The sequence below is a fragment of the Pinus tabuliformis genome, chromosome 9, assembly GCF_031772625.1.
Source record: "Pinus tabuliformis cultivar Carrire ecotype Pingquan chromosome 9, CPIR1, whole genome shotgun sequence".
Lineage (NCBI taxonomy): Eukaryota > Viridiplantae > Streptophyta > Pinopsida > Pinales > Pinaceae > Pinus > Pinus tabuliformis.
In genome coordinates, this window is record NC_142307.1 from 2,001,704,328 (window position 1) to 2,001,776,416 (window position 72,089).

Below are 72,089 nucleotides of genomic sequence, written 5' to 3' on the forward strand. Positions count from 1 at the left end.
GAGGAAGTTCTACTATTGGTCGAATTTGAAGAAAGAGGTGGTTGATTTCATCACAAGGTTTTTGGATTTACAATAGGTAAAAGCAGAGTTCAAGCACCTAGGTGGTTTATTATATTTGATTTCGATTCTAGAGTGGAAATGGGAGATCATTTCCATGGATTTCATCACATGTTTTTTGAAGACATCTAGACTATATGATTCCATCATGGTCGTGGTTGACAGGTTGACCAAGCTAGCTCACTTTATTCTAATTTAGTCTACTAATTCAGCTAGTGAGTAACTCAAGTCTTCATCAGGGAGATAATGAGATTGCATGGTGTTCCTAAGAAAATTGTATCTGATAGAGATGTCAATTTCACTTCCAGGTTTTGGAAGGAGTTGTTTGCATTTTTGGTTACAGAGTTGGCTCTCAGTACAACTTATCATCCACATGAAGATGGACAGACAGAAAGGGTCAACAGGATTCTTGAGCACATGTTGAGGATATATGTCATGCATTAGAAGAAGAAGTGGGAAGAGTATATACCATTGGTTGAGTTTACTTATAATAATGGATGTCATAAATATTTTAAGATGAGTCCATTTGAGACACTTTATGTGCGGAGTTGTAATACTCCTATAAACTGGAGTGATCTAGTGAACAAGGTACTCATTGGACCAGATATGTAGGTTATTAAAAGGAATTTGAAGACAACACAAGGCATGTAGAAGATTTATGCATATCAACAAAGGGTATTTAAGGAGTTTCAGGTTGGGGAACATGTGTACTTGTGTATCAAGCTGATGAGCCTCGGTATTGGAACAAGAATGTTGCAACTCCCAAGGCTACCAACTTTAATTATCAACCCATGTTTCATACAAATTTAAGAGGTATCGACACTATATGTGAAACATACAATGTGCTTCCTTTTCTATCATGATGTAATGGAGTGCATGTAATGAAGTGAAATCATAAACTAATTGTAGTAAAATGAAATGATCGAAATGGAAATCTTAACCTATTGTAAGAAAGAAAGTACAAGGAAATAAACCTATTCTAATTGCATAAAGCAAAGATCATGAATTTAATGTCAACCATTACATTTCAAAGAGTTTAGATCCATTAACAGGGTTCATTAGATGTTGCAATGAAGAAAATCATCATTGTATTATCCAATCCATAAATTTGTCCATTAGCCCAAATCGCTAAAATGTTTTGCATGGGTAAAGAGGCAATTCCTAAGTGGTCTTTAGTCTTCCCTAATAATTGATTTAGAGCCTAGGGGTCTTGATTCAACTCTAAGGGACAATAACCAAGCTTCTTGAATGAATATGGGCAAGTATATACATGTTGGAAGGCTGCTACAAGGTTTCCTGTAGTTTACTACAAGAAACAATAGATTTGCTATAGGGAGTTATGCTTCATCAAATGACCAACCAAATGAAATCCAAATTGGATGGAACAATTTTTTTATTTACTAGGATGTATTAGGTCTCCATTCCAAGTGGAATCACTCAAAAATATTTTTGGCTTGATGGGGCCTGACCCAAGTTCAGCTTTAATTGCACTAACCAACAAAACCCAAACTATTGGCCCTTTCAGCGAAAACCTACATAGCGCAGGTTGTAGTCTCACTCGAAGTAGTATTGGGGGATGCTAGAACCAGGTTTGTGGATCGAGAGCCTTGTGTGATGGTTTCCTGAAGTTCTTGCGACTTAGATCTACCTTTGCGTAGATCTAATACTTCTGACAAGAAACTACTACAAATCTAACTAAATGACCTTCAAATCTTCGCTAAGATACTTAATTGTACTTATCATGCATAAATATTACAGATCTACTAGTTTTGCGCAGTAAATAAACATTAATTCATATGAAAGAGATTACATAGTGAATATATAACTGAGCATAAGTAAATAAAAGAACATAGATGCATCATTTTAGGCCCAAAACAACCTTGATTAGATATAAACGTTTAGATACAGACTCTTTATCCTTGCGCACTTAGCTACAGGGGCCTGCACATGCATCTTGCGGACTTACCAAGGTCTCCGAGCACTCAGTTGCAAGAGCCTTTCCCTTTTGCCTAAGTACAAGAAATAGACCTTTCCTGCCTTAACACCTTCCCCTTACAAATGATTTTTCACTAATTGATTGATTCTTCGACTCATAATGACACAAGTTTATATAGCATTTGATTTACAACACCATGGTCCACGGACCATGGGCGGGTATCAAAACAACTCTATCACCTACCCAACTAAGTGACTAAAGCCCCTTTGACTTCTACTAGCTTCGTGCTCCACTTTTCCACATTTCGCAGAGACTTTACATTCGCTACAAAAAATAATACAAATTTGACTCAAAACTTAACAAAATTGACCCCAGGGACACTATTCCAATAGGCCCCCAACCAAAATTTGGTGACTCGCCCTTGAGTCACTCAGCTGGCACCTCTATCTTGTTGCGAAGGTCATTGAACTCCATATGCAACACAATTATGTCAGTAGAACCTTGTATTGTGGCCTGCTGCACTTCCTCTACCAGTTTTTCTGTAGTCAACCCCTCCATCACAAAGCGCAATGTCCTTTGAGTCTGCTAGAGTGTATTCAACTTTTCCTGGACTGATAGAGTAAGCCAACTTGCTTCCTCTATCCATGGTTGTATTATGGCATTTAAAATGACCTATTTTATCTATAGCTCTTCAATTTTTTATTGCAGTTGTTTTCCTTCCTGCAATCAAATGAGGAGCTATATTGGTGCCAAAGTGCACACAGTCTCCCTGATTTCATCAAACTTTTGTTGTGTCTCCCGGACATTTGTGCCAATCTTCTACAAGTTTGGGTCCTGTTGTGCTATACAACAACCCCCCCATTAAAATTTTTAAACTCTTAGTCTTAAAATGCTAAATAAGAAATGGGTCCCCTTTAGAATATAAACAAAAGCCATAAACTTTTGAGTATAACAAATTTTCCATAAAAGTCATATTAAAATTTTCTTTTAGAGTAGTTAGGACTGCTCATCACAAATCGCATTTCAACCTATGAACATCCTTTGGAGATCTTGTGATGCAATCAGAGTCATAACAAAACCCTCATCGCAAAGTTTTATCAAGGTAAGCCATTTATACACACAATGTAATAAAACTATCGCATCTCGCACAACATTAATCCCATGGAATGACTTAAAGCGGCATTGAAACTTTGCGATGCGATAAGGCTATCACAATCACATATCGATGATTCATACTGAAGCATCAAATACACTGCATTGAAGAATCATGATGCAATTTAATTATCGCATGTTGCGCTCTCGATAAAAGCAAAGTGATAAATACTATGAATACATGCGGTAAAGGGTTAAATCGATTATAAATAAATAATGTGATTTTCCAAGATTGAAACTTGTTGTCTCCCCATGCCAGCCCAACACTCATCACAATAGAAACTATGCAAACAAACCTTTTGAGTATGGCGCTTGGAACTCCCGATTTGCGATACACGATTATTACACAAATATTAAAATAATGCAATCGCTGATCGCAAATCGCAGAGTCACGACACCTATTCTAAAAAAAGACCGTTACAAGACTTGTGACGCGACATATGGTTTCAGCATTAAAGTTTCACGTTGGAAGTTATGATAAAACATTAAGGAGCAGTTATGGGTAAGTCCTTTGAAGATTTCATAGCTAAGTACAATATAACATCTCATGCATATAATGCACTTAAATACATTTGGTCTATAATTTGTATTATCCCTTTTCAAGTTTTTCGACTATTACGCTCCTCTTTCTCATTTTGCAAAGTTGACTGAGAATCACACAATCAGGCAAGATGTCTAAGAAATATCAAAAGGAAAAGGCCCCCATTATAATGGAAGAAGCACTAGCAAAATTGGTGGTAATTGCAGATACTACCTATTTAGGCGTTGGTAAAATCTCATGGGAAGGCATATATGCTTTACTTGAAGCAAAAAATCCAATGGAGATAGAAGAAGAAGCAACAGTTGATGGAACCGATCGAATAGAAATCACGCTCAATGATTTGGCCAGCTCCTTCCTCCATAAAATAGCAGCCCGAGCCAAAGTTTTACCATATAATGATCTAGTGAGATGGGTAATCGAAAGTATTAATATAATAGTCAGAGCTTTCTTCACAGCCGATAGGAGGATGTTCAAGACATTCAAGCCTAATGATGTCAAGAAGACGTATCATTTGCCGGATCCCCAGCGGCACTACAACAAGGAATTTCTGGAAGCTTTCGCTAGGGAGAATGACATAGAGTCAGAACCTATCAAACAGTGGAGACATTTTCCAAACAAGCATAAACATGAATCCTTTGGTATGTACTCTGTGGACTCCTTAGCATCTCCATATTGTTATGCTGCTGCAATGGTATGTAGGCTCTTTGGAAGCCCCGATTCTGCTAGGTTTTCTATAGAAATGGTTCCATTAATAGAAGCAACAGTGAACTCCTTTATTATGGATTGGGAAACCATTCTATCAGATAAAATGGCTAGTCAAATATTAGATTATAGAAGGAATAGATTTGTCACCACCCAAGTCATGCCCCCATTTTATATGAGCACCTACATAATGGACATAATCTTTTTTAATTTCGACTTTCCCATTCTAGGTTGGAAATGGACTATTCAAGATCCAACCCCCATTCATATTTATCATAAGTATTTATGGAAGTCTAACTACAAGAATCATATATACAGAATTTGCCATGGTTTTGTTTTACCTGTTCATCAAGCCATTTTTAACAAACTTGCTCCTCGGGTGTCTGACGAGGCTAGCATTGATTTAACTTCAATCGGTAGTTGGTTCGGGGAGGAAAATTTCACCTATATTAGGGTTTTTGGGAGTATTACAGACCCTCATGTCCTTCCACTCTATATTCCAGATAAGCTATTAGCTAGGGAAATAGCATACCAGATAGTGGAAAAGGGGATGACTAGAAACCTTAAAGACTCTAAAAAACAAGTGTGGCCTCCATTTCCCCTCCGTTGTGGCACTTACACATTGCATGATTTTAAACATGTTGAGAAAGAAGCAGAGAAAACTAAGGATTTGAGTCTAGCAGTGATTCCTAAAAGACAGTATGATCCAAACAAGGTCGCTTACAATTTCACCAGTCATGTGAAAAATAGTAAATTTATACATGAGGAGGATGAGTTTGATGATATATTTGCTTTAGAAGAGTTATTCTCACAAGTAACTCATCTGGCAAGATTCAAACTAGGAGCCGCAAAGATGGATAAATTCATGGAATATAGGATGTCGAGGTTACAAGCATTACCTCTAGATTTATTGAATACTACCCCTACTGTTCAGCAAACAGAACACAGCGGGGAACAAATTATTGAAGAGATTTCTAGGGAAGGGGAAACAATTGAAAAAACTAGTGAACCCCCTAGCACAGATGTTAATATTGACCCCATCGTGATTAGAGAATGGGAGCAGTCTGATCAGTAGATCAAAAGCCAGAGTTACCCCAAAACATTATTGCATCAGCATCGCCCGCAACACAACAACCCATCGTTACTGAGAGTGCAATTGAAGGGACACCTAGTACAGACATAGCTTAGAAAGAGATTGAAATAATCCCTAAAAATCCTTCAAGAGGAATTGCATTAAATATTGAGGAAATACCACCTTTGGATGTATTTTATAGCCTAAAGCACAGGGATGTAGTCAAGAGACAGAGAAAAAATAGGAAAATTGACCAGACATCATCCATATCTCCTCAATCTGAATTTATGAATGTTATATGGAAGGATTCAGAGGTCAATCCTTCTGAGGGTTTGACTAAGTTATCACAATTTGTAGGGGCTTACATAGCTACCACAATTGATAATTCCACTGAAGTTAACCAATTAATCAAAGAAAAAGATCAAAGGATTACTTAGCTTGAAGAGAAAACAGTGGTAGAACAACAAAAGATTAATCGGCTTGAAGAACAGTTGGCAGAAGAAAAACAAAAGAATGAGCAGCTTAAGGTGCAATTAAACCTGGAGAAACAAAAGATTGACCAGCATGCCATCCAAAAACAACAACAGCTATCCTAGCAACTCGAACAACTTTAATTGACACATAAATAAGGAATGAAGGCTAAATAGGAGCAAGTCTCACAGCTACAACTATATATAGAATAGTTCAGAGATTATCCTAAGGTCGAGGAATTTAAGAAGGAAGTCCTAGAAGTGAATAACGCCTTATCTCAGCAGCTTAATCTACTTTGCCATAAAATATTGCTTGTCGACCCATTATGCATCATAACTGCATCGCTGATCGATCAGGTAGTTAATACCATATTAGAATTTGAGGATGCATATGACAAGGTCACAAATTTCCTCTCCTGGCAAAGCATAGTGGAAGGTAGAGTTGCTAACTTACCGAAAATTCAAGAGTTGCATAAGGAAATATTGTTTTCGGAATGGGAAACACAGGTGATAAAGGAAGAAAGGGTTACTTCCAAGGATAGAGCTATAATGAACAATGTGATTGAGCTGGTAAATGATAATTTATATGGAGCCAATCTGATTTCTGATTGTTCCCCAGGAAAGCTCCCAAAAGCAAAAGTGTTAGAAAATCAATGGAAGCAGGATTTGGCCACCAAAGATGAACAACTCAGCAGAGTACAAAGCCTTACTGGGGATGCATATTGGACCTTTTTGGTTAAGCTGCACAACCAACAGATGGCCATAAAATGCCTTACCGATGCTGTTGATCGCATGGTGCCTGAGCCTTCAGATGCCACATACACGGGACAACTACACTCCAGGATGAGTCATCCTTTGGAAATTCAAAATATGCTCTCAATTTGTCAGTTGCAGATACAGGAGAAGAAATAGATACAATGAATCTTTCCAAAGGCAATCACACTACTATTTTTGCAACTCAAATCCCAGATTTTAATGTTTACAGTTCTAACAACTCAAAGCAATTTTTGTTGACAGTTTGTTTTAGTTCTATTATATAATCCCTCTCACGTTATTAAAGAAAGGTTCCTCAATTTTTATAAAAAACTAGACTTTAGAAGTTGCACTTCTGCACTTCTAATTTTTTTTTTAGGATCAAGGTTTCAGATTTTTGTGAAATAACTTTTTCAAGACCTGCATTTTTGTATCTCCTAGAAGTTTCTCGAATAAAGAGGTGGAACCGAAATGTTATTTACATATCAAGACTCAAATGCATGCGATATTTCTATCACTGTTCTTTTGTCTTGATTTAATTAGCATTTCATTTAATTTGCTATTGTTGATGTATTCACACACTTCAAGAAATTCTATATTGAGTCACTTCTGAACGATTTAGAATCGTTACATTAGAGATATATATCAGTGATAAATATTACGATGTCATGTGATATGTTTTTTATAATTACTTTGTTTGATTTCTTAAACAAATTAATCATTATTTAAATGCATATTTCTATGGATAAGTAAATCATCTATATGATTGTTTGTCTGCTAGGAATTATCAAAACTCGCATTGTTATAAGATTACCTAGGTTATGTAGGTATATTTGTATATTTTAAAGTCATAGATTAAGCCATCTACCACCTTCGATATACATTTTAAAATACTAATTCTTTAAACCACACATTATTGGGAAACTGGTCCCATAATATCCAGTCGGAGCCACCATCCCAAATGGAAAAGGAGTAGTACTAAGGTCCAGACTGGGTGGTTACCCCCCAATGTTGGTGCTATGATTTTAGAGGCATCAACAGATCCTCCTGCAGAGTCATCCATAGTTCCATGGCTTGTTCAAAGACTAGTGTGAAGCCTGTGACTGCTGCATCAAAAGTGGCCATGATGTCCCTAATGGCTACTTTGTGCTACTCTAGAATTTCTGGCAGAGTGGTCGACTGTAATTTCAATTCCAGCTCTTGAGATCTTCATTTGAAATTCAAATGTGAACTAGATGACTTCATCCTTTGATTCTCTTACTGCGGCAGCCAACTTCCAAATCTTTGTAGCTGCTTCTGTGTCCTCTAGAAAGTGAAGTTCTGGCAGTGCCTTGCATGCCTGTGCAATTGATGCCTCCAAGTTTTGTCTACGCACAACCAATTCTTCCTTTTACTTGAGCGTCGAAGTGTTCTTTGCGAAAATTTTCTCATTGTTCATCTTGACCTCATTGATAACTGATAGCACGCATTGCTCCTTGATTCTAAGCTCATTCGAGACCCCCTGATGAAGTGCGTGGAGGGTTTGAATAGGTAGCGTGGCTAAGTTGACACCCACATGTGGTGAAGTAAAATTCTAAGTGCGGACACAAACAATTCCTCCAGCCCAAGAGTAGGTCTAGCCACAAAAAAGACATTCTATGGAAGATTTCCTTAGGTTAAACCAATTAAGAGGACCTACCTCTTAGTACGCTTATCTCGTTTGATGATGACCTTGCTTGCTCGCTCCAGATATCTCACGTTTCCTTCTTCGAACACCTGAAACAAGTAAACAACAGCAAACAACAACCATGATAATATACAAATTATATTCAACCTACTTAACAGGTTAAGAAACATTAAGCCATAAACATGTGAGATGACATATTATGTAGGAAATCAATCAATAGTTGCATACATATTAAATCAAGAAGAGATTACAACTACTGTCTTGACGTTGTTGTTCTCCTCCGACAAATCTGGGTTCCCACACACTTCTGTTAGCTTTCCATGATGGCCTCAACGATGGTAGTTTTAAAGCTCTTCCCTTTAGCCTTCACACTAAACCAGATTCACACTTCTCCCTTACACACAACTAGAGAGCTACAACTATGAATAACTTGTTGATTACTCTTCAACCAGAGCCTAATTAGAACTAGCACACTAACACTCATAGTAGCTTGTGCTTGGGAAAAAGGGAGGTTTATATAGCATAATGGATGGGAGATGGTTCCCCTTCTCATGGGAGAAGGTCTTATCTCTTGAGGTAGTTCCATCCTAATAGGGGAAAGGAGCCTAAACTAACATCCTCGACTCCATCTGGCCCAGCCATTTACCAAACTTCCGTTACGAAGCTTATAGAGTTGGAAGCTTCAGCTCCTTATTTAAAAAAAATTCCAAAAGAGGATCAACACAAATAGAACAAGGCTCAGTGGCTCTAATCAGCACTAGGGATAGTTTTAATCCCTACATATCAGTGTGAGGAGGATATGGGTCATTAGCATTGGTCTTGTAAACTGGGAAAAACAGAAGAGTTTTTGGAAATGACGCAAAAGGGAATTTGTCTGCTCATGAAGAGGGACACAATGGGAGTTTCTTCATGAAGGGAAAGCATGTAGGGTTCACTATAGAGTTCCTCTAAGATCAAGGAATGGGGAGTACAGGGACAGTAACAAAATGTTGTGTAACAAATGCCCCCTAAAGCATGAAGGCTGAACTAGAGTGAGGGGTGAAATGATTTATGAATTAGTGTGGGGAACTGAAGTTTGTCAGCGGAAAACCTGCAAGCAAGTACAGATACATATACATAATTGAAAACTCTGTCAAATGATACATGAATTGTGGTATGGACGTAGCCATCTAGAGAAAGATCATGCAAATGGATCCAGGCATGGGCGCAACCATCCGATAAAGAGGATCATATCGAAACCAAGGTATGGTCACAACCATCCAATAATGAGAAGGATCACATATGACAACACATGGTATGGTTGCAGCCACCCATCTAAAAGAGACATGCATATCAACAATCATGTCACACCGCTTTGCAACCTGTACTTTTGAAATCTGAGCCCAGGGTCTTGCGCTCCAACACGACCTGATTAAAGTAAAAATTCTAACATGTGAATAGATGTGTTGACGTTGAACATGCTAGAAAATCACTTGATTACTAGCTCATTATGTAAACTGTTAACAAGCGCGAGAGAAACCACCAATAATGAAAATGGTTCTCAAGGTACTATCAGCACAATTCACAGAATGTGAATAAAGGAACTATAGTTGAACACCCATGAAATCACCCGATCGAAATCAAATGATGTGAACTTGTCGTCGAGTGCGAAGAACTTGCCATTAGGGCATGCAAGCTCTAAGCTATTGGAAAGGAGTCTCTCGGTCAACTTCCCAGATAATGAGCGGAAGTCAACAGGAAGCAATCATGTCAAAGGAGGGCCATAATGTATCCCACATCATCGACATGAGACAAAGGGAGGAAAAATGATTTTGGGTGATACAGAGAATCAGAGGTAAGTGTAATTGTAGAAGGACAACTCTTGAACATATCGGTGACACCACTAGAAGTTTGGTAGTTTTTTGATCCATAGGATCGGTGGTCATGATGACCTAGCAGACATCAAAAGGAAGGAAAAAATAAACGGCCCAACCCAAGAAGGTCAACGATAAAAAGGAGGATATCCCAACTCGACGAGAAGCAGAAAGTGTCATGTTCAAGAGTGAGCTTCTGACACAATTGATTGAATTTCCAAATTTTCCCCCACCGTTCCTTGCAAGTACCCCAATTATTTTTTAATCGCAAGCTTGAAGGGGATAGCATATTCTTGCACTGTAAGTTCATCCTTCAGATGAATCCAACCTAGTAAGTTTAACGAGCCCTAGGAAGGAGAAGCTCATGTTCATCATGGTGATGAATCCGATGTCGTTGTATGTTTTAACAAGTCTGACAAAGGTGCAACATGGTATCTTTTTCATGTTTAAAGAGTTTGAAAAAGACATGGAAAAGGAAACTAAACATCATCCCTTTTCGTCAAGGAGTTCCTTTTTCGTAAATAGTGCATCCCAACCTAAAAAAGGGGTAAACGTATACTAGGCACACAACGTTTCGCATCCATTAACGAGTTCAAGGTAGCAAGAGCTCGACAATCTTTTCATTTTTAAAGGGTCAAAAAAGAGCTTGAAAGTGGACCCCCCATTTTATTCTCTTTTATGAGTCAAAAGGGAAAAATACTCGGTAATATTTTCATTTTTTATGAGTCAGAAAAGAGCTTAAAGGTGACTCGTCCTAGAGGAATGAGTGGTATAAAGTGTAGCAATTGGTTCTGGCAATGGTGGAACTGCTCAAAACATGTAATGGTCAGGAGGCTGGCTAAAAAAAAACCACTCATCATTGTTGTTCCTCAGGAAAGGAAACAAATGACCAAGTGAAAGCATATGATCGGCGAAAGAGATGGTGGCGATGGAATAAAACAACCAAAGCTCATCTACCAGGAATCAGCTGATTAAAATAGCAATAACGAGATGTAAATTGAGCATGGGTTCATTTTTACACAAGCTTGAACCATGGAGAACTCCGCTTGGATTTAGTTTCATGTTTACAAAAGCTTGAAATGAAAAACTATGCTTGAGAAAAGTTTGCATGTCCCCAGCATAATGACTCAATTCAAGGTACATGCCCCCCAAGCTTCATTTCATTCAACTAGGTGAATGGAATGAAGGTTCACTTTCGAGATCTAGGATAGACTTGACTGTAATTTTACGAGATCTTAATCAAAGACTCGATTTGGAAAAGGGAGGTGCTTCATTTTTTAATGAGGTTGACACAGTAAAAGAATTATTCTCAAAATTAGTTTCATTTGTTAATGAGGTAGATACAGGAAGAAACTATCCTGGGACCCTTGTTTCATTTTTTAATGAGCTTGACACAAGACAAAGAACTATGCTCACACCCCTTGTTTCATTTTTTAATGAGGTTGACACAAGAATAAGAAATATCCTCATGTCCCTTGTTTTATTTTTTAACGAGCCTGACAAAGGATAAGGAACTATGCTCACGGCTCCTTGTTTCATTTTTTAACGAGGTTGACACAAGACTAGGAACTATCCTCATGACTCCTTGTTTCATTTTTTAACGAGGTTGACACAAGACCAGGAACTATCCTCATGACCCTTTGTTTCATTTTTTAATGAGGTTGACACAAGACCAGGAACTATCCTCATTAATCTAATCATGGACTGTACCAGAACATGGCTCCCAAGAGGTCTTCACTAGATGGAATAACCACGCTCTGGGAATAATACATGTCATTTGGTACCAAAGACAGAATGGGTTCCAATGACCCCAGTACATAATGTACAATACCATCTATGTGATCATCAGCAAATCCGGAGACATAACGGGTAGCCACATAATTGACCTGTGGTGGGAAAGGTACTGCTTGCAAAAAAGAGCCAATAGGGGACGATGGTTGCAAATGAGGTGCCTGGTGACCAATGAATGACAGTTGATCAATAGTCACAATTCTCCCTTCATGCAGAAAACAAACCACACGGAAAAGTGAAGAAACAAGAGCTCCCATGACATAAACATAGTTGCATCCAAGGAGAAGATTGAAATCTAAGGGACCTTGGACTACCATAACATCTATATAGATGGTCTTTCCTCCCAAAGTAATAGGGAAATTCGAAAGGATCCCTAAGGGTTGACTAGTTCCTCCATTGAAAGCCAACAGATTCTGGGTGATAGACACAAGTTGTGGGGAACCCAAAGCTTTCCAAGTAATAGGAGACATGACACTAACAGACGTGCCTTCATCTAATATAGTGCCATGTACTACCATATTATAGGCTTGTACTATGATCTGGAAAGGCACATAAGATGGGAGGCAGAAAGCATTCAATGGACCCCAATCGAAAGAGACGACATAACTACTTGGTGGGGGTATCATATGGTTGCCCCCATGCTGTACAGGAATAGGAGAAGGACTCTCCTGAACAATCAGGATGGGAGGGTCACGCTTCGATTCACGAAAATCTGAGGAGATGAGAATAACATGAGTAGTATGATCACCACTCCCTTCGGGAACAGAGTGAGAAACTAGTGGTGGAACCAAGTCGACACTCTTTTTGACCAATGGTTGGTCGAGAACAGACACAAGAGAGTCTCTCTTAGGAAGAGCAGGATAGGCAAGAGATGAGCCTAAGTCAACCTCTTGACCAACTAGGAGAGGGTCAGAAGAAAGCCTCTGATAACCAACAGGAAGTTGGGGTTGAGGAGCTACAAGGATTTCCAAAACTTTGGAAGATTTATCCATAAGAGGACAAAGGTGAAGAATATGCTCTCCTTCACATAAACTAGAGGGGAATATAATCTTTCCCTTCTTCTTACCATCATTAGTTGAAGGCATAACATCGACATGATCTCCAGATTTTGCCAAGGATGGTCAGTTCAGGTTTCGAGACCATACCTCTAAGACTCTGGGAATCCCAGGAGACTCTTGAAGGAGATGGTCACCCTTACACAACTTGCAAGGGAATGTAACCTTCCGTGGAGGATCAGAAAGTTTGTCCACAGGAGGTGCATTTGTAGTAACTTCCGCATGGTTGGCCTCTCGCTTATCTGACTTCTTCTTCTTCGTCTTCTTCTTCTTCTTCTTAGCCTCCTGGTTACTGGATTTAAAACTTTCATCAGGCGAAGTATAAGAGGAAGAGGAAGAAATAGGGGAAGAAGGGGAGAGGTCAACCTTAGAATCAACATGATGTGATTCACATGAAGGAGATGACGGGGCAGGATTTGGGACACTCGGGGCCACCAAGGTCGAAAAAATCTAGACAAGTAAACCAATGGTTAACCTGGGGAGGGATAATGTTGCCATATAAGGAGCACCAACATTTCCAAAAGAAGGAAAAGGAATAGGATTTCCATCTAAGGGAAATCCTTGACTAGTAGATTCTGGAAATGTTGCCATTGGAATCGACCCTAAAGAATTACTAAGGAATATAACTTTAACTAGGAATATTTCATGGGAAGTTAATTTTAGAACATTGAAACAAAACTTTTCCTTTTCATGTTTTAAGAGTCGAGAAAAGGGCAAAAGGTGACTCTAGTCGCTTTCGAAGTTAACGAGCTCGAAAGGACAAGTGCTCGATGATATTTTAAATTTAACGAGTCAAAAAGACCAAAATGATTGCTCCAGATAATCTAGGCAAAAGGATTACCAAGTAACCTGAATTGCAGAATACCTCCTGGAAAACTGAGAAGTATGGGCAGTCAATCTCCCCAAATATTGTGTTTGTTGTATCACGTTTACAAGGTAGCAGACTGGGCTTCCTATGGATAAAGGATTACACACTAGTGGGGTCTCCCTTTGTATACTCGATGGTACGGGGAACACAATTCCATACTAGCATTGCCTATTACCGAAGCGAACGATAGCTGCTAGGTTTAAAGACGTCGGAACATGTCTCTAGCCTAGACCACTAAATGTGAGTGTTAAGTTTTAATGCTTCCTTAGGTTAATTCAATAAATTTTAACGGTTGATCTTGAATTAGGTTTCAATTTCAAGGCCCTACTGTTGTCATCTGACAAAACTCCTACATGAACCTATATGAGAAAAGAGATCTTTGTTCAATGAAAGTTAACACTAATTGAGGGATAGAGAGCACACAATCAATATAACAATCAAGGAATGAAATATTTCACTAATATATGTCCTAAATGCACTTAATCTTCTCTTAACAACAAAATAAGTTCGATTTCATTTCCATGCCTATGATGATGCAATTCTAGCTTCCCAATAACACTACTAATGCAATATTTTTGCTTAAGTAAACTAGAATGATGTTCTTCTTTTCATAAAATGCAAAATGAATCTTTCACATAAAGCACTTTAATGAAAATTTTCACAATTCCGAACAAACAATCATCAATCAAATCCAAAGCATAATAAATGAAACTAAAAATAACTTCTTCCTTGAATCGAGCAAAACAAACACCCAGATGTTTCAATTGAAAAATCAAGCAATGTAATCTATGCTCAGAATGAGAAAAGAGACACTTGAAATAAGAGAACAAACAAGACCCTTTCACTCGTTCAATTGAAAATGAAGCAATGAATATGTTACGACTAAAAGATGGATTAAAGGAAGTGACAAATCAGAAAAGACATAATGAGTAAATAAACAAATGAATGGTAATTGACCTAGATACTCCAGGGTCATAGAAACCATCCAAAAAACTCAAAAATCAAGCAATGAAACTTCAAGCCAATCAATCAATCAAAACTAGCAAACAAAGCATACTAATCACTTCAGCCTACTTAAATAAACCTACTTTGGGGTAACAGATTACGGTAATGTTTGCTTCATCTAACTCTGCGTGGAGTGATCCTTTAGGTAACATAATAACTCTGAGGTCCAGAGTCATATATATGTCTAGCACCAACATGATGGCTTGCAGCGGGCTCACTTGAATCCCACTCGCTTGTCCCACGCTCACCTGAATTCAACCTGTTTGAATCTGCAACCTGCGTAGATCCTTCTGCACGCTCCCTGATTTCTGCATGTACTATTGCTCGAATTGTGTCCTCAACTATGTCATTGTGTTGCAGACCTTGTCGTTGATCTCATCCAAGTCCCCCTCACTGAGGACCATTAGATCCGCATGTGCATGCTAATCAGTTTCTTTCTGGATGTGGAAGTGGTCTCCCTAGTCCTCTTTTGCAATATAAAGTGAGTGCTTTGCTCCCTTCCACCGCCTCCTTCCTCCTCGAACCCTTCCCTATCCGTAGTATGTTGAGAAGCAGACTCCTCAACTTCCTATGTGGTCTCCTTCACGGTGCGCTCTTTGTGAGCGGTTGCCTTAGCAACAACTTTTTTATTTTCTTATTTTTCTTTTCCTTGGGTTGTTACCTTCTCAGCCTCTTTCTTTTTCTGCAATTCCTTCTCGCGAGTGGTAGCCTGTGCACATTCCTTTTTCTTATGAGTTTTTATGGCCTATGTGAAGGAACTTTCCCTGGTCGTGCTTGTTCCTATGTCGAGATCTGATGGCTACCTCCACTCAGCCAGCCATTTTCCTATGACTTTCTATAAATCTGTGTCCTGTACTAGGTATGGTAACTTGTACCATACTTTCTTAGGGTCTCACCTCATGCAGATGGATACGTTGTGAAAATATACTTTAAACTCCACGTAGGCCTCCAATTTCCCAAACAATGTTAGTGACAATCTTGGCCTATGGTTGATCACAGTGCAAAGGTACATCTCGACTAGCACCCAAAATAATTTTGTCTCCATGACCCACTTTGGTTCCTTAGTTGCCCATAATGAAGTTAACTTTACGGCTTCCGGTAAATCATCATCCTATGGAGGAAACTGTTTTTCCTCTAGCAGCCTCTACGTGATGAGGGAAATCAACAAGAGCAACTAGGCATAGTGGAATGCCTTGCCGTCATCCTGTGCTTCATGACAATTCAACAAGAACTCTTTGCAGAGGTAATGTGCCCAGTTGTATTGCACCCTCTTTGCGCACTGTGCAGCCAATGAAATAACTGGCATCGACACCTCATCCGCACGACACTTTCTCATGATCTTACAAGCCAAAATCTGGGCGGAAAACGACACCGCCCTGTTGGTGATGGAATGGATAGAGTATATGCACGACTTCTTCACTAAGCCATACTCATGATTCATTTTATCCACAATTTTTTTCTCTTAACTCTTGCCTCCAAACTCCTTGGCAGGATCCAACCCTTGGTAGGGTAACCTTGTGATACGATGGATCAACATATGAGTGATGGGGATGGGCTCTCCCAGCCAGAGACACCCATCATGCACCAGCATAAATAATTGGTGTATGCACATCGTGTTGATAATGGTTCAGCCAAAGTGTGGTACCCACAACATATTCAGTAACCTAGATTTTTCAACCCCCGTGACCCACTTCATAGTCTCCGGTCAGGTGACTCTGGTCTCCTCATAGTATATTTTTTCCAAGTATTAGTTTTTCTCCAGGTGTGAGAATTTCTTGTGATCAACTAGATCCCAATCCTCCATTTTTAGGGTGGGAATGCATCCTAGCTACGTGCCTTCAAATGGCACTTTCTTCGGTAATAGCAATGTAGAGACCATAAACTTGCCATAATCTGGATCCTTGGGTACCTTAGCTTTGCCCTTTCGTGGAGAGATATAATCTGGGAGCCTAGTGATAGGCTCGCCCTCCTTAGCATCCAACTCTTCAACCCTATCACAAATCTCAGCTTTTTCAAGATCCAAGGGTTCGTACAACTATTTTTCCTTGTCCATCTTCCCTTTCTACCAAACCTCCGCAGGGTTCTTCCTCAATGACTGATGAGCCTCATCACTGGGTGATTATATGGGCCTTAATTCACCTCCTAGCTTAGTCAAACCAACTATTCTCATAACTTATTGCATACTTTTGATTATATTTTGTTTATGAGATGATTTAGAGTTGGATATTTTGCTTTGTGGTCTAGTGTGCATTTGATGCAGGATTAAAGGATAAAAGCAAGGAATTTTGGCAAAGTCCTTGTTAAAAACTCCAATGGGACAAGGGAGAGGAATTATAGGAGGTAAATCCTCCTCAATTACTACCCTTCCATTCAAATATTCCTCCATCAGCTCGGAGTGAAAACAGCCAAATCATGAGGACTAGAAGGCAGCCGAGCAAGTGAAAGACAAAGCACCAGTTTATCTCGAGTTTGGTATTTGAGCCTCCCTAATTTTAAGGAAGTCATTGGAGACTTCAAATGTATAAATAGAGAGGCCTAGGACCTCAGTAGGATTCATATCTTTTATTGTAAAACACTACTCTATTTTCGAGATGCAAGACTTGTGACAGTTTTGGATGTAATCCATTGTTTTGATAATAAGAATGAGTTTTGTTTTGAGCTAGAACTGAGTTAACTCAGAGGTCTGAAGCTCTTGGGTTAGGGCCCAACCCTAGTAGCCAAGGATCCTCTTTATTGTACATGTATGTTAGCATAGATTCATATTTTAAGTGTTCATTTTCTTAAGTAGATACATTTCCATTACAACAATGTAGATTAGATTGGTTGTATGTTAGTTTGTTTCCATTTGTGACTTCTTTCAATTAGCAGGTAAGTAAGGAGAAAAAGGATCGCCATAAGGTTGTTAGCAGGTGTCTCGGCCTCACATCCTCCCTCTGGGACCATGACTTGAGGAAGATACCCTTCAGCAGCCCCAAAAACACAGATTTCTAGTTCTTGCATGAGCTTTGGAGTTTGTTGTCTTGATTCAGCATTTGGTTCATTTTATTGTCATCATTTTCCATTACTCCATTTCTGTAATAAGATCTCACTCATGCTTTCATTCCCTTTAGCACTCTCTTCATGCATAATATAGGCAATTGATTCATGCTTTTCTAGTTTATGAAAATGTATCTTGTTGCATAGTTCTTGGGAGACACATATGTTTTAAGCACAATAGGTACTTCAGGAGGAGATCCAGACTTCATCATCAATAGCCATCTTCCACCTCATCCACCCTAACCATCTCTTGTTCCACCATCACCCTCACTAGTTTTTGCCATTTGTTATTGAAATTCCCCTAGATACCTTGAGTGAATCTAGCCATCTATGATCTTGGATATTGACTCCTGAGTGTTCCTAGACCTTCTAACATCCCATATCACTCATCACACACCTTTTCCAAGCTTCCCAACATCTTTAACACCTCACAATTATCTCTCAGCCGTATCCTGTAGGTTTTCTGTAATTCCTACAGCATCATCCTGTAGGTTTCTAGTACATGCTGTTGGTTTTCCTGAAACAACCTTGTTGTGGAGGTAAATCCCCTCTGCGGACAGAGGCGATCCCTACTAGTCCAAATAGGGTCTAGCAACAATCAAACAACACTAACACGCATGTTCCTAATTGCAAATGAAAGACCAATGATGAAGGCCTACCTGGATTCCAATGCTAGTACTTGTAGAAGAGTTGATGCTCCCGTTCCTTTGCCTCAGCTGGTTACAATCCTCACGATCCTCATGCACGGACACCTACACATGCAAAGAACGATACAAACACAAGCATAAAATCCAATAGATGCAACTATATATCAGTCAGAAAGGATATAACTCAAACACCATCATAAAGACAATAAGAGTGGAACCATAATGATAGTCGTCTATTATTGATAAACAAAGAAGAATACAACCATAGTTCTGACGTCAAATCCTTCTCAAGAGGGTCTAGCCAGCAAGTCCCTCAAGCATTCACCCTTGAAGGTAGATCTCCCAAGAAAAAAATCTCTCTCACATAAGTTTACACAAGATTAAAACACTTCACAACCTTCCTTAAGCTCTCTAACAATCCCACACTTGTCACACCAGCTACCTATCAAGCTCACACACTATCAACAACACTCCAAACACTATGAATTCCAAAACTAGAAGCTCATGGCAATGGTGGAGGCTTAAATAGGAGAATGAGTCTCCATGAATGGTGGGAGGATGAGCTTATCTCCAAGGAAGGTGGCTCAAATGACGAAACAGACATGCCAGAGAAGGGAGGGCGATATTTACAAGGCCAACAACCAGGTCTGGAGTCATATGGAAGGTCGGCAGTTAGAACAAACTCGCCCAGACTGGATCATCGCGGGTGAATAACTGCACTGGAGCACTGACATCACTGCTGAATAATGAAGAAAGTTATGTCAGCGCGATCAAATATGAGCAACAGTCGCGCTGTCTCATGAAACTTGACCAGCGTGGGAATCACGGGTACTTCCGCACTGGTAGCACATTTGGTCTGTTTTGGAGCGCTCATCAGTGCATTTATTTTTACAACAGTTGCAATGATAGAAAAACTTTGGCAAAGTAGGTCATTTGGCAACATTAGAGAGCATGAGCATGATTAATTTGGTCTCATGACATAGTAGGAAGACTGATAGGAAGATAGTGACAAATTACTGTGTAACAGATGCCCCCTAAAGCATGAAGCCCGAGAGAGTGGGAGGGGTGAAATTCTTTAGGAAACCGACTAAACTGGAACACCACCGGGAAGAACCTGCACGCAAGTACAACAGATATCTCTGATAATCAATTACATGTAGTCTAGGCATGGGCGCAGCCATCCAAAAGACATACGAAAGAGGTCTGTGGTATGGACGTAGCCACCCAGCTAATAAGACCATGATGATAGTAAAGGTATGGTCGCAGCCATCCATGAAGACTCAGATATGGGCGCAACCATCCATCAATGAGTCATGTAATGATCATAATAATCCACAAAATCACAACCTGGATCTCAATAGACAAAATCCAGGGTCTTGCGCTCCATCTCGACCCGAACAAAGTACAAGTTCAAGCATGCGAATATAGGAGTTGAAGTTGAACATGCCAGAACATCGTCTGATTACCAGTCAATGATGAAAACTGTTAACAGATGTGAGAGGTACCACCAATAATGACAATGGTCCTCAAGGTACTATAGGTACAATCTACGGCATGTGAATCAATGAGCTGGCGTCGAACACCCGCAGAATCATTCGATCGGAGGCCAATGATGAAAACCTCGTGTCGAATACGAAGAACCTGCCATTGAGGCATGCAAGCTCCAAGGCACCTGAAGGGAGTCTCTAGGTCAACTTCCTGGATAATGAGCTGAAGTCGACAGGAAGTGACCCTGATCGAAGGTGGGCCATAATGTTTCCCACATCATCGACACGAGACAGAGAAGGGTAAGATATTTTTCTTGAGGTATCAGAGGGAGCTTGAGTATTCTTGTAGAGGTCAACTTCTCTTGAACATACCGACGGCACAACAATGGACTTGGCAGTGTTTGACATTAAATTATTAGGGGTCATGGCGACAAGGCAATGAGCAGATGAGAGGTCAAACAGGATAACCCAAACCCATGGAGGCTAGCGTAAAAACAAGATGAGAGATTCCCACCCAGACACGAATGCGAAAAAGTGCCATGTTCAAGAGCGACATACTGCCGACACGACAATGATTATGGTTCCATTTCCCCACCATTGCTGGCGAGTACCCCAGTTATTTTTATCAACAAGCTTGATGGGGATAGCATATGCTTGTGAAGTGTCATTTCGATAGAATCCGATTTCATTAGGTTTTAACGAGTCTGACAAAGGAAGAACTCGGCATCTTTTCCTGTTTAGAGAGTCTGAAAAGACAGCAGAAAAGTGAACTCCAGGGGGGTCCTTTTTCGTAAAGTTGTGTCTCTCGAGCCCGAAAAAGTACAAAATGATGCTCGAAAGAACCGCCCGACCAGTATGATCGAGGAGTACTTTTCGTAAGTAGTGACTTCGACCTGAAAAAGTAGAAAAGCGGTCAGAAGCACGTCGTTTTGTAGCCAATAACGAGTTCGAAACGACAAAAACCCGGCGATCTTTTTAAGTTTAAATGGTCGAAAAAAGAGCTTAAAGACGACCGCCTCTCACTTCTTTTAACGAGTCGAGAGAGAGACTCGGCTACCTTTTCTTATTTCACGTCGAAAAAAAGCTTATAGACAACGTTTTGGGACCAAGTGCGTATAGAACTGTCGTAATTCCACTAGCATGAGAATCTGCACAAGGAACACCGCATGCGTAAACATGTTCGAAATAATATAGACAATATGCATAAAAACATAGTAAAACTATATCAGAACCAAGCATATGGTAAAAACCATCATTAAAAACCCATATTTATGAAAAATAATATTTAATTTTCAAAATTTACCATAAATAGGAGGGTAAACAAAATTTTTACCATTGTTACCATTTGAAGCTTTGGAGAGCGACTTGGAGCTGTGAGGTTGACGAGCGAAATTCCACCTCGTACGTGCATCATCCATCCTGAAGTCAGTTCCAGGTAGGTTCATCTTGCCTTACGCTCCGTTTTGAAGTCTTTTTGCTACATTTTAACGGTGGGAAATGGTTGATTGAGCGGATTTTTTGAAACGCATTCCGCTCTCGGTTAGCACGGATTTCCCTATCAGGTCTGCGCTGATCGAAAAAAACTTCCACAGGCCACTCCCGGATCAGCGTGGAAGAGTGATGTACTTCCACGCTGACCCGGAAAAAATATCAAAGGTGCCTATTATCAGCGCGATTGTTTTAAAAACAGTCACGCTGACGTCGCGCAACAATTTTTTTGATAAAATTAATGTGTGAAACTTTATGAGCAGGGCCCTAATGAAATTTTTTGATCATGATCTGTCATGGGTTGTGCTCCTTATAATCCACAGCCGCTCGTGCCACCCACCTCAAAAGGTGGTGCATCCTAGGTTCTACTCCCACTGTATGGATCTAAGATGCTATGGGGACCTCCTCTATCCCCAGCGGAGTCGCCAAATTGTTGTGGAGGTAAATCCCCTCTGCGGACAGAGGCGATCCCTACTAGTCCAAATAGGGTCTAGCAACAATCAATTAATGCTAACATGCAGGTTCCTAATTGCAAATGAAAGACCAATGATGAAGGCCTACCTGGATTCCAACGCTAGTACTTGTAGAAGAGTTGATGCTCTCGTTCCTTTGCCTCAGCTGGTCACAATCCTCACTATCCTCATGCACGAACACCTGCACATGCAAAGAATGATACAAACATAAGCATAAAATCCAGTAGATGAAACTATATATCAGTCAGAAAGGATATAACTCAAACACCATCATAAAGACAATAAGAGTGGAACCATAATGATAGTCGTCTATTATTGATAAACAAAGAAGAATACAACCATAGTTCTGACATCAAATCCTTCTCAAGAGGGTCCAGCCAGCAAGTCCCTCAAGCATTCACCCTTGAAGGTAGATCTCCCAAGACAAAACTCTCTCTCACACAAGTTTACACAAGATTAAAAACTTCACAACCTTCCTTAAGTTCTCTAACAATCCCACACTTGTCACACCAGCTACCTATCAAGCTCACACACTATCAGCAACACTCCAAACACTATGAATTCCAAAAATAGCAGCTCATGGCAATGGTGGAGGCTTAAATAGGAGAAGGAGTCTCCATGAATGGTGGGAGGATGAGCTTATCTCCAAGGAAGGTGGCTCAAATGACGAAACAGACATGCCAGAGAAGGGAGGGCGACATTTACAAGGCCAACAACCAGGTCTGGAGTCATCTGGAAGGCCGGCTGTTAGAACAAACTCGCTTAGACTGGATCATCGTGGGTGAATAACTGCACTGGAGCACTGAATTCGCTGCTGAATAACGAAGAAAGTTATGTCAGCGCGATCAAATATGAGCAGCAGTCGTGCTGTCCCATGAAACTCGACCAGCGCGGGAATCACGTGTACTTCCGCGTTGGCAGCGCATTTGGTCTGTTTTGGAGCGCTCATCAGCGCGTTTATTTTTACAACAGTCGCGATGATAGAAAAACTTTGGAAAATTATATCATTTGGCAACATTAGAGAGCATGAGCATGATAAATTTGGTCTCATGACACAGTAGGAAGACTGACAGGAAGACAGTGACAAATTACTGTGTAACAAACCTGTTTTGAGGCCGAATAATGGGGAACCTCTAGGAAGTCACAAAAATCCTCCTAGGGCCCTTCCACACCATCCAACCACTCCATAAGCCTTTTATCCATCCTCAATCACCTTCCATCCACCTGTCACATCCACAAGAACAATTAATTTTCATACTTGATTTTGCCTAAAAAAAAAAAAAAAAAAGTGAAAACAGATTTAGTTTAGTTTTCTTGCTTACACATTAGTATGGTTGATGCTCTCTACTTTTGTAGCTTAGATGACAGCATTAGGTTAGTGTTGATTTCTAAATTCTTCTTAGCATAGTTGTTTAAATGGTTAATTGGGATATGGTGTGATTTAGCATTACATGTTGTTTTCTTCATTACTACAGTAGAGTAGCTCTCTTAGAATAGATTTTCTCTTCTTCCATCAAAGAATTGAAATTCTTCTAACTCTATAGAAGTCTGTCTTGGAACCCCTAGGGTTTCTCGCCGGATGAACAATGACAACAGGCAGGACCTTCACTTTTACTTGTGTATATAACATTGTCACCTCCAAGTTGGTACGAACCCCAGGTTGATAAGTAAAGCTGGTAGCCTAGGAGTTGCAACATCCTTGCTGCAATACTGATGCTCAACACATTTTGGTGCCATTACCAGGGAGGTGTCTGAGTAGAATGTGATTACTGCTTTCTTTTCTTCTATTTCTCATCTTCAATTTTCTGCCATTAGTTTATTTCTGCAAAAGTAATCTAGTAGCTTCCTTTCTTTTATTTGTCATTATCTACTTTCCTTTCCACTCTACAAGTAGAATTTCAATTCAGTAAGTAGCATTTTCATTCTATCAATGATTTTCATTCAATTAGAAATTTCATTTCTGCAAAGTACTTTCCAGCCTTAAAAAGATTTACAAAAACCAACCCAAAAACATTTCCTTTCATACCTCATAGTAATAGGGGAAATTTAGGAAAAACTTTGCCAAATGCCCCCACTGCATCCAATAGCTAACTTTCTCTCTTTTTTGGTGGCTATGAACTAGAGGAACCTTTAGGTGAGCAACATGTTATATTTGAAGAACCTACAGGGGAAGAAGAAGAAGTGGAACCCATTCCTATTGAACCAATGGCTGAAAACCGAAATCATAAAGGGAATAGAGAGAGATTTGAGGGTGCCTTTCCCATCAGGGAAACCAACGGGGATACTAAGATGAAGAATATAAGCCCCTCTGCCCTACCTCGTTTCCATGGCTTGACCATAGAAGACCCTGACACTTTCCTATTTGATTTTGTTGTTATATGTCAAACCTATGAATATACATATGATGAGAAAAAGTTAAAACTATTTCCATCTAACCTCAAGGATGCAGCATTGCGCTGGTTCATGGACTTACCAAGAGATAGCATCACAACCTGGGCTCAGATGCAGCAGGATTTTAACAGCAAATATCGGGATTATTGTAGTTCAAAGGATACTAAAGAATAATTTTTCAGGATGACCATAGGCCAGGATGAATCCTTAGAAGACTACAAAGAAATATTCCAGCTCAGTTACAAAAGGGCCAGCTACACACTTGACCCTGAGTCACTAAAGTTGGTCTTGCTCAGGGGAGTAAGAGAAGACCTTCTGGATACCTTACACTTATTAGTAGGAGGATATATCTACCAATTACCCTATGAGGATATCAAGACTATATTTAGAAACCATTCTAGGGTAGCCAGGAAAAAGGGTAGGGGTAGGCAACCTATGGCCAGTACATCATCTTCCAACTCATCCATCAAGGGTGAAATTGGAAATATGCTAGAAGATTTCAAAATTGATACGCTGCAAACCCTTGCCTTGCAAATGGACACCATGAACATCATAAGGAAGCAAGAGGAAGTAGAGAGAGCCTTGGCCATTTTTTTTCCTAGATGCACCAGGAGGCATCCTAGGAACGAATGTCCATTGAATTATATTGAAATTTGCTCAGTCTGTGAAGAGAACTACTCCACAGACAAGTGCCCTTTGTTACCCAGACTTAAAGTTGTATATCAAGGAGTTGAAGGGGTCACTGAGTAGCTTTTCTACATTAACCAAAGGATGCCTCCTGGGCCTAGACCATACCAGCAGGGCATGCAAGGGTCATCCCATGCATATTACAACCCCAACCAAAACACAGTTATACCTTCTTGGGGACCCCCTACTCATCCTTCTTAGTCTACATCCTCTCCTTGGTCCCATGCATCTCTGTATCATTCCCAGCCAGCCAGCCAGTCATTTCAACCTTACGCTTCACCACAACTTCAGTGGAATACACCACTCAAGGGGTGGAGGCCCCAATACAACAATGCTCCAGCTCTATTTCCTCCACCACTTTCCCAACCACAACTCCTTCAGTCTGCTCCACCCAAGCAACCCCAGATGCTTTCCCAACCAAATCTGAACACAAACAATAGGCAAGCTCAACAAGTATATAGTGGAGACATCATATCCATCTTATGTTGTGGAAATCCAAGAGATTAACCTAAGATCTAGGAGAGTCCTCCCAGATAACCAACCTCCTCCTCCACATAGGGAGGTTGAGAAAGAAAAAGAGGAAATCAACTTTAAAGTAAATCCACCCTTTCCTGAGAGATTAGCCCAACCACTCCAGCCTACCCCAGAAGAAACTGAACTTCTGGGAGAATTGAAAAATCTATGTAAATATCCCCCTTCTCCAGGTAATAAAAGATGTTCCCATTTACAATAAGTTGATTAAGGAGAAATGCTTCAAGCATCCAGGAAGAAGAAAAAGGGATGCCCCTATCATTAATGTCATTGGGCAGTTGTCCAACTTAATGCTGGGGCAGGTAATATGTCAAAAATATTTGGACCCTGTAAGCCCTGTAGTAGATGTGCACATCAATGGCACCAATGTCCCACACACTCTAATCGAGCTTGGGGCTACTATTAATGTGATGACCAAGGACACCATGATTAAGCTCAACCTCCAACGGTCATTGAGGAAGACCACAACAATTCTGCAACTTGCAGACCATTCCACAGTCACCCCTAAGGAAATTGTGGAGGATGTGATGGTCTCCATTGACTCCTGGGAATACCCTACAGATTTTCTAGTTCTCCAGCCTAAGGCTAAGCTTACTGGTTACCCTCTCATCCTTGGGAGGCCATGGTTGGCCACAGACGATGCTTACATTAGCTATAGAGCTGGGAATATGACCATCAAGAATGGGCATATGTCCAAGTAGTTAGTTCTATATCCTCCTGCTCAACCTTCTCTAGAGCATGATTTACCTTTATGGTTGGATGAGGAGGAAGAAGATGAGGTTTATTCCACCCAACTTTATGCTTTATAAGCAACCATAGGAGGAGGATAGCAAGATGAGGATGACTTGACAGAACACTTTCTCCAAAGCCCAACTCCTAGTTTGTTACCATTAGAAGAAGAAGGAAAACCCAGAACAAGCATCTAACTAACTTATTCTTGGATAATTCCAACCCATTCCATGTCAAAACCATCCAACTCGGTGCAGAGAAAACCTTGAAAATTAATCCATCTCTTTCTGCTCTCGAGGAGGAAAAGCTATGCAACATGTTAAAAGAAAACCTAGAAGCCTTTGCTTGGAGTTACAAGGAAATGAAGGGAGTACGCCCCTCATTGTGTACTCACCACATATACATCAAAGAAGATTGCAAGCCAGTCTGGCAACCACAAAGGAGGATGAATCTAGCTCTTAAAGATATAGTCAAAGAAGAACTACAAAAACTGCTAGATGCAGATTCATTTAACCTATCTTCGACAGTGAGTGGGTCTCCCATTTAATGTTAGTTCCCAAGAAAAATGGTAAGTGGAGGATTTGTGTCAATTACAAGGAGTTTAACAAAGCCACAAAGAAGGATCATTTTCCCCTACCCTTCATTGACCAAGTGCTAGACAGCCTAGCAGGGAAAAAGATTTTTTCTTTCGTAGATGGATTCAGTGGGTAAAAACAAATCCAAATCTACCTGGAAGACCAAGATAAGACCACATCCACCTGTCGTTGGGGTACTTTTTCCTATAAGGTCCTTCCTGTTGGCCTATTCAATGCTCCTGCCACTTTCCAGAGAGCAGTCTTGAGTATTTTTGCCGAATTAGTACATGATGCGGTGGAAGTTTATATGGATGACTTTACACCTTATGGTTGTGATTTTCAAGAAGCCCTGACTAACCTAGGAAAAGTACTACACAAATGCATTGAAATGAACCTATCTCTCAGTCCTAAAAAATTTGAATTCTTAATGACTGAAGGGACCATGCTAGGTCATTCAATATCTCAACATGGATTGCAGGTGGACCCGAACAAAATAGCCATCATACAAAGGGTCCCACCTCTGCAAAAGTAGAGAGATTTCAATAGTTTCTTGTGGTTAGCTAGATACTACCGAAGGTTCATAAAGGACTTCAGCAAGTTGGCCTCTCATTTATTTGGGTTGTTGGCCAAAGATTCTGAGTTTATATAGTCAAAAAGCTGTCAAGAGGCCTTAGACATTCTAAAGGGAAAGTTAATCACTACACCAATTTTTCGAGGCCCAAACTGGGCCCTCCCCTTTCATATTCATGTTGATTCCTCACACAAAGCCATAGGAGTAGCCTTAGGTCAGGTAGAGGAAAAACTGCCTTATGCCATCTATTTTATCAGTAAGAACTTGTCAAAAGTTGAGCTAAATTATACTGTGACCGAAAAAGAACTCTTGGCTATTGTGCATTCATTAAACAAGTTTAGGAATTACATTACAGGCTATCAAACATTTGTGCATATTGACCATGCTGTAATCAAATATTTAATGAACAAACTAGATGTGGATACTCAAACTATAAGATGGTTTCTTTTATTACAGCAATTTCATCTAACCATTGTTGATAAGCCTGGTAAGGAAAATGTGTTGCGGACTTTTTAACTAGGTGAATCTGCCTGTAGGTGAAGGAATGGTGGATGACCAGTTACCAGGTGAGCACTTGTTTTCTATTTCAGTTCTCTCCCCATGGTTTTTTGATATAGAAAACTATTTGGTATCATCACAGTTCCCACCAAACTTTCCCTCCAAAGAAAAGAGCAAGATAGTCAAGAAAAGTGCCCCCTTCACCTGGATTGGAGGTAATCTTTTCAAACTTGGCCCAGATCAAATCTTGAGAAGATGTGTAAGGGAAGAGGAATTTTTTGACATCCTTCTGACCTGTAATGATGGGCCTTGTGGAGGTCACTTTGCAACAAGGAGGATAGCATTCAAAGTGTTACAAGCAGGATATTATTGGCCCACTCTCCATCAAGATGTGAAAAAATACACTAGTGATTGGTGCCAAAGGATGGCAAAGCCTACTCCAAGAGATGAAATTCCCCTACAACCTCAAGTGACTTTCGAGCCATTTGAAATGTGGGGCATGGACTTCATTGGGCCTATCAACCCTCCTTCAAAGAAAAAATAGTACATTATTGTGTGCACTGATTATTCGACTAAGTGGGTAGAAACCAAGGCAATAAAGGCTAAAACAGAAGAGAAGGTGGTTAAGTTCCTAAGGGAGAATGTATTCTATAAATTTGGGTACCCTAGAGAGCTAGTCACAAGCCAAGGCAGCCAGTTTACCTCCAACATGATTAAATAACTGCTCAGCCATCACAAAATCAAGCATAGGACTTCCACTCCCTAGCATCCACAAGCTAATGGGCAAGTGGAGGTGGCCAACAGGGCACTGGAGGGCATCTTAACCAAGGTAGTGAGCAGCAGCAGGAAGGATTGGGCAGAGAGACTAGTTGAGGCCACTTGGGCCTATAATACCACATGGAAGACCACCACTAGATTTACGCCCTATGCACTGGTCTATGGGAAAAAGGTCTTGTTGTCCATTAAGTTTGAATATAACACATTGAGGATGGTAGCCCAACTATATTTGGACCTTAGTCATGCACAGAGAGAGAGATTATTCCAATTGAATGGCTTGGATGAATTCATAATGCAGACCCTCCTACATATAGATATAGTTTAGCTTCATAGGAATATCTGGCATGATAAACATATTAAGGAGAAGTCATTTCAGGAGGGCAATTGGGCACTGTTATATGATTCTAGGTATAAAGACTTTAGGGGCAAGCTAATGACAAGATGGCTTGGACCTTATGTTGTGGAAAGATGTCATGATAATGGTTAAGTGAAAATCAAAAATATAGATAAAGAATCCATTCCATTGCTTGTTAATGGGCATCGATTGAAAATGTACAAGAGACCTTTATCAAAACAAGAGTTCATTGAAAATATCAATAAAACAGTGATGATGGCGGAGCAAGTTCCAGCTCCACCCTCATCAAGTCACTGAAAAAGAAAAAATAATAAGGATTCAGGTGAAAACTTCCATGAGGTGCCTGAGTCCCATCTTTGATTTGAAAACCTCATGAGGCGGCCCAATGATGAAAAAAAAAATAGAAAAAAGAATAAGAAGATCCTTGGGTGAAAACCTCCCTTGAGGCACCCAAGGAAAACAGCTAGGGTGAAAACCTCTCTGAGGCAACCTAGTTGTTTTTCAAAAAAAAAAAAAAAGAGAGAGAGAAAAGATAAAATTGTTATTTGCAGGTGGGCGAGAAAGATAGTCAAGGAGAAAAAATAGGATCCAAAGGGAACCCTGCCTCACACATATTCATCTCCCCCACTCCTCACCATGCATCCCTCCATCATTTATTTCATTTTCCACTCCATTTCTTCGATTTAGGTGAAGACTGTGTTTTCTACAGGATCCCCTGTATTCCTACAGGATCCCCTGAAAACCTATAGGATGATCCTGTAGGAATTACAATGGCCCAGAAAACCTACAGGAAGCAATCCGAGGGCACATGGTAGGTTTGTTAGGTCCCTAAAATTCATCCTAGGCATGATCTAACACCTCACCTCGTCCACCATTATCATCCCTGCACTCACCATTCAAAACAAAAAAAAGATCAGTTTCAACAGTTTCTGCCAGTCATAAAAAAAAAAAGAGAAAATATAAAAACAGAGAGGAGTAAGAGCATTACCTAAGTGTCATTTTCTCTACACACACTCCTACTCCCTCTGTCCATTCATTGCACCATCCTCACAGCCCCAGCCAGCAACATGATTAAATAATTCTGAGGGAGAAGCAGCTATAGGACATCCTGTAGGAAATCCTATAGCATCCTATCCCACAGAATGCCAATCAACAACTACAAGTCTTCACTAGGATGATCCAGGAGCTCAACAACAACAAAAGCATTAGATATTCAGTCACAAATACCTGCAAAATCCAAGAAACCATTAACAGACATCAAGAGGAGGAAGAAGAATGGCATGCAACAAATAAACAACGCAAAACCTCTGATCTTCGACAACTACAGCATGGCATCGAAACCACAGGTAAGTATCTTGCTCGCTCACTCATATGCATCATTTAATCAAAAGTTGTAAGGGTTACGAGATAGTTGGTTTATAAGTGAAAAAGTGACTAGTTAACTTGATCCAAAATGGATCCTGGATAGACTTCTAAGTCCAAAGTGTTCCTCACAGAGGAAAATGAAAGTCCAAGGATGCTCTTAGAAATAGTCCCATTGCGTAGATCTTTTCATTTTGAATCTACTACAATTTGAAGGGGCTAAAATGGACTTCAGATGAAGAAGTTATCGCAAAACGAAGTTTGCATTTGTCCTTTGAAAAGGAGGAAAATTGTTATATAAATTGGACTTAAGGGAAAATGTGTTTTTAAACATAAAAACCCTTAGAATCCATCGCATCACATTATTTTATTGCCTCGCAATAAACTAAGGTTGAATAACCTAAAACAGGTGCAAAGGCCTTCAGTGGACCTAATGGAATTATAAATAAAACAAGTGAACCTTTTGAGTTCTGGAAGAAGGCCAGTAAGCGGTATTTCGGGCAGGCCTCAAGCAGTAAGTGGTATTGGATGGGCTTTGCCCGAATCCATACATTGGCCGATGCATGGCACAACGGAGGAGAGAGGAAATCGCTTATTTAGGTGATTAATCCCTGCATAATTTGTGCACCCGAAATGGATTGTGAGTCATCGAATTAGAGGTCACGGATCAACGGTCAGGATCTGATCAGTGGATCGGCAATTGGCATGACCAAAGGGGAGACCCCTGGGGCCGTTGCGACAACGATATGCGATATGTCGATGTTCCGATGGGCTGATCGGCGATTGGTGAACCCTTGATACAAGGGCCAATGCACATTGCAATTTCCACTTGCGATATGCTGATAAAAAGGAAAACCTAATACGAATTATGGATGCGATTTCATAAGTTTTGAAATTCGAATTTTCGGATTTTTTGTGTATTATCCGAGTGTTGGGTTTTTTGGCCATTATGCCATGCGATTGCGATAATCGATATTTGGACGGACCAGATAGGTTTATAGGGCCGATTCATAATATTTGAAGTCTGGGCTAAAGGCCCATGATGTGTTTTGTGTTTGTTTCCTGTGTATTCCGTTATATGGCTATTTTGGCTAGAGGAAGGGAAAATGACCAGGTTTTCCTGCTCGCCTGTTCTTTTCTGTTTGTAAATGGATTGTTGTGCGGAAATAGTCGGGTCTTCAATGATGGAGGACTGTAACTGATGCATGATAAAAACACAATGAGCACAAGTTCTGAAGGTAGCTAAAGGTTGCCAAAGGAGCTGGAGGACTGAAAAAGGTCATTGGAAGGGTGTTGACAGTCGCTTGGAGGTCAAGTGAACTATAGAGGCATGTAGAGGCCGAGAGAAGCTCGTGTGAGCTAGAGCCAGAGCCAAGAGCTAGAGCCAGAGCTGAGAGCGAGAGCACCAGAGCCACAGCGCTAGAGTGCTTGACAGAGGCATAGCCACCAGAGGTTGGAGGTAGAGCCTCAAAGCCACAGAGCTCGAAGCAAACTTCTAAGAGCCGTGATGTCGTAGTGAAGCTGTAGAACAACAAAGGGTCGAAATGATCAAGTTGTTGCTAGTGTCCAGAGTGTGCTAAAGATAGAAGAAGGCATTCCAGAGACAATTGAGAGAATTCTGAGGGAGTTGGTGCAAGCTAGAGCAAGATCGCTCAGAGCGCCGATTGAAGGAATCTAGTCCAGAGAAGCCTAGATCTGTCTACAGAGTGAGGACAACTGGCAGGGTAAGATGACATTCTAAACCCATAGGTTCAGTGTAATCCAATGGAGTTGAGCATGGAGCTTGTAATAGAATTTATGCCACAATCCCAGAGAGCCTAGTTGAGTTGAATAGAGCTCAAGGAGATGTAGCTTAAGAGTTTTGGGTGAACTCCATATTATATTGATGTTATGTGTGATTTCTTATTGCTGCATTGTATTTGCTACTTTATTTGTTGTTATATGTTTCATATCAGTTCAAGAAAATCAACTTAAAGAACATAAACAGTCTTAAAACAAACACAAGCATACACCCAAGTCAAGCATTATTAATTCCGCAATTGGTTAATCATAAGATCTTGGGAATATTTAAGCTTTGGAAGTGGGAGAGGTTTTTGTAAGCTTGACAAGAAGCCTTTAGTGCCCCATTTTCAGATCAGGTGGTAACAAAGCTTGACATTGATTAATCCCACCTTCAAGAAGGTGATATCAAAGCTGATTATACCAAAGCAAGTGGTATCAGATCACAATGCTTGATTGACAGAGCAAACATTGCTTGTCTGAAAGGTGTTTGGATAGTCAAGGATTGATTGTTTGATTGATTGTATGCTTGTTTGCAGACTGACTATTGTTTGAGTTTGAAGAGGTGAAGGGAAAGCTATTGATACCTCAGTCTAGGAGAGGACAAAAAGGAAGAAGGGTTGAAGGCATTCTTCTTATCCCAAAGGACCTCAAGGAAATCCTTGAAGCTCAAGAGGTTTGTTGCAAAAGGTTGTTGAATAAGCTCTTTATTAAGCTTGTTTGAAGTTCTTTTTTTCATTGGCATAATGACTACTTCTACGAGTCCTCAAATTCTGCTTTCTTCAAAAGATTCTTTGATGAAGACAGGAAGCAAGACTTGTTCACCATGATGGATATGGTGAGGGAAATGTATTAGGATGGAAGGAAGAGAAACATTCTTAGAGAGAAGTTGAATTCTATGGAGGAAGAGAAGCAGATGCTTTCTGAAAAATTACAGGAAATGGAGAGGCAGCTTCATATTACAAATATGAACCTGAAAAGGATGCATGATTTGGAGTCACAACTCTTTGTTGCCAAAGAAGCCTTAGTCAAGTATCAGCTTGAAGAAGAGGTAAATGATTCTTGTTTGTCTTCAAATTCTCCTAAGCATGCTTGTATTGGTTCTTTTGAAAAGCATATTAGAGGCATAGGTTCCAAGCTAATTTCCAAGATGGGCTATGAAGGAAAGGGCTTGGGCAAACATGCACAAGGTATTGTTGAGCCAATAATGGTTGAGGAAAGGCCTAAGTATTCGGGTCTTGGCTATGGACAATCTTATGGAGAAAGTTCCAAAGCTGCCATGAAGGCAATGAAACAGCTCCAAGAAGGAGTTGCATTGCAGGTCTTCTACCTCAAGAGTGTGAAGATTGTATTCAGGAGGAATGCAATAGCTTGAAACATCATTTGTAGGATGTAGGTATTCAGAAGCACACACTTGAACCAGAGAGTTGTGGAAACTCTAACAGCCTTGAAGAGATTGATGGTGTTCCAAAGGGAGCTACTTCTTCATTTGATTCACCTCATCATGAAGGCAATAAAGGTGAAAAAGAAAGGTATAAATCTGGTTCTAACCATATTCCTTTTGATTGTGCAAAGCATGATAAAATTCCATGTAAGCATTGGAAAAGCATTGCATGTTCCTTTTTTGGTTTGGATAACTATAATGTTTCTAGATGTTGGAAGAGAATGGCCACATATAGGAAACTTCTGAAGGAAAGGAAGCAAGAAGCCAGAGGTCCATTGGACAAGGAAAATCATGTTGTCAAGAGGATACACATGTGTTGCACTTACTGCCATAAGCAAGGGAATCTTGCTGAAAAGTGTCAGACTCTGAATCCAGCAATGCTTCCACGAAAGCTGAAGAATGTGGAAAGAGAAGATGGCAGAAATGGAAAGGAAGTTTCCATGGATGTTGTGTTTCAAGATGATTCACATGTTGATGCTGATGTGCAGACAAAGGAAAGACCTTTGAAATAGTTTGGTAAGAAATGGTTAGAGTTCTTATCCAATTAAGATTGCATGTATATTGATGCATCTATTTGCATTTCTTTGTTAATGAGATGAAAGTTGCAGGATTTTACCAAGAAGGTGAATGGAGAAGTTGAGTAGGAGACTCACTTTGTTGCTGCAACATTATATTCATTTCAGCTTCAAAAGTATAGTGTGCTTAAGCGAAATTTGAAGGATTAAATGCATGCATAAGCTTGATATGCATGAACACAGGGATGTTGATGATTTCATTGTATTTAAACATGTATGTGTAATTAACTTGAAGGGTTGATTGCTTTGGCATGCGTGTAATGCAATCTTGACTTGAGAAAATTTGATTTGGTCTCCAAGATGGAGATAATGATGAAGTGTTTCATCGTTTCAAAAGAATCCTTGAGATCTTTTCTACATGATTGACTTGAAGGGTCATTGTTTTAAAGGCATGTTTTGTGGTCTTGTTATCTAGTCCATCATTTGTATGCAGATGTAAGACATGGAGGTATTCATAAGATGTGAAAATCTATTTCGTCAAAGCAGGAGTTTATGACATCCAGTTGTTGTTTGTATTTATGTTGCTGTTAACAGTTGTTGTTGATAGCTTGTCAAACAGGTAAAAATGAAAATTTTGTGAAGCAGATATAACTTCACATTTATTTGAGCCACCTTGGATCAATGATAAAGGTAGAGAAGTTAAAACTACCTTCTATGACCATCTTAGGAAGAGTTCTGCATGAAGTCAAGGAGGAAAACAGTTCTTCCTAGGAGGACCAGCACATCCAAGAAGGAGAGTGGTCAAAGGCTTTGGTTCAGGGGCACTATGCAAGGCAAGTGTATGGAGGCTGAAAGAAGAGGGTGTTGTTACTCTCCTTTACTATTCAGATCAGTATATCAGTCTTTTTGAGACGAAAAGTTATTTTAGTGGGAAGGTGTGATCCAAAATGGATCTTGGATAGACTTCTAAGTCTAAAGTGCTCCTCACAGAGGAAAATTAAAGTCCAAGGATGCTCTTGTAAATAGTCCCATTGCATAGATATTTTCATTCTGAATCTACTGCAATTTGAATGGGCTAAAATGGACTTCAGATGAAGAAGTTATCGCAAAAATAAGTTTGCCTTTGTCCTTTGAAAAGGAGGCAAATTCTTATATAAATGGGACTTAAGGGAAAATGTGTTTTTAAACATAAAAGCCCTTAGAATCCATAACATCACATTATTTTATAGCACCACAATAAACTAAGGCTGAAGGACTTAAAATAGGTGCAAAGGCCTTCAGCAGACCTGACGGAATTATAAATCAAACAAGTGAACCTTTTGAGTTCCAGAAGAAGGGCAGTAAGCAGTATTTCAGGTGGGCCTCAAGCAGTAAGTAGTATTGGATGGGCTTCACCCGAATCCATACATTGGCCGGCACGGGGCACAACAGAGAAGAGAGGAAACTAATTTTTTGGGCGGTTAATCCCCGCGTCAGTTGTGGACCCAAAATGGACTGTCAGCGTCGGATTAGAGGTCGCGGATCAATGGTTAGGATCTGATCGGCGGATTGGCGATCAACATGACCAAAGCGAAGACCCATGGGGCCGTTGTGACATTGATATGCGATATGTCGATGTTTCGATGGGCCGATCAGTGATCGGTGAACCCCCGATACCACGGTCAATGCACATTGTGATTGCGACTTGCGATATGCCGATAAAAAGGTGGACCCGATACGAATTATGGACGTGATTTCATAAGTTTTGAAATTTGGATTTTTGGATTTTCTGTGTATTATCTGAGTATTGGTTTTTTTGGCCATTACGACACACGATGGTGATAAGCGATATTTGGATGGACCTGATAGGTTTATAGGGCCGATTTCATAATATTTGAAGTCTGGGCTAAAGGTCCATGATGTGTTTTGCGTGCGTTTCCTGTGTATTCCATTATTTGGCTATTTCAGCCAAAGGAAGGCAAAATGACTAGGTTTTCCTACCCGCCTGTTCTTTTCCATTTGTAAATGGATTCTTGTGTGGAAATAGTTAGGTTCTTAAATGATGGAGGACTGTAACCGATGCATGATAAAAACACAGAGAGCGCAAGTGCTAAAGATAGCTGAAGGTTTTTGAAGGGGCTGGAGGACTGAAAAAGGTCGCTGAAAGGTTGCCGAGAGTCACTTGGAGGTAAAGCGAACTACAGAGGCATGCAAAGGCTGAGAGAAGATCGTGAGAGCCAGAGCCAGAGCTGAGAGCAAGAGCACCAAAGCTACAGAGCTAGAGTGCTTGACATAGGCATAGCCACCAGAGGTTGGAGGCAGAGCCTCAGAGCCATAGAGCTCAAAGAAAACTTCTAAGAGCCGTGATGCCATAGTGAAGCTACAGAACAGCAAAGGTTCGAAATGATCAAGCTGTTTCTGGTGTCCAGAGTGTACTAAAGATAGAAGAAGGCATTACAAAGACAGTTCAAAGAATTCTGAGGGAGTTGGTGAAAGCTAGAGCAAGATCTCTCAGAGCGTTGATTGAAGGAATCTAGTCCAGAGAAGCCTAGATCTGTCTGCAGAGTGAGGACATCCAACAGGGTAAGATGGCATTCTAAACCCATAGGTTCAGTGTAATCCAATGGAGTTGAGTGTGGAGCTTGTAAAAGAATTTATGAAATAATCACAGAGAGCCTAGTTGAGTTTACTAGAGCTCAAGGAGACGTAGCCCAAGAGTTTTGGGTGAACTCCATATTATATTGCTGTTATGTGTGATTACTTATTGTTGCATTGTATTTGTTGCTTTATTTGTTGTTATATGTTTCATATCAGTTCAAGAAAATCAACTTAAAGCACATAAACAGTCTTAAAACAAACACAAGCATGCACCCAAGTCAAGCATTATTAATTCCATAATTAGTTAATCCTAAGATCTTGGGAATATTTAAGCTTTGGAAGTGGGAGAGGTTCTTGTAAGCTTGAAAAGAAGCCTTTAGTGCCCCATTTTCATATCATAACTTGGCCTCCTTCGTTCTGTCAGAACATACAAACTGGGTGTCCTCTCACACGTGGCTGCAGTCAACTCAAAGATAGAGGAGGAGTGGGACAAGAAGTGGTTAAACTACGGATCTATGAGGTGGGAGCTAATTACGAGGAGAAGGAAATGATGAGGTGGTAGTGGGGAGCAACGGTCCAAAAATGGCAACGTGCCTCTGCGCCAGCACACCACGTCACCTCGAAACACCATAAAGGGAAATAAAACATCATTCGCATGCATTAGTGCATTCCACCTCCTCGAAACTCCCTCACTCAAGTCACTCTCATAACTCTGGCCACCCACAAGAAGCAAGGATCCATCATTCTACATAGGAATTTCTATAGGAGCATGCACAGGAATTCCTACTTGATACAGTCTACAGGATACACAAGGGAAGTCTACAGGATAGGCAGAGAATAGTTCAAGAAGGGATATCACAGGAATTGTCCACTGCCACCATTTTAAAGAGGTAGGCTCTAAAATTCCATCCCCATGTACAATCAAATGATCCATAAATACTCTAAAATCTAGTGAATTTAGCAACTGTGAGAGGTGAATTCCATACACAACCAAGTCTGTTTTGCTCTTCCATTTAAAAAAAAAAATTGTGTCAGCCTTCTCATTTTTTCCTCAAGCTTCATAACCAAGATGATAGGGGTGATTAATAGGAGAGAGCCCACAAACACTGTGAGGATACAAAATCACCCCCACGTGCTTGAAATCTTTACAAGACACAAATGGATGGGGTTTTTAGAAAAGTTCACAGGGTATGATGATGAGGTGGCTCAAGAATTTTCTCACTCCCTAACTCCACATAGCAAAATCCATGCCACTATTTTAGTTAGAGGCCTCACTATAGATCTCACCCCAGAGCTCATCAATAGGGTCACCACACTTCCACTAGGAATTACATGGAGAAAACAAGACAAAGGAGACAATCAGGTGGCAAAAAGGAAATTCTTTTTAGAAGGTGAAGAACCCCCAGAGGATAAAAATGGAGTAGGAAGGGACAGTCTACCATACCCATGGAGTGCGGTGGGCTATCAACTCATCAAATATATCTCATGTGAGGGTAGATATAGTGTTTTTTATGGCTACCATTTCAGGATCCTTGAAGAATTAATATTTGGGGTAGAAACACCAGTTCACCAAAGACTCAGCATACCCTATTTCTTGATGCAATCACTCATAGACTCCAGCAACAAATTAAAGGAAGGGAATTCCCAAAAATTGGCTCACCATTGGTTGATTAGGATCCTCATTGAGGATGCCCTCCAAAACCTTAGATTCCCTATAACATGGTCAGTCTTCAGAGACTTTCCAGTAGAGGATGACATCAAAACCCTCACTTATGATGTTAGTCCTTCTGTGAGTGAGAAGGAGGCAAAACAGGAAGAAGAAGATACAGAGCTAGATAAGGATGAAATGGATGAAGAAGGAGGTGACACAGAGGAACATGATAAATTAGAAGAAGAAGAGGGATAAGAGAAGGAGGATGATGGTGAAATAGAGGAGGAAACTAAGGAAGAAACTGATGGAGATGAGGAAGAACCACAAGAGGAAGAAGAAAGGAAAAACAGAGAGGAAGAAGGAATTGAAATAGAGGGGAAAGAACACAAGGAGGGGTCACCTAGGGTGTCCCCAGAGGCCATTCAGAGAGAGGAAACAACTGCCCTCACTGCTCTTAGTACTCCAGTTAAGAAAAAAGGAAAAAGGAGGCAAACCTCCCTATATTTCAGAATAAGAAAGAGCACAAGAATCAAACAAGGGAAGCCACAAATATCAACAAAAAATCCTATTGAGATTGAAGATTCCCCTACTCAAAGAGACAAAATGCCTTCCCCTAAGTCACCAATCACATATGTAAGGAGGCCTAATACTAAATCAACTTCCTCAAAGGGAAGGCAATCCTACATGATCTACAGCAAATCCTACAGGATCCACAACAAAACCTACAGGAAGCAAAAACAGCCTTACGGGATACTCTGTTGAAACTACAAGAAGCACAGAAATTGGAAAGAAAGGTAGCAAGAAACAAAACAAGAAGACCTGGAGACAAAGGAACCAAGCCCCCAACCTAACCTAGACTCCTATTACCGGTTTATTGAAGGAGGCAGGGTAATACCTAAAAAAATTTCCATCCCATTATTTTTTGAACTTGAGAAGGAAAGGGCTAGAACCCACCGATGGATGAAAATCGCCAAGTCAAAAGGGGTGGAAGACATTGGGCACATGGAAGAGAAGCTCAAAGAAATGGGCAAAGAGCTAAGTGGCTTAAGGGAAAGAGAAGCAATAATGAGAGATCAACTTGAGAAGGAAAATGCATGGCTGAGGGGACAGCTGCAGGAAAGGGAGAACCAACTAGCATGTATGGAAGCCTCTCTTTGGAGGCCATCCAGTGTAGGATTCCAGCTAAATCCTACGCTCTTTACCTCAAAGAACAATGGCTTCAATTTCATATTAAAACACTAGCACAAAGGGGCACCATGCCATTTCAAGACTACAAGAAGTTTATTGATCTTTGGGATCAAAGTACACTAAAGGATAGGGCCAACATGGTTGAGTTTTATTTACACAACATGGCCCTCAGAGACATGAATGTTCAGGATCCTAATGCAAAGCTAGGAGATCTACAATTAATGGCTTTGGCATCATGGATGAACCATGAGGAGTCAAGGGCTGCAGAGATGAAAAGAATATTGGCGAGAGAGAAAAATGAACCTCTTTTCATCAGAGCTAAACAATCAAATCCCATGGCCCTAATCAACACCCATAATTTGATTGCAAATGACCCTCAGCTGGCACCTAGTGCTCTTGTTTCCCAAGAGCAAGCAATTTCACATTTTGAGGATATTTTTAGGTTGCTAGGAGATGATAGTATACATGCCTGCCTAAGAAGATGGAACACACTGCCACACAGCTTGAAGATCATAGAATATGACTCCCCTCAAAGGTTGAGAGAGGCATTCAACAGGACATCTATGTATAAGCAATCAATGCAAAGGTTGAGAGAGGCACTCAATAAGACACCTATGTATAACCAATCAATGCAAAGGTTGAAGGTCATTTGGATAGGCCTAAAACTCATTCGACCACTACTCCTAGGGATGCTAGAAGGGAGGAAAGAAGAAGAATAAAAGAGGCAGTGGGAAGAGATATAAAAGAAAGCAAGCTTCTATGAACAAGAAGAAGAGACCACAACAAAGGCATGGGATGTCAGAGAGGCTACCAGAGCCATGAAGGACATGGACAGTGACTAAGTTGCTCAGAGGATGAGCAACACTTTCAGTAGGGGGGTGATGATGAGCCTCATCATTGGGTAATTATATGGGCCTTAATTCAGCTCCTAGCTTAGTCAAACCAACTATTCTCATAACTTATTGCATACTTTTGATTGTATTTTGTTATGAGATGAGTTAGAGTTGGATATTTTTCTTTGTGGTCTAATGTGCATTTAATGCAGGATTAAAGGATAAAACCAAGGAATTTTGGCAACGTCCTTGGTCAAAACTCGAATGGGACAAGGGAGAGGAATTATAGGAGGTAAATCCTCCTCATTTACTACCCCTCCATTCTAATATTCCTACATAAGCTCGGAGTGCAAACAGCCTAATCATGAGGACTAGAAGGCAACCGAGCAAGTTAAAGACAAAGCACTAGTTTATCTCGAGTTTGGGAGTTGAGCCACACTAATTTTAATGAAGTCATTGGAGACTTCAAATGTATAAGTAGAGAGGCCTAGGACCTCAGTAGGATTCATATTTTTTATTGTAAAACTCTACTCTATTTTCAAGTTGCAAGACTTGTGACAGTTTTGGATGTAATCCATTGTTTTGATAATAAGAATGAGTTTTGTTTTGAGCGAGCACTAAGTTAACTCAGAGGGCTGAAGCTCTTAGGTTAGGTCCCAACCCTAGCAGCCAAGGATCCTATTTATTGTACATGTATGTTAGCATATATTTATAGTTTAATTGTTCATTTGCTTAAGTAGCTACATTTCCATTATAACAGTGTAGATTAGATTAGTTGTATGTTAGTTTGCTTCCATTTGTGCCTTATATCAATTAGCAGGTTAGCAAGGAGAAAATAGATCACCATAAGGTTGTCAGCAAGTGTCTCGGCCTCACTTCCTCCCTCTGGGACCATGACTTGAGGAAGAGACCCTTTAGAAGCCCCAAAAACATAGATTTCTAGTTCTTGCATAAGCTTTGGAGTTTGTTGCCTTAATTTGGTTCATTTCATTGTCATCTTTTTCCATTAATCCATTTCTGCAATAAGATCTCACTCATGCTTCCATTCCCTTTAGCACTCTCTTCATGCATAATATAGGAAATTGATTCATGATTTTCTAGTTTGTGAAAATGTATCTTCTTGAATAGTTCTTGGGAAACACATATGTTTTAAGCACAGTAGGTACTTCAGGAGGAGACCCAGACTTCATCATCATCATCCACCTTCCACCTCATCCACCCTAACCATCTTTTGTTCCACCATCACCCTCACTAGTTTTTGTCATTTTTTATGGAAATTCCCCTAGATACCTTGAGTGAATCTAGCCATCTCTGATTTTGGATATTGACTCCTGAGTGTCCCTATACCTTCTAAAATCCCATCTCACTCATCACACACCTTTTCCAAGCTTCCCAAAACCTCCAACACCCCATAATTAGCTCTCGGCCGTATCCTGTAGGTTTTTTGTAATTCCTACAAGATCATCCTGTAGGTTTTCCTGAAACAGCGTGTTTTAAGGCCGAATTGATGGGGAACCTCTAGGAAGTCACAAAAATCCTCCTAAGACCCTTCCACACCATCCAACCACTCCATAAGCCTTTTATCCATCCTCAATCACCTTCCATCCACTTGTCACATCCACAAGAACAATTAATTTGCATACTTGATTTTGCCTAAAAAATCCAAACAAAAAAAAGTGAAAACAGATTTAGTTTAGTTTTCTTGTTTACACATTAGTATGGTTGATGCTCTTTACTTTTTTGGCTTAGATAGAAGCATTAGGTTAGTGTTGATTTAGAAATTCTGCTTAGCATAGCTGTTTAAATGGTTAATTGGGATATGGTGTGATTTAGCATTACATGTTTTTTTCTTCATTACTACAGTAGAGTAGCTCTCTTAGAATAGATTTTATCTTCTTCCATCAAAGAATCAAGCTTCTTCTGACTCTATAGAAATCTGGCTTGGAACCCCTGGGGTCTCTCACCAGATGAACGGTGAAAACAGGCAGGACCTTCACTTTTACTTGTGCATAACCTCCAAGTTTGTACGAACCCCAAGTTGATAAGTAAAGTTGGTAGCCCAGGAGTTGCAGCATCCTTGCTGCAATACTGGTGCTCATCAGTGACTGCCTCACCGGTACAACCTGTGGTTTCTTCTGTTTCTCCTTAGTAATTTATGGTTTATGCCTAGGCGACCTTGGTGCCGTAGGCACAGACGATGTATCTTCCATTTCCGACACAACCTTTGGGGTTGCGGCGTCAGAGAGAGAGGCTTTAGAGAGATCGACTTTGGAGACAACAAATTATGTGGGATTAGTTGTAGCCATTTTCTTAAAGATGATCTCACGGTTCCACTCAAGAAAATTTGCGAACGCCGGCTGTGACACAAGTTCCTCCCAATCTTCTCAGTTCATAGATTTCAGACAATGGAGCTTACAAATAATTTTTAGATAGCACAATGTTCTACTTTAGGCCAACGTGCGAGATTTATAGGAAATTTCGAATTCAAATCCCATTGTTCCCTCCAATTTCCTGTCATAAATGCATCTTTGGCGGCAGATTGCCAAATATTTGCACCATAATCGTCGGCTACCCACTCCTCCTGATGGGATTTTCACCATCCAATCAATTACAATGCATCCAACATCTGTTTTTAGACTCATCTATGTAGCACCATCCTCCATGGCACAACCCTCTTGGCGCAGCTCCTCCTGGCGCACTTCTGGCTTCCCTCACGCAACCCCCTTACTTTGTTTTCCCATTCTCTGGGAAGTGTAGTTTATAGTCTCATACTTCCTTGTAGCTTCCTGGAGTACTAAGACTATCCTTCCATCATGTAGTCATTGTGCAGTGGCAAGATCCCCTTGACATAACTTCAGTCTACTCCCATTGACTCTTCCCAGAAATATTTCCCCATTCAACTTCGTGAGCTGAACTATACAACCATCTGTAATTTCCTTGACTACATAGGGCCCCAACCAGTGCATTTGGAACTTCCCGTGGAACAAGATGAACTTGCTATCCTAAAGTGAGACCAAATCATTCACCTTGAAGGTGTGCAGCTTAATATGTCAACCGCGTCATGCCTTTTCGCACTCCTTTTTCATCTATTGGTGAAATCTTGCTAAAAACTTGTCCTCTTCTAGCTCCAACAACTGCGCGAGGTGATCCTCCATAGTCTCATAATCTGCCATATAATTCAATACTGCAATTTGCAAACTCAGCACAATATACTCCATGGGCATCACATCCTCTATCCCATAAACCATCCTGAACAGATTTTGTCCTATTAGTTTCTTGCACATAGTTTTATATGCCCGTAGGACCGCTGGTATGTGCACATCACAATCATTTCTTTGCGCGCTGCAGACCTTCGTCAATGTGTTTTACAAGATCTTATTGAATTCTTCAACCATAACATTTTCTTGAGGATGATAGGGCATACTATTTTGATGATAAACCTAAAATTCTTTGAGCATTGCGGTAATAGTCTCATTCAGAAAGTGCGTACCCCTGTCACTCATTAGTATCTTAGGACACCCAAACCTTGTCAATGCATACTCAAATAGGAACTTCACAGCCATAGCATAGGTACATTGCTTCATCAGTTGTGCTTCTGCCACCTTGTCAAGTATTCAGTCACAGGAATAATATACCACACGCCAGTCTTTTTCCCTGAGGGTTGTATCAGACCCACAAAGTCAATAGCCCATTTGTCAAACATCTGTAATGAAATCTGAGGATTCAAGGAAAATTCATCCCTTTGTTATGTCTTTCCTGTCCTATGACATGGATCACATGCCTTGCAGTATGACTTAGAATCCATATGTAGCATCCACCACCATAATCCTGCGTGCAGAATATTTTACACATTCGCTCTACCTACGTAGTGTCCTCCTGCCACTCTTCCATGTGCTTTAGCAAGGATACTAGATCATTCAAACTCTGGAACATATCGGCACAGTATTTCACCAGTACCCATTTTATACAAGTGTTTCACAATCACAGAAAATTCAGCTATGCGGATCACCAACTCCTTCTTGCGCTGAGTAGAATATCCTTCCAGTGTTGTTCAAGTAGTTAGAAACTGAATTATATCAGCAAAGTGATTATCTACAACCCATACAGCAAAGAGTTGTGCATCCAGAAACCCTTCTTCCAGCCTAGTTGGTTCTTCTCCTATCTCAATCTGGGATAAATGATTTGGTCCTGCATTCAACTGCCCAGGCTTCACAATCACCTCAAATTCATACTCCTGAAAAAGTAATAACCACCTACAGATCTTCCCCCCCAACACAAGCTTATTGACCATGTATTTGAGAGCGGAGTCATCTGTAAACATTTTAAAATGTGTGCCTAGTAGGTAATGATGAAATTTCTGTAGCACATAGACCATCGCCAATCCTTTGCACTCTGTAGTAGAATAATTCTTCTCAACCTTTGACAGTTTCTGGCTCACGAATTCTATAGGGTGATCTATCTCACCTTCGTCTCGTGTTAGGTAAACTTGACTCAGGATAGATTCAAAGTTAACCAAGTTGAACATTGATGGTTTTTGGGCACATGGTATTGTGCACCCATAGTATTCTTCCCATGGTATTATATGTAATGGAGCTTATAAAAGGCTGGAAGGACTTCATTGTAATGCAAGACCCGGAGGTGAGCGGTGAAGGCTCACTTGGTTGGATTGGCCAGGGTTTTGGCCAATGCTAATAAGATCTTATTAAGATGGGTTTTTCCTCGGATTTGGTGTTTTCCCGGATAAACATTTATGTTTATGGTTGTTGCTGGCTATTTTTATATTTATTCCTCTCAGTAATTATTTATGTTATGCAGTAAATTTCTTAACAACTGGTATCAAAGCCAGATATTGGCTTCAAAGGGATTCTTTGATGCCAGGGGTTTATAGTGCCTGATGAGATCAATGCAGCCTTTCTTTTTACAAATTTGGGTCTGAAAATAATGGTGGAACAATCATACGCAGAAGAACCTCGAGGAGAATGTGCCGAAGATAGTGTCGTAACTGCTAGGGATCGCAGTGCATTTACAATATTTACCGGTTTGGAACATGCTGACAAATTGTTCGGGATTCATGCTGCTATTTAAAGAAGGTCAGCAGAAGAAAATTGTTCATGCGGCTTCGAAAATTGTTTGTTTTCTGCTACATGAGGCCACCGGTGCTGGAATCTATGAGGTTCTCGTTGGGCTCGTAGTTGGAGCAGTTTGATAGAATTTTTTGAGCAAATCAAATTGAGAGAGGATCGATCAGAATCGTAGCAGAAATAAACAAAAAAAAAATTATTGAAGTCAAAATTAGTGCATGTAAATGGGCATACTACTGTAAGACCTGGTAAGGCATGTGTACCCCTGGGTGATCACCGGTAAAGTCTGGGTTAGACCTAGGTGATAGGGGGGATGTCGGATTAACAATACCCCATGTAAAAACTCTGAGGGGGGTAAGAGCTAGAGTAATCAGGATTGTCTCACTTAATAGGTTTGGCTGGAGTTAGTCAAGGAACCTCAAGTCATGTTTAAGGGGGGAATTGCTAGGTAAACTTGACTCAGGACAGAGTCAAAGTTGACCAACTTAAATAGTGGTGGTTTTGGGGCACATGGTATTGTGCACCCATAGTATTCTGCCTGTGGTATTATATGTAATGGAGCTTATAAAAGGCTGGAAGGACTTCATTGTAATGCAAGAACTGGAGGTGAGCAGTGAAGGCTCACTTGGTCGGATTGGGCAGGGTTTTGGCCAATGCTAATAAGATCTTATTAGGTTGGGTTTTTCCCCGGATTTTGGGTTTTCTCGGATAAACATTTGTGTTTATGTGTTTATGGTTGTTGCTGGCTATTTTTATATTTATTCCTCTCAGTAATTATTTATGTTATACAGTAAATTTCTTAACATCTAGTTGGGTCAATACCGCACCCAATACAATACAAGGGACATCCACATGCACATTAAAATATTTCTTCTAGTCGGGAAACACCAAAATATGCATAGTCACTATCTTTTCCATTAACACATCCAAATTTTGTTGACACTCTTCATCCCAATAGAAGGTCGCGTCTTTCTTTAGTAATTTCTCCATCGACGCGGTTATCTGTGCATAATCTTGATGAAATTTCTATAGTAATCAGTGTGCCCCAACGTTGCACACAACTGCTTTACATTATTTGAAGCTTCTAAATTGACAATTACTGCTATCTTTGTAGGATCTACCATTAATCCCTGCTTGCAGACCACATGACATAAAAATATCCCATAAGGCACGCAAAACATACACTTTTTCAAATTTAGAGCAATTTGGAATCTATGACAAGTATCCAACATGAGGTGTAGACTTGCAACATGGTGTTTTACCAACCCAAAAATAGTCCAGTCATCAAAATACACTTCTATGAATTTATGGATGAATTCTTTGAATGTTGTTGTTTTCACCCTCTAAAAAGAGAGTTCCAGTTGTGCAAACTCTGTTTTTTAAACTCTAACCACGGTGACCCATTTTTAACTCTAACTGAAATCCCTTTGTATTTCCAGCTTTAGCCATGTTTCCCCATTCCCCTTTGAAATATCTTAAAAAACATTCGTAAAACATTACCAAAGGAATTTTAAAAGGTTGGGACCCACAAAACTTTATCGCTGTCGACCCATTTTCCTTTATCATACATCTCCGCTCATCTCCCTTATCCTTTTTTGATATCGCATATCACAAAGTTTCCCACTTACCACAATAAAATTATGTCTCCCCTCACTGACTGTGATAACTCCTCCCCCACTGATTGTGATATCACAATCGGAAATCACACAAATCATAATTGCCTCCTCCGCTCATATCGCAAGTTCTCCACGCTAATTGCGATATCGCATAAGTCCTATCACCACTCCTTGCTCGATATCACAAGTTCATCCTACTAATTGTGATAGTTCTCTCCCCACCAATTGCGAAAAGTCCTCCCCTGCCGATTGCAAGATCGCAATTGGGGATTTCTCAGGTCACAAGTTCCTCCTTTGCTGAAGCCCCTTCCGACTTGCGATTGCGCTGGACGCAATCTTTTATATATTGTGGTTTATTACAGTTTCAGGTCCAGCCTGTCGGCAAAACATTATGGAATATGGTAAAATGGCCCTCTCATGTACTTAGATTGTGGTACCACCAGGACCGGATCAACGGGGTCAAGCCTGTAGGCAAACAATTATGGAATATGGTAAAATTTCCCTCTCATGTACTTCGATTACGATACCGGTAGGCCTGGATCAATGGCATAGATTGAATCGGCCTAGATCAATGGCCGAGATCAACAAACATTAAAAATATCAATTTCACTTCCACTTAGTGGGACGACGAGGATATTTTTTAGCGTATAGGTCGTCAGCTGAGGTATTAAATGAAGGCATGGAGCAGTTGGAGAGTGATTTATCTGAAATGATTATTTACTTAAACTGATGTATAAGTGATTAGCCATTTTTGATTTGAATGTTAGCTGAAAGTGCGAAAATCGAGGAAAACTGCTTGAGAAGAACACTTTACGATAGTTGATAAAACATAATAAAGATGCATAACAAAAGTGAAAAATATAAAAAAACAGTGATACCAGTTAACGAGATTGATGACAGAGTTCATCCCTGATGGACTACGTCTCCAGGTCTGCTTTCAAGATGGGTGACTGTTTTTATTAGGAATGAAAAGAAGGTGTTGACTACATAGATATTTGATTAGTCTAAATGTACACGTAGGCACTTCTAATGACTGTCATCAAATAACCCTCTAAACCATCTTTCCAATGCCTCTTACGGATTCCAATTCTGACTCCGGATGCTCCTGTAACACTGAAAAATAAAACTGCCTATGACGTCCAGAATCTGCAAGAAAAAGTCAAAAACCACTCTCTCCTGATCAATGAAGGAAAATCCACCTTTCAAAGGCCTACAGGTACATGAAAACCACCTTGGTTGGTTTGTAGATGCATTTGGTTGGATCAGATAGGTTTAAAAACTTGATCTTGTGGTTTAGTGCCACCTAGACTAGGTTGGCATGGTCACTGAATTAATTCCAACCATAAACTGTTCTAAAAAACCTACAAATAACCATATTGTAAAGTTGTAACCGCAGGCGATCAGCTAACCGGGCGGAGGAGGCTGGTGGTTGCGTGTGACTAGCCGCAGTCTAACCGCAAGCTGCCACCTCCCTAGTCTTCCCCGACATTTCATGTTACCCTCGCGGTGACCGTTTGCATGTGTCTTCATTTTCCAACACAGTTAACTCTGGCGGCTTCCTCCGACGTGGTTGCAGTTCTGGTTAACCATACCACGTTCACATGACCTGTAATTTTTGTTGCAGTTTGCTAACCCTTGCGGTTTCGACCACAATTACAAAACCCCAACGGTTTAACCAATGCCACGTTCACATGTCAAACTCCTCCAATGTGGTTTGACCGAAAGTTTATGTGGCGGTCAACTGGCTGTGTTTAACCCGACGGTCTATCTTTACAATGATCACATGACCTCTGACGTAGTTAGTCCACTTGTGTGGTCAGAGGTGACTTTGTGTAGTTTTGTAATGTTTTTATATTTGCAATAACATTAGGCCAAGAGCTATCAAAGGGTTTTATGGTTAGGACTTAGGTCTTTAGGGTTAGGTTTTGTAGCATGGTTTTGAATGTGATGGTTAGAACATAGGACTTTAGGACTTAGAACTTAGGTTTAACACTTAGTTCTTAGGTAATAATGCCTACGTTTTATATTGATATGGTTTTAGATTTAGGATTAGGATGTTAGATTTTACATTAGGTGTAAAACACCCTTTTTCAATCATTGTCACAAAGAGACATAAAACCACATGCATATTGTCGACACAAGTGACATTTGCGACAACACCCTTTGTCAAACCCCAAAACCTACGAAGGCGAACGGAAACACACTAGCCGTCCACCAATCCTAGCGGAACTGTCGATGAACATAAGTCGATAACCAGGTACACCCATATCAACTGAACGCCATGAAAAACCATAAACATTACCTGAACAACCTGATCCATAACCAACACTATCGAACTATTGAAGCTGAACTGAATTGACAATGACATTGAACACTGATGATAACACTTGAACACCTATGCAACTAAATCAACGGAGTCCTCCTGGACCATTCCTCTCCACTTGAAATCTTTTGGACCACAAAATTTTGACTAAACAAATAGTCGATGAGGGTATAACTCCCTCTGTTTCCACCTTGACTTGACGATGTACCAATGCATTTGATCAATCACCTGTAAGTGATGACCCTGATGATGCTGACCATGGTATCTTTTGAGTCGGTGACCTGTTTCATCCATCTGCAGTATGAACAACTTTCGATGTGGGAAAACAACCTGTTATCAACATGGCAATTGAGTTCTTTCCACAAAGAACCATGACTTAGTGATTCACAATCTTTGAAAACAGTCTCTACTGGATGTTGTTTAATACCATCAACATGTATAAACAATCTATTTTGTGGAATGAGAGATAATCAAAAATACTTTGGACATCAAACCAACTACTTGAATTGACATACTTTTCTAATTTATGATTAATAAGTGAACTTGTTGCAATGAACCTATCCAATGGTAAGGTGAAATTTGATGCAACTTAGTTTGTCTTTTTGAAAGTATTGAATTAGTTGTTGATTTGTTTGAATAACTTTTCCTTCATTTATTAAATGATGTTTCCATTGATTAGCACTTTCCTTTGATGCATAAGTTTCCCTTAGACACTTTGACACTACTTTAGAAAAGGCTTTGATATGAAAACAAATAGATTTCCTCTCCACTTGAAAAAAGGTTTCCAAACTAGTCGAGACATGACATGGCAACACAATACAAGAGAAATTGAACACTAATTTTCCACCATACTGATCTGTATCCCTACAACTATTAAGTTCCAAACTTAAACTGAATTGATTCATTCTAACACTAGGAAGAGGAGCTTTAGGCACAATCTATTTTTCATGTTGTAATCCCTGCTTATGAATAAGATGTTTGGTTTTACATAGAACTGGAATAGTTTCTATCTTTTTAATCAAACCATATTTAAGCTGAGTTGCATAACTTAAACAAGAATCATGTTGATTGTTATGTTTATCCTTTACACACATGATTACAAACCTCTTGTTTGAACTTATTAATCGCTTCATCTGATTAACATTAACTGAATTCAAGTGATTTTTGTTTTGATGTGCCCTAACAATAAATTCGACCACATCTTTCTTAAGGTGATATTTATGTCATCTCCTGTAAAATATTGCATCACGATCATAAAGATAAGGACTTCCTAAGACAACTCCACATATGTCTACTGGAACCACATCTAATTCCACTTCATCAATGTAACTCGTTGTTATGAAAAATCGTAATTGACACTATTTGGTGACTTTTATCTGAGTTGATTTATTTAGCCATCCTAATGGGTAAGGTCTTGGATGATTCTATGTTTCCGAACCCAAACTTTTAACTAAATATTCAGAGATTAAATTTTCCTGTGATCCATTGTCAAACATTGTATCTATCTTTGTATGCTTAGAAGTTATCCTTATGTTAATCAATTCAACTCTTTTATCCTCATGTGAAGGATTTATGTTTGATAAAGATGCAATAGTTTTCTAACTTGAACGAGTATCTGAAGTTTTACCTGTTGTAACCATGGTGGTTATCCTCCTTTCACCACCTGAATATGAACCTAGATCCTGCTAAGCTACTGCAATGGCCTTTTTTTCATCCTTCTCCTTAAGGAACTTTTTGGTCTTAAGTTCTGGATGAAGTTTCCAGCACTTCGATTCATCTTGACCGGTTCGCTGGCAATGAGAACAAATAGGTCTTTCCTTCTGAACAATCATTGATTTCTTTCTCTTTGAATTGTTCTTCCCCTTACTGTCACTGGAATCTTTGGTTTCCAACTCTTTGGATGACTACAATGAAAAATTGAATGGTCTGCCACTTGATTCAATATGTATGGCCTGAACACACACCTCATCAAAATCATCAGGATTAAACATCAATAAAGTATGATGCAAATATGAATGTAAACTACTGATGTATTTTAACAAAGTTTCACTTGTATCCAATGAAATACCAAGTGCCAATGCTTTTTTTCTGAATTCTTGAGTAAACTCCTGAAAACTCTACCCTTTACCTTGCCTCAAATGTTGCCAATCAATAACATCTTGGTGGATGTATCCTAAAGGATAGAACTGTTTCCTAGGAGCTTTTAAGAACTTAGACCATGAAGAATTGACTTTTCCTTTATGCTTTACATCTATCTGAGTTTTACTTTCCCACTAGATTAAATTTTCTCCCCCCATTCTAAGTGTAGCTAACTGAATTTTAGTTTCATCGCTAGAAGTGTTTTAAATGCGACAATACACTTCTAACTTCTTAATCCAATTATCTAGCTTTTCAGGATTCATTTCGCCATCATAAATAGGTAACTCAAATTTAACATCAAGTTTCAAAAGAGATGTTTTCTTAGGCTTCTTTTCCGTTTTAGATTCTGCACTGAAAGAAGAAGAAGAAGAAGAGGATGATGGAGATGATGTAGGTGAAGGTGGTTTATCAGTCTTCCCTTTACCTTTGTCCTTCTTCGATGGCTTTGAAGAAGAATTTGCATCTATCGCCTTCTTGTCTTCATACAATTCTCCCAACATCTGTTGCATAGTCAAGAATGCTTGCGGAAACTGTTCTTCACTCATCTTAGTTTCAGTGTTTTCACTTGCATCAAGTCCTGACATGGTTGATTTATGATCAACTTGTCGCTTTCCAATCTCTGGATCGATCTGCTCAAGGATTCCTTCTCCTCGTTACGACTTTGACCTAGTTAACATTCAATGGAATATTATACAAACACAACCTACTCTGATACCAAATTATATGATCTAAAATGATCATTTACTTAAACTAATGTATAAGTGATTAGCCATTTATGCTTTGAATGTTAGCTGAAAGTGCAGAAATCAAGGAAAACTGCTTGAGAATAAGACTTTATGACAACTGATTAAACATAATAAAGATGCATAATAGAAGCAAAAACAGTAAAAACATAGCGATACCAGACAGCGAGATTGATGACAGAGTTCGTCGCTGATGGACTACATCTTCGGGTCCGCTTTCAAGATGGGCGAATGTTTTTATTAGGAATGAAAAGAAGGTGTTTATTACACAGAGATTTGATCAGTCTGAATGTGCATGCAAACACTTCTGGTCACTATCATCAAATAGCCCTCTGAACCAGCTTTCCAATGCCTCTTATGGATTCCAATTAGACTCTGGATGCTCCCATAGCACTGAAATAAAACTTCCTATGACCTCCAGAATATGCAAGCAAAATTCAAAAACTACTCTCTCCTGATCAATGAAGGCAAATCCACCTTTTAAAGGCCTGTAGGTACATGAAAACCACCTTGGCTGGTTTGTATATGCATTGGTTGGATCTGGATAGGTTTACAAACTCGGTCTTATGGTTTAGTGCCACCTAGACTAGGTTGGCATGGTCACCGAATTAATTCCAACCATAAATTGTTCCAAAAAACCCAAAAATAACCATATTATAAAGTCATAACCACAAGTGCTCATCTAACCGGGTGGAGGTTGGCAGTTGCATGTGACCAGCCACGGTCTAACCACAGGCTGCCACCTCCGTCGTCTTCCCCGACGGTTCAGGCTACCCTTGTGGTGACCATTTGCATGTGTTCGCGTTCTCTAGCATAGTTAACTCTGGCAGCTTCCTCCGACGCGGTTGCAGTTCTGGTTAACCATACCACATTCACATGACCTGCAATTTCTGCTGTGGTTTTCTAACCTTTGCAGTTTGGACCGCAGTTACAAAACCCCAACAGTTTAACCAATGCTGTGTTCACATGTCAGACTCCTCCGATGTGGTTTAGCTGATAGTTTAGGTGGCGTCAACTGGCTACATTTAACCCGACAGTTTATATTTACAGTGATCACATGACCTCCGATGCGGTTAGTCTACCTGCATGGTCAGAGGTGACTGTGTGTAGTTTTGTAATGTTTTTATATTTGCAATAACATTATGCCGAGAGCTATCAAAGGGTTTTATGGTTAGGACTTAGGTATTTAGGGTTAAGTTTTGTAGCATGGTTTTGAATGTGATGGTTAGAACATAGGACTTTAGGACTTAGAACTTAGGTTTAACACTTAGTTCTTAGCTAATAATGCATAGGTTTTATATTTATTTGGTTTTAGATTTAGGATTAGGATGTTAGATTTTACATTAGGTGTAAAACACCCTTTTTCAATCATTGTCACAAAGCGACATAAAACCACATGCATATCATTGACACAAGTGACATTTGCGATGACCCCCTTTGTCAACACCCAAAACCTGTGAAGGTGAACGAAAACACACATGTTGTCGACCAATCCTGACGGAACTATCAATGAACATAAGTCGACAAACAGGTACACCCATATCAACTGAACGCCATGAAAAACCATAAACATTACCTGAATAACCTAATCCATAACCAACACTATCGAACTATTGAAGCTTAACTGAATTGACGTTGACACTGGACACTGATGACAAAACTTGAACACTTGTGCAACTGAATCAACAGAATGCTCTTGGATCAGCGATATGGGCTAATCCTGTGGAAACCTCTGCAACAAGAAACCCATGACAACAATGGCCTCGTAAATGAATTCGACTATTTTGCTGCACGTCTTCAGAGAGTAAATGAAGGTATTGGGACTCAGTAATATCAATGGCTCAGCATGGGGCTCCACTTTGACACACATCGAAGGACTGCTAGAACATTCTCCACTTCTAGTCAGTAACACAACTCACAGTCGACCCACTCCCTTCTCTAGAGAACGAGCGATTCAGTTAGTTAAGGTGAAAGCGACAGAAACTAGCCAAGAAGAAGAAGGGATACATTGTGGTAGAGACATGACTTGATCAGAAGCCTTCACAGGAACCACAGGACGATATTTTCCTCCATCATCATTCAGTTTCCTCTTTTCTATTTTTCTGTAATTTCTTTTATTTTGTAATTTCTGTTTACTTTCAAGAAAGGAATAAAATCCTTGGAAATCATTTTGGGTAGTAGAGCTATTATAGGCCTAGAAAGCTAGTTAATCTAACAACTGGCCCTGCACTGAGATATTTTGTAAAATGTTGATTCAAAGCCCCCCCTTTTCTGTATAAATAAGGGGGAGAAACACTTAGCAGGGGTTCTAGAATTCTGCACATGTAGAGGTCCTAATTCTTGGGTTCCATTTTGGTTCTAATTGCTTGTTCATGAGGGATCAGAGTGATGCATGCTGAATGTAATGGAATAGTTATTTGGACCCTTAAAGTATTAATAAAACTCCCTGGTGATTCTAAGAAGATCAATGTGTAGTATATTTTCCCCTCCATAATCTCATTCCATATATGTTTTTCTATCTCTGAAATAGTGTGATGAAGCTATCGGTTTCTCCCTTGTTCATCATTGTATATTTGTTACCAAGTAGCAACAATACCTGTGTTAGCTATATATTTACTTAATAATATGTAATGTGCACATATTTTCTTAAGTTTTTCGATACAAATGTTCCCATGATTATCTGGCCTAAAACCCTAACTAGCGCTCCACTCTCGCCGCTCTTTCATCTCCTCCATCTTCCATATTTTTGTTGGAAGATTGTTTCCTAGGATTCTATTGGCAGCCCTATGCATCGAATTCCGTCATTTCTCTCCTCCTCTTCACCTTTACTACAACTGCAATATTGAGCTGCCTTTTGTTGTGTGTCGGCCACCAGAACAAGGCATTTCTTTTTGAGGTTGGCCTGATTTTCCCCCTGAGCATTCATATCCCTGTGTTTGCTTGAGTTTACCTTCATGAAGGCTGATTGAACCAAGCCCCCTTTATTATCCTTTTAACTACATGACAATTGGAGTGCAACTGAAATCCCCCATTGAAAATCTTCCATGTGCTTCTCTTATTAGATGTCTTCGGCACTGGTCTACAATCAACCCAAAGGCTGTCTCTAGGAAGCTTTCTATGTCTCCTGAAGCACTTGTGCTACGAGTGCCATTAGAAGAGACAACATATTTCTGGCACCATTGTCAGAGAACGGATTAGAATATTTTTCCCTGGGTGCGACAAATTTTTACATTCCCTTTATTAGGTTAGCAAGGGAAGTGTGGGTTTAATATCTCTCACCTTGACTACTCCATTGTTTCAATTTTATGGTAAACATCCTAACGAATCCACTGTCCATATCTCTATTTGATCGTCCTAGCTTTCAAGCAGCCTCATACTCACTCTGATGATAAAGCAGCCAAAAACTTTCCCTACCTTTGAACCTAAAATCACTCACCTAGGGGGTTTTCAAAATGGCCATTCCTGCATTCCTGGCCAACCAATTTTCCCCACTGAATTTTTCTTCTATTGTTGGTTATCCCAATCATGTCCCTTCGTTTCATGAATGGAATACCTATTTTCCTAGATTCAGTGGAAACATAGATAGAAGGCCAGACCAACACCTTAAGGATTTTCATGAATGCATGGAACAATAGGGTATTATTTTTGAAGATGCGCGAATGAAATTTTTCATGTACTCTTTAGAAGATGATTTTAGAATTTGGTACAGAACAATACCTCGTGGAAGCATATCTTCATTAAAATGTTTTCATATATCATTCCATCATTATTGCAAAAGATTATATCCACCGAATGCTCTGTTTGAAGATTGTTGTGCAAATTTTAATGATGAATAGATTCTCGAGGTTAATGATCCTGCTGAAGATGTTTGTGGAGCTCCACTCCAAGAAAACATATACTTGCATCAAGAAGAATCACCCAATGAGAAAGAAAGAGAATAAGGAAAAATCATTGAGCTGCAAATAATCCCTTAAAGGTATTTTTCGATCAAATTTGATGTTTCTCCTTCCTATGATGTATATGACTCTAATGGAGAGTCAAGTGATGCAGAGCCACAACAAGCCCAGTCATGGGAAGCTACACAAGAAGAGGAGGCCCACCAGGAGGTAAGGAAAGAGGCTCTAGTTTACAGTGCACATCCTTCACCTGGAGACCAAGATCAAGAAACCCCTTTGATTTATCATTCATATTATTCAGAGGAGGACGAGATGACTACGGATGTTCAAAGGGAGTTGTTTACCAACAATTGGGGAGAAGGCTTCCAGTAAAAAATTTTGATTGGAAAATCTAAAGTAGAGGAGCCAAATAATATCTATGATTGCCCTGACTAAGAAGATATTGGTCAGCAACGAGTTTATGAAAATAAGGCGGCTGAAAATTTCCCTTGTCAGTACTATGACCCCGTGGTTGATTACATGACCACATTCTTAAGTCAGCATCAGAGGTTTTTACTGGAGCATGTATCAGGTTTTTCAATTGAATATTTTTCACGGTGCATGCTTGTTTTGATTTTCAAAATTCAGTAGCATGGAGGCATTGGGTCCAGCACTCATATGTTGGATTGGCTCCATTAGAGGGTTGAACTCACTTAGGTGAATTGAGCCCTATACATAGGTAGAAGTTGTATATAAATAATATCACTAGTTGAGCATTTACTTTCCAGTTGGTAGAATTCTTTTTTCTTCATTTCAATTCGATGAGGAAAGGACTCCCTGCAAAAAAAATTTCATGGAGATTTTATGTAAGTTCATATATGTTTGACTCCATGCCCAATGGTGAAGGCTACTAGTATGCAGGTTCTCAGCACCTTGCCAGCAAGGTACTGTCCCCAGTTAGAGCCAATGTTGTAACCCTCTGAAAAGAGAGACCCAGTTGTGCAAAATTTGCTTTTTAAACTCTAGCTGCAGTGACTCATTTTTAACACTAGCTGAAATCCCTTTGTATTGTTAGAAAATTATATATTACGGAGCAATGGAACACATAAAATATTGTAGAAATATAAACACAAAAAACACACAAAACAAGAGAGACACAGATATACGTGGTTCACCCAGTTTGGGCTACGTCCACCCCGAACAGCCAGTCCTTCCTTTCTATTATCCAGCAAAATGAAGAGACACAACCTACAACAAATCCGCTGTAATATCCTCTGTTTTCTCTCACAGTATCACCTCTCTATTTCTCGCTCACATAATACACATCTATATCTCAGCCTCAAATACAATGCCCTCATACAAAGAGAGGGGTTGCCTTCTAGGGAAAAAAACCCTAAACTAAACATAAGTTCTACCGTCAGATCATCCGCCTAATGAACGGCCCAGATTTACTAGAAATTACTATACTTTTACAAGGCAATTTTACATTTGTTTTTAGCTTCGGGGGTGCTGCCCCCGAGCACCCGCCGGGGGACTGCTAGCCCCTGGACCCCCCAGCCAGGGGGGATCGACCCCCCCCCCCCCGGACCCCCGCGGGGGGGACAAGTCCCCCCCGCGTGGAGGGGCGTACAAACTTCCTGGGGTATACATCCGACTGAAACAAAGACCTCTGAACAATCATGCTCCACACACAACAATCTCCCACTTGGAGAATGATTGTAGAAACTCCACCGCTGCTTCATTTGCTGGACAATGACTCCTCTTTGGACCTGGTTATTTCTCATCTTCATCGTCATCCTTGAAGACCAATTGAAACTGAGCATATTCCCAGTTTCTCCCTGGTTACAACTTTTGTTAGCATATCTGCAGGATTTTGGCTAGTGTGTATCTTTTCCAGCTTCAGCTCTCCATCTTCCAACACTGATCGTATGAAATGGTACTTGAGCTGTATGTGTTTAGTCCTTGAATGAAATGCTGAGTTCTTTGCAAGATGAATGGCACTTTGGCTATCACTGTATAATGTGCCCTTATCATACTCCTTACCCAATTCACCCATAAACCTTTGTAACCAAATCATTTCTTTACTAGCCTCTGTAGCAGCAACATACTCTGCTTCTGTTGTTGAAAGTGCAACAACACTTTGGATTTTTGAAACCCAACTGAAAGTTGTTCCTCCAACAGTAAATACATATCCTGTAGTGCTCCTCCTGTTATCTCTGTCACCTGCCATATCTGCATCAACGTATCCCTGTAGAGAAATGTTTGCACCACCAAAGCATAATGCTTGATTTGTGGTACCTTTCAAATATCTGAGAATCCATTTCACTGCCATCCAATGTTCCTTTCGTGGATTGTTCATGTACCTACTTACAACTCCCACTGCATGTGCAATATCAGGACTTGTGCATACCATTGCATACATTAAGCTTCCAACTGCTGATGCATATGGAACTTTAGATGTATAATCCATGTCTTCTTGGGTCTTTGGGCACATTTCCTTGCTAAGTTTGAAATGGCTAGCAAAAGGTGTACTAACTGGTTTTGCATTGTGCATGTTAAATCTTTTCAACACCTTTTGTATGTACTCATTCTGAGACAATGTTGATTTATGATTTTTCCTGTCTCTAGTTATTCTCATACCAAGGATTTGTTTTGCAGCTCCCAAATCCTTCATTGCAAATGAATTTGCCAATTTTCTTTTGAGCACATTTATTTCCTGCATGTTAGATCCTGCAACAAGCATGTCATCTACATACAATAATAATATGATATAGCTGCCATCATTTTGCTTTTTCAAATAAACAAAATGACAGAGTGACATCTAGTATAACCTTGTTCAGACATAAACTTGTCAAATTTTATATACCACTGCCTTGGAACCTGTTTTAAGCCATACAAGCTCTTCTTCAACCTGCACACCAGTTTCTCCTTCCCTTTCACCTCATATCCTTGTGGTTGCTGCATATATATCTCTTCCTCCAAATCCCCATGGAGAAAGGTTGTCTTTACATCTAACTGCTCAAGATGCAAATCTTCAGCTGCTACAAGACTTAAAATAGTTTTGATTGAAGTCATTTTAACAACAGGATAAAATATTTCATAAAAATCAATACCTTTCTTCTGTGCAAACCTCTTCACCACAAGTCTAGCTTTGTACCACTGTTTTCCTCCATCTTCTTCCTTCAGCCTATAAACCCATTTATTCTTCAATGGAGTTTTTCCTACAGGCAACCTGACTAAATCCCAAGTCTGGTTAGGAATTAAGGAGTCCATATCTTCTTCCATGGCTACCTCCCACTTCTTTCTGCTTTCAACCTGCATTGCTTCTTCATAACATTCGGGTTCACCGGAATCAGTCAACAATAAATAATATAATGAAGGAGAGTATCGTTCAGGGGGTCTACTTATCCTGGTAGATCTTATAACACCACTTTCAGGTGTTTCGTGTGCCTGTTGTTGTTGTGGTGGTTTCTGTTGTTGTGGTTGTTGATTATTATTATTTTCAGGCACCTTTTCTTTTTCAGTGATTTCATCAAGAACTGCGTATTCCTTGTTTTCCTTTTCCTATTTCTTTTCCTACAACTGATTCTTATACAAGACCTTTTCATTGAATATTACATCTCTGCTCCTAATGATTTTTTGATTTTCGTAATCATATAAGCGATAACCAAAATCATTAACACCATATCCAATAAAGGTACATTTCTTTGACTTTGCCTCAAGCTTTGTTCTATTTTCTTTATCAATATGGACAAAGGCCTCACAACCAAAAGGCTTTAAAAAAGAGTAGTTTACCTTTCTACCTGTCCATGCTTCCTCTGGAACACCACCATCCAAGGAACTTGAAGGCCCTCTGTTTATTAGATAAACAGTAGTATCTACAACATCTTCCCAAAACTATAAAGGCAATCCTGCATGCAATCTCATGCACCTTGCATGCTCCATGATTGTTCTGTTCATCCTTTCTGACACACCATTTTCTTCTGGTGTTCTTGGAACTGTCTTCTCTCTGCCAATTCCATGCTTTGAACAGTACCTATCAAACTCTTTGCTGCAATATTCACCTCCATTGTCTGATCTAAGACACTTCAATTTCTTTCCTATCTCAATCTCAACCAAAGCTTTCCATTTCTTGAAAGTATCAAATACATCAGATTTATTCTTAATACAATAAATCCAAGTTTTTCTAGTTGCATCATCAATAAAAGTAACATAATAACGAGAGCCACCGAGAGATGATACCTGAGCAGGTCCCCATACATCTGTATCCACAAGCTCTAATTTTTCATTCTTCTTTTCTTTCCCAACTTTGAGAAATCTGACTCTCTTCTGTTTTCCATAAATGCAATTCTCACAGAAGTCCAAATCAACATTCTTCAAACCCGACAACAAATTCCTTGAGTGAAGAATCTTCATCCCCTTTTCACTCATGTGTCTGAGCCTATGATGCCATAATGCTGCATCTGCTCCTTTGGAAGTTAAAGAATTAACATAGTTAGTAATACCATTGCATAAATACAATGTACCAACCTTTTCGCCTTTTGCTATTACCAGGGCTCCTTTGGTGACCTTCCAAGCTTTATCTGTGAAAGTTGTCAGACAACCTTCACCGCCTAACTGCCCTATTGAAATCAGATTTTTCTTTAGATCTGGAACATGCCTTACCTCCTTTAATAGCCATTGGTTTCCATTCTGCTGTTTTACAAGAACCTTACCCATTCCAACGATTTTACAGGGTTTATCATCACCCAGACGAACTTGTCCAAAATCTCCTTGAACATAGTCATGAAAGTATTTCTTATCAGGTGTGGCATGCAATGAAGCCCCTGAATCTACCACCCAGGAATCAGTAATATTTTCGAAAGAAAGAATCAAAGCATCTTGTAACACCTCACCTGTCACATTTGCCTCATGATTGTTTTCTTGTTGTGCATCTCCTTCTTTTCCCTTCCGAGATCTACAGTCTTTCTTTAGGTGTCCTTTCTTTCCACATTTCCAGCACACTATCCCCGATCTGGACTTGGATCTGCCTTTCCTTTATTTACTGTGATATCCTGAGCTCTTTCCTCTTTCCATTTTTCTTCCTCTAGACTCTGCACTCAAAGCATTTCCCGATGTCTCACCGAAGCTTTTCCGTCGCATTTCCTCGCTAAGGATAGCACCGACAACATTATCAAACTTTAAAGTACTAGATCCAGAAACGAAGTTACTAATGGCCATTACCAAACCATTCCAACTTTCTGGTAATGAGCACAAGAATAACAGAGCTCTAACTTCATCATGAAAGTTTACCCCTACAGAACTTAACTGACTTGTAACTGTATTAAAATCATTTAAATGGTTTGCAACAGATCCACCTTCTGACATATTCATATTAAATAACTGTTTCATAAGAAATACCTTGTTTGAGGCTGAGGGTTTTTCATATAGTTTCGACAACGTCTGCATCAAACCCTCTATCGTGGTTTCCTTCGAAATGTTGAAGGCGACTGACGCAGCAAGGCACAACCGTATGGTTCCGAGTGCCTTTCTATCAAGAAGGTTCCATTCTTCATCTTTCATGCCCATCGGCATCTTTGTTTTTCTGCCCAATGGTAGGTATAGATATTTCTGATATAGGTCCATCTGCATCTTCCACAGCGAGAAGTTTTGGCCGTTAAATTTCTCGACCCTAAACTTACCATCTTCCGCCATTGCTCCCACTCAAACCAGGAACCCTTATTTCCTGTGAGTTTATCGGCCAAATAGACCTTTGGCTCTGATACCAGTTGTTAGAAAATTATATATTACGGAGCAATGGAACACATAAAATATTGCAGAAATATAAACACAGAAAACGCACAAAACAAGAGAGACATAGATATACGTGGTTCACCCAGTTTGGGCTACGTCCACCCCGAACAGCCAGTCCTTCCTTTCTATTATCCAGCAAAATGAAGAGACACAACCTACAACGAATCCGTTGTAATATCCTCTGTTTTCTCTCACAGTCTCACCTCTCTGTTTCTCGCTCACAGAATACACATCTATATCTCAGCCTCAAATACAATTCCCTCATACAAAGAGAGGGGTTGCCTTCTAGGGAAAAAACCTTAAACTAAACATAAGTTCTACCTTCAGATCATCCACCTAATGAACGGCCCAGACTAACTAGAAATTACTATAAATTTACAAGGCAATTTTACATTTGTTTTTAGCTTCGGGGGCACTGCCCCCGAGCCCCCGCCGGGGGACCGCTGGCCCCCGAACCCCCCAGCCGGGGGGGATCGGCCCCCCCGCGTGGAGGGGTGTACAAACTTCTTGGGGTATACATCCAGCTGAAACAAAGACCTCTGAACGATCATGCTCCACACACAACATGTATTTCCAATTCTAGTCGTGTTTCCCCATTCCCCTTTGAAATATCTTTAAAAACATTACTAAAGGCCTTTTAAAAGGCTGGGACCCGCAGAACTTTATCACTATCAACCCTTTTTCCTTTGTCATACATCTCCGCTTGGGAATGATGGGTGTATGGTAGAAATATATGAGGGTGATGGATTGGCATGGCCTTGGAACTTTTGAAGCATCTGAGAAAAGGAGGAGAAAGTCGAAGTTTGACTTCCTTTGACTAGAATTTTGACCAAATTTTTTCTTTTTTTGGTGCCAACATGTTTTTGTTGCCTGTCGATGTCGGAGAGAACCTACATTTATCAGAGAGATACATGGAGCAAAGAATGTTTTTATTTTTTCCTCTTTTTTTTCCTTCTAGGCCTACTAGCCGCCTCAATGAGATTTTCAACTAGTAGGTCTACCTAGGCGCCTCAAAGGAGGTTTTCACCTAGGATATTTTATTTTTCTCTTTTTTCCAACACATTGGCCACCTCATGGAGGTTTTCAATCAATGAGCTAATCTCAGGTGCCCCAAAGGAGGTTTTCACCTGATATTTTTATTTTTTTCTCTTATTTATAATTTTTTTAATTATATTTTTTTTTACCTTACTCTACTTGAAGAACAAAATCACTTTCAAGTATAAGAATACTTCCAATGGAGCCATGTGCACATCAAGATGAAAAACAAAATGATGTGTAGGCTTGAAATGTATGCTTTGACATGTACTTGAATTTTAGAGATAAAATGATTTGAGTTTGATGATATCAAGTACAGTTGAAGAAGAGAGTGTTGTTGCAACTTAATGACTATTTGGAACCATATTTCAATATAGTTGTGATGCCACTAGTCCAATTGCTGAGTTGGATCATTTTTTATGTCTTCTTTTCCATGACCTTTAAATCTTCCTCTTTTTGATGATTTTTCTCTTGAACACATGGAGGATTTGATGGTAACCATGAGGGAGCTTTATCAATCTATGATTTTGATGTCTACTCTTCATCAAGTGCAGCCCATGATTCTTTGGTCTTCTCTTTTGAATCTTCTTTTTCTACATGTTGTCCTTCAATGGCATCAAGAGAATCTCTTTTTTGTAATATTGTTCCTGAGCTAAGATGAATACCATTGAGATCAAGAGGAGATATTTGGAAGTTTTGTACCTTAGCATTGTAAGTGGGTTGAGCTACATCATTGTGTGGGTTTGGAAATGGTGGTACAGATAGTTGAGTGGGAGTGGATATTTGAGATGGATGTGGTTAGGATTGTGGTTTTGGTGAAGGTGGATGGTAGGGATAGCACGGACTTGGGTATGGAGGATATTGAGAAAAATATTAAGGATATTGTGGGTGGCTCCCATACATTCCTTGCCAACCTTGTTGCCAAGATTGGTTTTGGGTTGAGATGGACAAGGTTGCCAAGGAAAGGGTGTGTTCCAATTACTTTGAGATGGATGTGCATAAGATTGAATTTTTGAATTAGGCTCTTGCCTCATATCAGGTTGAATAAGCTTTCATGGTCCTCTTGGAGCTACATAACATAGCTACATTGGAAATTGACTTTCTCCATTGTCCTCATGGTAAAATTCCTTCAAACTTGGTAATGAGGGGCAATATTTAACCTGCTATTCTACATGGACAACACAAATATCATCATCTTCTTTTTCCACATCTTGCATTCTTAACATTTCTACTTGTTTGGTTAGATTGCTAGGAAATTTTGTTTTAAAGTCATTAAACAAATTTCCAAGTTTAGCTTGACTTGCCAATCCTGATGTTGATTTACTTACTCTTGCCCTTCCTCTTGATATGTGTTTGCATGTTTCAAAAATTTCTTCAAATGATAATTGGTATACGTCACCTCTACTCATGAGATTAAGGATATCAATCCATTCATCGCTAATTACTCTAAGTAAGAGGGTTTTTAGTGTGTCAGATCCTAAATAATGTAATTTTTCCCTCTTAACATTATACATGAACCTCTCTATTAGATCCTCGAGGCTCTCATATTATTTTTTATTCATTCTAAATCATTCTTCTTTAAGATCATGATATTTATGTTTTTGTAGAAATTCCTTTTGCATATCATTCCATGATCTTATTGAATTAGTCCCTAAACAGAACTGTAAAGTGAACCTCTATGAGAAAAATGAATCATTAACTAATCACATGCTCATAAAGGAAAGGTCTATTCACAGCCAAAGGAAATTTCTATTGAAATAAGAAATTGTTTTACTTGGAAACTACTTTGACCTAAACATCAAAAAGCTCTTTCCTGAGATGACTGTTCATTGATTAAATTAGATTTGTATCCTTATACAAATAATCGCTTTAACTCAGTGACTCCTTTTGATAAATTCAGTATTATGTCCAACAACTAGTGCAGGTACAAATCCAAGTAATGAAACAATGTTTTAGTGAAAGCTTATTGACATTAATCAAATCTAAATCTGAACTTGATTAGTAGAGTATGCTTCACTAAAAAGCCAAGAACTATTTGCAAAAGAATAATAGACCTGCATAAATAAGGATGACTGGCTGCAATGAATAAAGGAAACTTTCAACTTGCTGAAATGAAAACACACCAGTGCACGAAGCTAGATGTACGTTTTCTTTGTAAAAAAAAAGGTAGCACACATTGCAGGAAAGAATGGATGGAAATAGAAGTAGATGCAAATGAACCACGCACACTGGATCCATATCACGCAACTTGCAAGAAATTCAAGTTCATAAGCTATAAATGAATCCAAACATGATCTTCTTCGCTAACCTTGCATAAAAATAAATCTAGCACACCTTTAATAAAGGGAGAACGAGCTGGGTTAGTTGGGCCCTAGCCAACTAGATCATTTCCCTATAATGAAATAGGAAACTTCAAATGCTCAAATGGAGCATCACAATGATATCAAAACAGAGAAATTCACAACTTGCATGTTCCTTTATATTAAGTTTCAAAAAGAGAACATATACATCATGGATCCCCGATCCAACCCAGAAATGGTGATACTCGGAAATTAAAAATGGTAGCAAAAGTTTAATACAACATTGCTCCCTAACATCTACAGAGAAACCCTATTAAATACATACTTTGGCTCTTGGCCACAACAAAAATATAGCAGCATGATATATTAAGCCTTTTGGTTGTTTGCAAAAAGTCTAAACAAGGGTTTGCAGCCGATGTCTAGACTCCATATCTCGCCTTCTTCTCTAAGTACCAAGCCCAGCAAGGAAACTAATCTCTCAGCAAGAAATATGCGTGGTCTACTGAGTTGTCCCATCTATAAGCGGTGAGTCAAACAAAATTTGACAGTTTCATCGAAAGTGCAGGAACGCTGACTAATATAAGCACAATTCTTACACCAACCGAGTCTTTCACATAGATTAACACTTTGGTTCCATCGAATTACTTAGGAAAGAATTATATTAGTTGCAAAGATATTTTAATATATAAAACCTGTAAATTTAATGATTAAGTACATATATAACCTTTGATTATGAAAAACATAAGAGGAGTGCATGAATGTGTGCAATTGGGAAAAAGTACAGGAATAGATAGGCCTTTAGGGTTAAAACAGGGGTTAAGGTGGTCTGTTTGGGATATGATAGAGACCAAAAAGTAGGAAAATTCTATCCACCGACATCCTCACATCTCTATCATCTTGTGTGTCCTAACACAACCTTGCCCTTACCTCTACAAAAAAACACATGGAGACCTTCCTTTAGTCCAGTATCTGTATGCTAATTCTTGTCTTCAACATCCTTTCCTTATTAGTTCGAGTCTTGTTGACCCATTTTATCAATTTCTTGAGTCGACGGTAGCATTTCAAAGCTCAGAACTTCCACACTCTTTCTTGTTGTTTTCGTTCTTGCACTTCCCCTTCCAATTCAACATTCTTATTTTGCAACACTACACCCTATTCTTTAATGGCCCGATTTAAAACGTCGAGTCTATAAATGCACTGCTTCATCTCCTTGATCTAACTATTCAAATTGAGAGTGGAATCATCCTTAACAAATTCCTATTGCATCAGAATATTCTCAGCAGTCAACTCAAAGCAAGTGTCAGTTCTGTCAATAACAATATCATCATGTATATCAATATTTGGAATTTAGACATCACAGGGTGTCTCATCACCCTTCATTTCATCATCACATTGTGTTTCATCATCCTGAACTTCAGCATTATATTGTGCTTTATCACCCTGATCCTTTGTTGGACCCTTCTCTGCACTGACATCTGGTGTCCTAGAGGTCTTCCTCTTCTTCGTCTTTCCAAATAACACTGACAAAGGAGTAACATCTTCCTCTTCGAGTTATCTCGCACTAAACACTATGTGAACCACAACATCTGCAAGGAGTGAGATATTGTTCTCATTTGGTGAACTAGGCTGGGAATCATCTACATTTATTAGAGAGGTTGATTGAGTATGGCCCTCTCTCGAGGAGGAAAACCTCTTCTTAACAGAACTTATAGTTATTCTCTTCAAAGGGAGAGGCGTTTTTGTTATAGGTTCTTGTTTTTATTCCTGCACTAGTTCCTTAGGTAGCGTCTTTTTCTTCTTACTGGTTTGTGGGGTGAGGGTTTGATCTCTCTGTTCAAATTCTTCTTTCCTACTCTTACCCTTCTTCTCGGGTGACTCCACGATGTTTCCTCCTTGTAATTCCTTCAAAAACCCTTCCCGGGGTCACATTTTTACTCTGTAATTCCTTCCTAACCAGAATTGAGATCAACCTATAATGATATAGATGGAACCCAACCTGACTCTCTTGACTTTTCTAAAAACCCTTCAACATTTTTTCAAAACTTTTAAGCGGGAAGTAAGGAAAATTAATCAACTTACCTTACTCGAAGTGTAACAGCAAGCGGATGTGATATAGGAAGGTTAGGGAATATCATCCCTTAAAGGTGAGGAAATTCCGCAGAATCTACAACAGGTTTCTCCATTTCTTGATCATAGCAGTTTGTTGCAGCACTTGTTTCCATTCCACTTTATGCCTTTTATTGACTACAAATCTATGTCAAGCCCCTTTTTTGAGCTCTCCTTTCTTGAACCATTGTTCACCTATGGCTTTCAGCCCTGTAGCCTGCAAAATAGTCTGCTCTGTCACTTCAAATTCTAGAGACCCCACCTTAGCTCTATGTCCATCAAAGGTTTGGGTAAATTCTAATGCCATGGCCGAATCAAAACCATTAAACTTAAGCAAGAACAGGAGGAATCCTGGTTCCTACATTATGGACAGAATGTTCTTGTACTCCATCATTTTCTCTACTTCCTTCATAAACCATGGTTCAATTCGAATAAGCACTATTGTTTGTTCAAATTCGCTCAACTACTCATAATTTGGGAGAGTTAATTAGCAGGGGGGTTCAGGATTGAGAAATTAGAAATTGCCGACTGAACTGGGCATTGCTATATTGATTTTTTCTTTAATGATCACACTCATGAAAATCTTAATTCTTGGGAAAGGATATGATACAACCTTATCTAATCGTGCATGCAATGTTTTGAAACCAACTCACAAAGAGATAGAAAAGATAGATCAACGCCTTAGAAATAAGCCTCTTCGAGGGGGCAACCTCCTTTAGATTACACAAATGAACAATTCTTGGATGATACAAATAAAAAGGCCTCCTTTCTATATATAGGAGTCTAAGGGGTCATAATATAATCAGAGCTGACATAACAATAATAATGTAAGGGTACAATAATAACAATAGTGGGCTTCTATGGGGCACAACAATAATAATATGGGGACTACATGGGCACAACAATATAATAAGGGGGTTTTACTAATAACAATAAGGGGTTACACTAGTAGTATAGGGACCTAACATGCCCCTCTCCTTCAAAAAGTGGTGTCCTCAACGCTTTAGTAGTTCTTCATTCTTCTGTATAAAATAAAATTCTTATCCTCCCATGTGGAATCTTCAGTGGGTAAGTTCTTCCACCTGATGAGATACTCTGAAATTGATCTATTTCGTAGCTATCGATTTCTTGGTTCTATGATTGCTTCAGGTTCCAATATGGTTTTTCCTTCCTTGTCAAGTTCTCGTAATACTATTTGAACTGGGACCTTCTGCAACTTTTGAATGAGTTACCACTCCTTTGGGCATATAGATGTCTAAAAGGCCTCATGTTTGCAGGAACACTTCCTAGAATCAAATGAATAGCATGATCATGATCACGAATAGGTGGGAGGCCTTTGGGAGTCTCAAATACTTTGGAATGATTGTCCAAAACGTTTTGGAGATCTAGAGAAATACATGATTTCGATGTGGGATCCTCTAGTGAACATAATTGTGCAATTATGCCCCATTGTTCTTTATTTAGAAGCTTTGTCATGCTGTTAGAGTTGATTATCTTTCCCGATTTCCCTTTGATACCCCTCAATTCAACTTCCTTTCCTTCCCAAAAAAATTTCAAGAAACGTTCTTGAAAATTAAAAGCTATCGTACCCAAAGATTGTAGCCATTGGACTCCTAGTAAAACATCAGCACCACCCATTGGAATGGAAAGCATTTGGCTATTCAATACATATTCTCCCATGGATAGCTTGATATTATGGCACTTTCCAGAGCAATTTATGGTTCCTCCACTTACAACCATCACTTGACACTCTGGTGCTGGATATAGGAAGCAATTCAATTCCTTAGCTATCTTACAATGAATAAAATTATGGGTACTGCCCGAATCAATCAACACTATTACCTTTTTCTTCTTGATATGTCCTTCTATCTTGATAGTTTGAGGAGTGGGAATTTCTTCCAATGCATTATAAGATATGGTCGGATTCATTTCTTAATGCTCAATGTGATCTTCCACTTCTTGAAAATTTTTCTTCTTGATATGTCCTTCTATATTCATAGTTTGAGGAGTGGTAATTCCGGCCAATGCATTACAAGATATGGTCGAATTCATTTCTTCTTTCTCGATGTGATCTTTCACTTCTTGAACCTTTTTCTTCTTGATATGTCCTTCTATCTTGAGAGTTTGAGGTGGCAAATCTTTCCAATGCTTTACAATATATGGTCGGATCCATTTCTTCTTTCTCTAGGGAGGGTTCTTGGTGTATATACTCTTATTTTGAGGTTTCTTGATCGTTTTCTTCCTCCTCTTCATAATCTATGAAAAATAATTTCTTCTCAGCACACTTATGACCTTTAGTGTATTTGCTATCACAATTGTAACAAATCCCTTTTTCTCTTTTTTCTTCCAATTGTTGTGGTGTAAACCTTGTAGGTTGTGGAAGGCTAGGAGAAAAAACACTTCCATAATTATAGTCGTAAGTGGTAGGATTCCTTGTTTCCATAATTTTGCTTTCAATTTTTCTTGCCAACCTAAATTCCTTCTCCAATGAATCAGGTTCCCAAAGACGAACCTCGTGTTGAATGTTATCCTTTAAAGTCCCTATGAAGACATCAACCATTTTCTTCTCTGGAATATCATTTACCCTTATATTCAATTTTTGGGAGTCCTCAATGTGCTCTACCATTGAACCCTTTTGTTTGAGATTTATCAATTGGCTAAAGAAGTTGTTTCTCTTTGTATCCTCATAATGTGCTAGCGTTTCCTCCATGAAAATTGACCACGTGACAAGTGGTTTACGAGAACAAATCCCTTTATACCATAAAAATTGATTCGGTTCTAAATAATTAGATGCAATATGTACCTTTTGTAATAGTGTTACACCATGTAGATCAAAATATTTCTCCATATGTAGTATCTAATTTACCGGATCCTTTCCATCAAACATTCTCATATTGCCTTTTCTTGATTTTAGGAGCTCGATATTGAAACGACCGTAACTTTGTAATTTCATATCTCCAAGTTCTGGAATCATAACCTGCAGTATCACTCTGTGTCCTCTTTCCAATTCCACCAGTCTCATTGAAATTGGATTCTGCAAGGAAGAGTTATGTCAAATCTCCCACGATGACCTTATTATAGATTGGTTCAGTAGAGCGCACTTGTACGAAGTGACACGCGTCACTGTTTCAACCTTAGGAGTTGAAACCGATACACAGAAAACTACAGTCCATCCTTGTTTTGCAACTTCTTACGAAATTTCAATCTGATTCTCAGAGAGAAAGTTATGATGATTTTCCCAAGGTCACCTACTTAGGATTTAATTCGGGAGTCTACAAAAACCCTAACTTCCTCAAATCATGTATCTAAAAATATAGCGAGCCAATATCTGACATTTGGACTTGAGGTTCAGACTAATTTCTTCTCAAATGGGATTTTTTTTCTTTAGCTTCAGAAACTTCGTAGCGAAAATGTTATAGTGAAAATTCCACAATGATGTGTTTTAGATGAAATTCTAGAGATTGAAAAAACTATAACTTCCTCAGATCATATCTCCAAAAATATAGTGAGACAAGATCTGAAATTTGGACCCGAGGTTCAGCACGATTTCGTCTCAAATGGGTTTGTTTTTTAGCTTTTGAAACTTCATAGTGAAAAAGTTATAGTGAAAATTCCACGATGACCTGGTTGGAGCAGCGAAACCCTAAAATCCAAAGCTCTAATACCAAATGTTATGAAACCAGCTCACAAAAAGATAGAAAATATAGATCAATGCCTTAGAAATAATCCTCTTCGAAGGGGAAACCTCCTTTACATTACACAAATGAACAATTCTTGGATGATACAAATGACAAGACCTCCTTTCTATATATAGGAGTCTAAGGGGTCATAATATAATCAGAGCTGACATAACAATAATAATGTAAGGGCACAATAATAACAATAGTGGGCTTCTATGGGGCACAACAATAACAATATGGGGACTACATGGGCACAACAATATAATAAGGGGGTTGTACTAATAACAATAAGGGGTTGCACTAGTAGTATAGGAACCTAACATGCAGTAATAATGATTGGTGGTGGGAGATGGTAATGGAGGAAGTTATGTGAGAAAATGCGATGTGTTATATATGATTGGTTCATCATTTAATTATCAGCAGCCTCTTCAAAAATGAACGTTGGATTATGGGATATTTTTGCACACATCCTTTGATCAACTCATGATTTCATACAAGGAACACATGTTAACTTACATAAAGATAGGTTTTAATAATTAAATGTCATTGTACTTAAAAATTCTTTCCTAATTATTAACGATGAACAAAGTCTAATCATCTACAAAAGAAAATCATTGCATGACATCATCATAAAGTAGTGCAGTCAGTTGTGCTTGAGTGTGATTTTTGTACCGAACATAAAAAATAAATCCCCTTTTATCCTTGGACTAAACTTTGGTCTCAAGCATGCATTCCTACACTGGACATTCCTGTACCATAACATACATTCTTTCACTAAGGAATTGTTGGTTCTTACACTTGAACATACATTCCTGCACTGAAGACTATCACTATTCCTGCACTGGGCACATGCTATTGTGCTTGGGGCACACAGTAGTACGTG